Source organism: Castanea sativa, chromosome 3 (genome assembly GCF_040712315.1).
Source record: "Castanea sativa cultivar Marrone di Chiusa Pesio chromosome 3, ASM4071231v1".
NCBI classification, from domain to species: domain Eukaryota; kingdom Viridiplantae; phylum Streptophyta; class Magnoliopsida; order Fagales; family Fagaceae; genus Castanea; species Castanea sativa.
Genome location: NC_134015.1, coordinates 50,853,261 through 50,925,349, shown reverse-complemented (window position 1 = coordinate 50,925,349; position 72,089 = coordinate 50,853,261). Strand labels below are relative to the sequence as shown.

At 36.7% G+C, this 72,089-nt stretch overlaps 2 protein-coding genes and 1 pseudogene across 4 annotated transcripts; all 3 read right to left on the bottom strand.

Annotated features, from left to right (window-relative positions):
• Positions 1-6,129: 6,129 nt before the first annotated feature.
• Positions 6,130-14,214, bottom strand: LOC142628042 (uncharacterized; annotated as a pseudogene).
• On the bottom strand, positions 14,157-21,214 carry LOC142628043 (disease resistance protein RPV1-like). Of its 3 annotated transcripts, none has more exons than XM_075801984.1 (4): positions 20,532-21,213; positions 18,383-19,490; positions 15,427-17,421; positions 14,157-14,804 (listed from the first exon to the last, which is right to left on the bottom strand). In XM_075801984.1, the coding sequence occupies exons 1-4, from the start codon at positions 21,026-21,028 to the stop codon at positions 14,157-14,159; spliced, it is 4,248 nt and encodes a 1,415-aa protein (XP_075658099.1). In that variant the 5' UTR covers positions 21,029-21,213. The 3 variants fall into 3 exon arrangements, with proteins under 3 accessions (XP_075658099.1, XP_075658100.1, XP_075658101.1); XM_075801985.1 differs by having other exon boundaries at positions 18,383-19,136; positions 20,532-21,212; XM_075801986.1 differs by having other exon boundaries at positions 14,513-14,664; positions 20,532-21,214.
• A 13,451-nt stretch (positions 21,215-34,665) lies between these two features.
• LOC142629765 (uncharacterized) lies at positions 34,666-58,386 on the bottom strand. The gene is made up of 14 exons (XM_075803800.1): positions 58,187-58,386; positions 51,335-51,895; positions 49,541-50,761; positions 49,087-49,414; positions 48,127-48,388; positions 47,817-48,033; positions 47,346-47,713; positions 46,699-47,202; positions 45,216-46,413; positions 44,698-45,051; positions 44,337-44,574; positions 35,701-38,369; positions 35,364-35,515; positions 34,666-35,181 (listed from the first exon to the last, which is right to left on the bottom strand). The coding sequence occupies exons 1-14, from the start codon at positions 58,304-58,306 to the stop codon at positions 34,866-34,868; spliced, it is 8,508 nt and encodes a 2,835-aa protein (XP_075659915.1). The 5' UTR covers positions 58,307-58,386; the 3' UTR covers positions 34,666-34,865.
• Between the last annotated feature and the right edge of the window lie 13,703 nt (positions 58,387-72,089).

Here is a 72,089-nt window from a genome sequence, read left to right as displayed (position 1 = left end):
AAAAATGATGGGCTAGATCCCCAATTCACATGCAACGAACTGTTTATGTAATAGAAATTCTCCTTGGACATATGTCGAGGACGGTTTGTATTATTTTTCCTTATTTTAAGGATAGATTACAACTGAGGGTAGTGTGTACAGTGTTTTTCTCTTTCTTCCCCGATCTCCCTTTCTTGAATGCCTCCCCTTTCCTTTTATATCATATTTCTTCTTTCTCCACTCTCTAAGTATGGATTAGATCACCGATCCAGGTACTTGTCCCATCCACTACCCTCTTGAAGTCTTACCACAATAGCTGTAAGGCTAATCACTACTGTTCAGATGTCATTTCCTCATTAATGTGGCCAGAGGGATAGGTGCAGAGTCTTTAATGCGGTGGTAGCGGCTTTTCCTAAGATATTTCTCATTTGTTCTTCCTCTCTGTGCCTTCGTGAAACCCATCTTCATCCACCAAATCTCCTAGAATCTCTTTCTAAACATCATCGCGTATCATATAATCTTCACTTCATTTAGCCGAGGATATGCCCATTCTCGCACTACTTCCATCAGCCTCTTTCGCAACAGTTTGCTTGTAGGCTTTTAAGTTAGGTACCGTTACTGCCACTAAACCCTTCTTGGACAAGTTAATACCCTTGAATTAAGCTCAAGGCCCAAAAACATGCACTGGACCTTTTGTCCTCATAGGTTATAATTTGAATTTAACACTGAAATGATTGTTTGGTCCCACCAATAACAACCCATAATAACCTTTCACTTAAAATTTGTCATGAAAGCATTATAAAAATGTTGTGGATATAGCATTTCTTATGTGATAAGCACTTAAAAAAAATCTCTTACTAAAATGAAGGTAAAAGTTTATTTGTGACTCTTAGGCTCTTGCAAAATTGATGAAATTTTTTTTATTGTTATTTATTTATTAGTCAAACTTGCTCATTATCATTTTATTGTTTGAAAGCTATCATATTTATTGTAGGAGTATTTTTTTTTTCAAACTTCCAACTTTTGAAAAATCTCTCTTCTTATTTCACCAATAAATTTTTTAAAATGGTTAGATTCTCTCTATTCGTTATAAATAAATAAAAATAATAAAGAAAAGAGTTTTCTTTTACTAGTCTCTTCATAAGTGTTTAAAGGCTCTTTTATTTTTTTCGAAACTAAAATTTTATACTTTCTATTCATTCGAATTCGTAGGTTGATGCATTTTTCAATCATAGAAATATCTCGGGATGTAATGAAATTTATGCTATTAATAAATAGCATAAATAGCATTATAAATTTTTGGGTATAAAATAATGTGAGAAGAATTAAGCTGAATTTTTATGTATTTATAATATTTATGAAGTTACCAATTTGACCATCAAATCCCCTTCATACCAAAAACTAGAGAACTACTTATTTTTTGATTCCTTGTTCAATCTAATTTTTAAAACCATGATAAATCCCTATCATCTATACTAATATTTAAGGGGTTTCCTGTTTGGATTCTTCATTTTTTTAGTTCAAAAATGCCCCTATACTTCTATGTTTAAGTAGAGATAAAACTACAAAACAATCTGGTAAAAATGCAACTTTAACTCTCACTAAAACATTGCCTAAAAAATAGGACTACTTTCTTGTTAATTTTCAAATTACTTTATTCACTTATAAATTAGATTTTCAAAATAAAAATTATATATATAAAATAAATAAAAAACATAGTTTTTTTTTCTACAAAATAGGACCACTAAAAAAAGCTTCATCTCCTGTTAATTTTCAAATTACTTTATCTACGTATAAATTAAATTTTCAAAATAAAAATTATATATATAAAATTAAATAAAAAAACACAGTTTTTTTTTTTCTATCAAATAGGATCGCTAAAAAAAAAAACCTCATCGCACATGCAAACTTGCGTGTATGATGAGGCTAGTTAACATAGCTTTTATTCAATTTGTAGATAATGGAAAAGCTAACTACTATGTTTACTTTATTTTCAAAAGAAAAATGAAAAATTACACTTTACCACTTTAATCTATACTCTAGAATACACTTTACACCTTAAGCTATTTGAATGCATAGTTTGCACTCTAAACTATGACCCTTATTACACTTTGTACCCCAACATTAGTTTTACTATTAAGTTAGATGAAAAATTGAAAATATGAAGCACGTGACAAGCTCATGTGTATTACTTAAGTGACACAAACTTAAAAGACTAAAAAACCCCCATTTTCCCAATCAGTTAAAACAATTTGTTTTCCCAACTCTCTCTCTCTCTCTCTCTCTCTCTCTCTCTCTCTCTCTCTCTCTCTCTCTCTCTCTCTCTCTTGCGTATCAGACCCTCTCCCTAAATTAAAATCATTGCAATCCTAAATCCCCAAATTAAAATCATCTTCGGCACCACCATTGCTCTACCACCATAATGCCACTTTTTTTTTTCTTCTTTCTTTTTTAAAAAATGAGACCATGACACCACTCTTAATAGTGGAGAAACACATTATATTTATCAACTTTTAGATAAGCCGATAATTTTGCGTCATAGCAAGTGAAAATTCCTAGATGGTTTTGAAGGAAAATTTGTTACAATGGAGCAATGGGTAATGGTTTTTAGAATAACCCTCCTTGCTATTTTGCTGGATTGTTGTAAAAATGTGCACAAACAACAAATAACAACAAATTATGATTGAGAAATTCAGTTGAAAGCTTTGTACATAATCCAATTATTTATACCCGTAGAATAGTATCTTCTTGTCTTTCCCTAGCCATTAGGATCGAAGAATGTCAATTGTCATCCATATTTACGCATCTCCCTTCCTTGAAGCACACCAAAGAGACCACGTTACCAACTATATAAATATGAATAGCAAAAAAATACTGAGCTACAACAAACATGGAAATCTAGATCAATTCTTTTTTTTTCCCCCCTTCCAGAAAGCTATCTAAAACATAAATTCCAGAGACTGATGCTTCCAAGAATAATGGTGGTGTCGCGGTGGTGAAGCAATGGTTGTGCCAAAGATGATTTTGATATGGGGATTTAGGGCTGCAGGGATTTTGATTTGGGGAGAGGGGCTGATATACACGCATGCAAGATATATGAAAAAAAAAAATTGTTTTTAATTAATTAGGAAGATGGGGTTTTTGGTCTTTTAAATTTGTGTTACTTGAGCAATACACATGTGCAAGTCACTTAATTCATATTTCCGTTCAATTTAATGTTGGGGTGCAAAGTGTAATAAGGGTCATAGTTTAGAATGCAAACTATATATTCAAATAGTTAATGGTGAAAAGTGTAGTATGAAGTATAATTTATGGTGGTAAAATGACATTTCTCCCAAAGAAAAAGTACAAATAATTCATAAACCTATACTGAAGTTGCCGGCCTCTAGTGTTGAATCTTTAAACACTTTGCCCGGCCTTCCCTAAGTTCGAAACCTGGTTTTGTCTCTAACTGCAGCTGAATCAAATCAGCCACTGCTGGCTGCTACTAAAGGTTTTCAGTTCAATTATCAGAGAAATTTTTAAGAAACTAAATTCAGTCAAGATTTTATTACCAGAGGAATTAGATGGATCAAATCGAGCCCACTCTTTCGATGGAAAAGTGGGAGACACCACTAGAACAATTGAGCAAGAGGCTTTTGCAAACACTCCCGAAAATGATGAAACCAAAATGGGGCCGTTGTCCATTTCTGTAGCAGGACTACTTTCTTTCTTTCTTTTGGTGTTTTCCAATCAATCAATATATATATAAAAGCAGAGACCTCATTTTGTGAGGGTTTAAGCTTTTGCCAAGTGGCACCTTCTATGAAATTTCTCTACAATCATCCAACTCTCTCATTAATTAACTGAGTTTACACCACAACTCTCTCTCCTCTTCATGTCTTTTAGTATACCAAATGTTTTAGTTTTTTTTTTTTAATAAAAATGGATACTAATAACTAATGAGATCGAGATAGATAATCTTCTAGCATTTATGTTGCCTAAATTACACTAATCCACATCTTTTGTTTATTATAATCATTATTATTTATTTTATTCTATGAGAATCCTTATTATTTTATGGTGATGAATTTACATATAAACATCTCATAAACAAAGTTTCCCTCCTTTGTTAGTCTTTTTTTTTTTTTTTTTTAGTATGACAAGTTTTTACGTTAGTTATATAAAAAGTTTTTGCCTTTATGATTGTGTAGATGCATTAATCACAACTTGCCTCCAAAATGACGTTTTGGTTTTTGCCTTTTTGTTTTCAGATTTTGCATATTATCAAAACTCTGCTATAATGATTAATGTAGGATTTTCTAAACCTTTGACTCTCCAACCTCTCTCATACTTTTCCTCCCCCTCTCAACTTTGACAATATGCTTCCATTCTCTCTCTCTCTTAAAAAAAAAAAAAAAAAACCTTTAATAGTTAAATTTCCTAAACAACTGCTACTCTCAAATTTTGTTTCCATACTTATAATTTTTTAAAACACCAGGCCAATGGAAGAAACCTATTGCTCTTGTGATCTTTTGTTGTAGCCAGTGGCTATCCGTTGCACATTAAGTGGCTTTGACATGTATGAGTTCAAGTTATCTTTTGTTACTTTCAAAAATTCATTTCTTCACTTACAATCGGTAGGGTTAAGATCGTGAGATTCTGTGTTTTGCTATTTTCTTTTATAGGTTATGTTATTGTATATATTGATTTCCAAAAGATGCTTGAAGTCTAGAACTAAGAAGTTGATAATTGTTTATTTAGTGTAAAAGTCTCATTGTCATTGTCATCGTCCTTTCAAGGTTGTTTAATCTTAACATATGACTTGAGTAAGCTGGTCTTTTCAAAATAAACAAAAACTAAACATGTTGTAAATCATAAATTGGATTATAGGGATCAAGCAGTTATCATCTAGGTTTTTTTTTAAAATTTTTTTTATACAAAATAAAAATTTTACTCTAGCCAAATCTAAGTGTATATGTATGTAAAGCTCTTTCTTGGAGACTTTAACCCCGGCCCTTGCCCCCATACATCATACCCCACCCCACAAGTACTAATACTTGTGGAGTGACTATCATACCAAGGGTGTGCGGTGGTACGGTGGAGGGGATTTAGTCAATGACAATTGAATTTGCAGAGGAAAAACAACACGACTATTCAATCTGCATTAGACTCCAAAACTTCTTTCTCAAGTAAGTTTCTTGATATTTCAATAAAGAAATACAAATTGACTTTTTTCCTACAATGAATTGAGTTTTGGGTTAATGGTTTTTTTTTTTTTTTTGAGTTTTGGTTTAATGATGATTGTATATTCTATATGTTGTGTGTGCTTTCTTTTCTATGAATTTCAATAATGTATGAATTGAGGATTTTAGCATTTGGTTTATTAAGGTTTTTTTTTTTAAAAAAAAATTCTAAATTTCATCTCTATTTCGTTATTTTGTTTAGCTTTTGTTACTTTTTATAATGAACTCATTACTAACAAAGTTCTATGATAATTATGATATAATATATGTACAACATTCTCCAAACTTATCTTATATAAAACATTATAATATTATCCGTGCATCGCACGGGCAACTTATTAGTTCATATAATGATCTGGCTTCCTTTCGTGCACGGAACACTAGGCAATTTAGCTTTACTCTGTGATATCTTTTACTTGTTAATACAATACATGTAATAGTTATCTAAGCTGATTCTGATAAACAAAGCACAGCAACGGTTTATTTAATATGATTAATTGACTTACAACAGTTTTCCCAGATTTTCTAATATCCAAAATCCAGCCTGCTCTCCCTCAATTAATTTACCTTTTCACTACTTGTTATCAAAGAAAAATAAATTTAATATCAATTCATCATTAACATCATTTTTATTATGTATTGAAGACAATAAACATGCCAACAATTTTTAAAATTTTGTATCTCCATACTTTGTTGGTTAACAAATAAGTATTTCAGAAAGAAATTGAGTAGAAGAGTTGAAGTAATAACCACTCTTCTATAACTTGTCTCCAATTGCTCCAATACATAATCCCGAAGAAGAAAGAAGAAGAATCATATGTTTGGATTAACTTTTTGCTGAAAATCTTATTTGTTAATTTGCTAGACGTTGACAAAATAAAATTGTACCTAAAAAACGTGTAACTTTAAAAAGTCATATATAGGCTGTTGTAATAAGTGAATGTGATATTAACAATTCATATGATTAAACAAAAAAAATACAATACATATGAAAGGTGCATACAGGAGGTGCAAATTACTTTAATCACTAACAGCATAAGCATAACAAACTAAACACAAAGATGGAAGAAAGAACAATGAAAGAGTAAACAACCATAGTAACTCATGCCATATGAAGATGTTCTTTGCTGTTCTGTTCTCTTCAATCTTTTGCATTTTTCTTTCAACCTCACTGCCAGATTTAGAGATACAATCATCTTCTTCAAAGGTCACTGAAAAATTTTGCTAGTCTTTCTGGGATGGATTTCTGTCTCTGGTTCAATGATTCTTTGTCTCCCTCATAATCATCATCACCGTCAAAAACCAAATAAATCCCCCAATTCTTTAGCTCAACCCCCTTCATAAATGGTGGGTTTCTCTTTGTCACATGTATCTTATAACCATCTTTCAATGAAGAAACTAATGGATGGCAGTTTGGATATTGACACAAGTGGATTTGATTGTCATTTGTCTTTGGTACTCCCATTAACTGCAAGCTTGTTTTGAATATCGGGAAATCTAGTTTGAGGATACTTGCTTCAATGTCCCCTATTGCAGCTGCAGGGAGGGGATGTCTAAAGTCCTCTGATATTTGATGATTGACAGAGAAGACAACACCTATGATAACACCTTTGATCTGACGGTTTTTAAAGTCTTTAAATCTAACCTCCTCTTGAGAAAAAAAATCTGGAATCTTGCTTCCAGGCATACTTATATTGCGAAAATTTCTCAAAGGAGCCTGCAAAATATATATATCACAAGAGTTCAAATTTCTCTCCTTTTAGTTTTTTTAATATAATGAGAGAGAGACACAATTAGATTTTGGAAGTATTTTCAGGTTGGCTATTTATTAATAAAATTTTATGTTACCTAGCAAAAATATAATGAGAGAGAGAGAGAGAACCTTAGCAAGTCTTCTCTTAACTACTGAGGAGCAAGCATTGCAACCACTCATGTACAACCTTCTCAAGGACTCCAAGCATTCGAGGCCAGGAATATCCACCAGTTTTTCACAATTGGTGAGGTTCAGGTCACATAAGTTTTCCAAGTTTGAAAGATCAGAAAAACTTTCCAATGCAATGCAATTTGAAACATTCACCTCTTGTAAACTTGACGGAAGTGGAGGGAGAGTCTTAAGCTCTTTACAATGGGACAGGGTAAGTTTTTTGAGGATGGACAGGCCCCTCAGGCTGGAGGGAAGGCTGCAAAAATGATTGTGGCCTAGATTTAAAATCTCTAATGTCGACAATTTTTCAAAATCATCAGGAATTTTACCAGATATTTGCCAAGCACAAATGTTGAATTCACAGAGTCTGGATAGATTTAAGAAAGAAGTTGGGAAGTCAATCAACTTAAACTTCTCTTTTGTATTGTGAATAACAGCATCTTTAGGCGTACTGTTTTCAAGTAGTTCAACATGAGGATTCTTCGCCATTTTTATTATCATTAAGCTTGAGAGCATCCCAAAGCTCTCAGGTAAATCTGTCACAGCGGTTTCCTCCATTAGCAAGCACTGCAATGACTTTAACTTTCCTATTGAAGATGGAAGTTTATAGAGTTGTTTACATTTATCCAATCTTAACACAATAAGATTTTCCAACATCCCTATTGATTCTGGCAACTCACTAATATTAGCTTGAAATATGATTAAAGTAGTAAGTGTTAACATGCTTCCAATTGATTCTGGCAATGATATAAGAGATTCACATTTCCTTATTTCAAGCTTTTTGAGTACTTTCAAGGCACCAATCTGATCTGGCAAATTTGTCATTGATGTCCCCTCAATATTAAGCTCAACTATAGAAGCTAATCCTCCAATTGAATCGGGCAGTTTGCTAAGAAAATAATTTTCTCCAATCAATAAGTGCTTCAAATTTGATAATGAGCCAATAGACCAAGGTAGTTCTTTTATTTTAGTACCATTTATAAAAAAATTGGTCAACGATTTGAGATTGCCAATGGAGTCTGGGATTCTGGTCAGTGATCTACAACACTTCAAACTTAGTTCCTCAAGGTTTGCTAAAGATCCAATGGAATCAGGTATTTCCTCTAATGCAGAATGATTAAGGGAGAGTTCTTTCAGAGAACACAGCTTTCCAATAAACTGGGGTAGCCCTTTCAGAAGTTTGCAATCATTTAAACTAAGCATTTCAAGGTTTGTAAGGTGGAAGATAGATTCAGGAAGGATTTCTATAGAGGTTTCATCAAGAAGAAGTTCTTTTAAAGATTTCATGCTGCCTATGTTCTCTGGCAGTTCTTTCACCTTTGAGCAACGTGAGAGGATAAGGCTCTCAAGTTGCTTTAGGCCAGAGACATCACTTGGGAGTTCAATAAGGTTTGAACAACCTCTCAGGATCAAGTGAAGTAATGAACTCAAGCTACCAATTGATTCATTGATCTTTATCAACCGACCACAATGCTCAAGATCAAGCTTTTCCAAGGCTTGATGCCCAGATAAATCTGGAATAGCAGTTAGATTATAGCAACCATGAAGATTCAAAACCTTCAAGTTCTCAAGTACCTGTAAACAAGAAGTTTTTCTTCTTTCAGAAAGGGAAATGTCATCAAATTTCAACGTCCAAATGTATAAGCAGAACAAGCCACAATCACATTAGTGTCTTTGAATAGAAAGAAAAGTGGGAGATAACAAGGGGAAACCAGCTTAAACATGAAATCTATTCCATATGTCAGGCATCCTATCCTTGCTGTCATAATTTAGCTCAAACAATAATGAAAATCGCAATAGAATTTTTAAGAGAAACATACATTGTAATTGTTTGAACACCACAGATGTTCAATTTTGCTTTCTGATAGATCAAGCACCACAACTTTGCAAGGACAAAAATCTGAAGGAAGAGTTTTCATGGGACAGCCTTTCCATTGCAGCCACTTCAGTTCAACAGGAAGATACTTGAACTCCCCTTCCAAATTCACATTATTGATTTGTAGCAGTCTAAGATTGACCATGTTTTTAAAGGATTTGGTGCAAATTATAACCTCTCTCTCTTTCTCTGCTCGATCTTCAAGATAACTTTTATATCTTTCCTTTAAGTATGTGACTGCAGAGGTGAAATTGGGTTTCCTTCGAAAGTTAACCCAAGAAATTTTGTCACCACTTGGATGCTTGACAATGTTTCGTTTTTCAAAGTCTAGGACAATGCCTTCTATACACTGTGTTCCCTATTGTCAATCAAATGGAATTTAATCAGCTAAGGTGTAGCAAGCAAGAAGACAGAAGGAAACAAGTAATATATTAATGAGCACCTAAATATTTCTTAGGATAATTATTGACATTTTTGGTAGTCCAGCCATATAGAATGGACTCCTGCACTATCTGTTTTGTTTCCCCCTAGTTCTAGAATGGTACCATATGTTGTAATTTGGGGCAAGCTTAACATGAACAAGAAATTAAAACATACACAATAGACAGCAAAGTTTAACGTGGTTTGGCCAACTCCATAACTGCATGCACCAGCAATACTAACCAAAATTCTCTATCAACAATATTGTTTACAACCACACTCAACCAAACATTACTAGCAAACAACACTTAAAAACCTCACAAACACAAACTAACCCAAATCTCAATATACCCAAAATAAATTCTCAATACTATCTAACAAACTTAACAAACAAGACACACAATCCAACAGTCTCAATACACCCAATGATGCTTCCTCACCCAATACATCCAACAGTCTCAAACTCTCAACTCACATGAATGGGTATCTTTCAACCACAAGAAACTACCAAACTAATATTCAAAGAAACTCCATGTTTATATAAAAGTCTTCTCTTTCCATGTGAGAAGACCACTAATGCAAAAGCAACCATACTTTACAGGACTACTTACTTACTCCAACTCTTATTCATCTTATTCATTGGTGGACAAGAAATACGAAATTACTTATTTGACAATGAATAAACATACTGTAATACATGCACACAAGCTTGACAGAGGCATTGTTTGACACACACATGAACCATTAAAGGATAAATAAGTCAAATCAGAATTTAAGTCAATTTTTATCATACAACAATCTGATCTAATCATCTCTGGCAATTTTCAATTTGAAAACTGTCATTAAGGAATTAACGGCAGATTGTCAAACAAATAAACATGCTATACTACATGCATACAAGCTTCATGGTGGCATTGCCTGACACACACATAAACCATTAAGGATAAATAAGACAGCTTTCCTAATAAAAGGTATCATGATATGATATGTACCTTCATATCCTTCAAGACAGTCATGATCTCATCACGATCCCAGAGTCTAGTACGCATGCCAGGATCCACAAGGCTATTTTCTCGAACAATTTGTCTTCCCATGTCTCTAACTTGATCATGCATCCACAAAATATTGTCCTCAGTAAACTTAATGAGTGATTTTGCGGTGAGGACTGTGACTGCTCTCTCAGCATTAAAACCACAACCCTTCAATATGTCAATTGCATCTTCTCTCTTTATTCTCATTTCAGCAAATAAACAGGCAAGGTCCAGGAATATACACTTCTCTTGTTCATCTAATCCATTAAAACTTACCATCAAGACATCTTGAAGATAACGTGGGCGAATCTCTTTAAATTTCTGTAGAGCATCTTCCCATTCTTTTGGTTTCCTCTTATCAAACAGGAAAGAACCAAATACTTCCAGAGCCAATGGTAATCCTCCTGTAAGAGACACAATTTGTTTGGACAGATTCAAGAAAGCACCTGTGGGTTTCTCTTCCTTTAGTGCATGGTAACTAAAAAGTTGTAGTGACTCAGATGAATCCAACTCTCTGACCTCATAGAACTCATTCACAAGATGCTTGGATAATACTTCTCTGTCTCTGGTTGTAATAATTATTCGACTTCCTTTATAAAACCATTCTCTGTTGCCAATTAGAGCATTTAGTTGGCTTATATTATCAACGTCATCCAAAACAACTAGAACTTGCTTCTCATTTACCATCTCTTTGATGGCAGTGGTACCAGCATTAATCTCCCTTATAGGAGACACCTTACCAGGAGAAATATTATTGATAAGTTGATTTTGAAGAGATACTAAACCATTGTCTTGGGCTGAAGTTTCTCTAACATTTGAAATGAAACTCCGGTACTTAAAGTGACCAACAAGACTACCATAGAGAGCCTTAGCCAGGGTTGTCTTACCAACCCCACCCATCCCATAAAATCCCAAAACTTGGATTCCATTGTTTTTAACATCTAGCAATCTCATCAGTTTTTCAATATGAGAATCAAGCCCAACAGTGTATGCAGCCACACCCACTGGAGTATTGCTCAATTCAATAAAAACCCTTGTGACTAATGCCTGAACCAACTGTGCTTCTTCACTGACAAAAACATGATTACGGCATTAGGAATTTAGAATATAAAAGGCAACAAAGATGCATATACTATAACACCTCAAATAGCAATGGAAGGGACTTGAATAAATGTGTACACTATTACTGCTTCCAGTTTGATGACAAATATAAATGAAAAATGCTAAAGATATTATAAATTCTACTACATAACCTTTACAAACTGAAGTTGCAATGAATGTGACTGGTGAATTTCAAAACATAATAAAAGAATGTCAGAATTACTTTTTTGTGATTGGTAAAAAATCATTTTGTAAAGGCTATATGGTAAAATTTGTAGTATTCCTAATATTACTTAATATAAATTGGATCCAACCAAGATGGAAGATAATGGACGACAGAAAATTCAAATGCAGAGTTAATGATAATACCAACTAATAGTTAGCAGCACATTTCTTGTTAATTATTTCCATATGTTATTAAAGTACCTAAATGGTTTGGATTCACATAAAGTTTAAGACTTGACTCGTTGTAATGCCAAATGAATGTGAATGATGGCTATAACATCAACAGGAAACAATAATTAACAACCATTAAACAATAATTTTTATGCATATGTGACATGACAAAGAAGGTTAAACGGTGATGTTCATCACCTTAACAAGGTACTTTTTTTTTTTTTCTTTATAGAGGGGCAAAAAGCCACCCTTATTCACTCAGATAATAATTATCATACACAGTCTATACATACACTGCACAATTTAAGTTCAAATTGTGAAACCGTGTTTTGAAAACACAATTTTAACCAATTGTATGTACGGCAACGTGTGATAAACTATGTGCAACAAGAATAACCCTATTTACTCAACTAGTATTGTACCATCATTTTATTATTATTATTTACGCCATGTGTAGCCCTATCACAAGAAGGTGAACAGTAAAATTTTTCATTGTTGTATCAATTACCATTAGTGGCCTTTAATAAATAAATTTTTTTTGAAATTCTATATGTAGTAACATGTTTATCGTGATTTGATATAAGTCGAGAAATCAGAAAGAGGTAAAAAAAAACAAAAAAAAGAAGATATGTTAATTAAAGATGTGATAAAGTATTAGGCTTCATTCTACAATATCTTGTATATTTATCAATAAGGTAAAACTTAGGTAGAGTACCTTAGTTACTGTTTTTTAGGTTTCGATTCAGTTATGTGACTATTTAGTTAAAAAATACACTTTTATCTCATGAGAAAAATACACATGTAGAATTTTAAAAGAGAAATTTAAGCAACAACACCAAAGTCATGTACCTAAGCCTTGCTCGTATCTATAATTTTTATACAGAAAATCCCAAGCTGGGCAATAAAACATTAAAATCTGCTAAAGTTTTCAACTCAACCAATAATCTCAGAATCCTTAGAACCACAATCAAAACCAAAAGCAAAACCAGTTCCACCATTTTTATGAAATGAATTACCTGCTGTTGAAAACCCAACTAGGAGTTTCACCAGCTTTTTCCATAGCTCTCCTCCACCTCATAACCTTGTCCTTCCCGAACCTCTCCTCATGGTTCCTAAAATGTTTTTCCAAAGCTCCTCTTTGTCTCCGAACATCCTCCGGGTCAACTCGGTAGAACACGGGGAGTACGAGTAGTCTCTGGCGCTCGCATAGCTTTGAAAGCTCCTCGAGGCACCATTGCGAAGACGCGTAGTTCGGGGACATGATGACTATGGAAGCAGCCGAGTCCTCCATGGCCTCGACAACGACGTCGTCGCGGCCGAACGCATTGTCATGGCGGAAGACTCGGACGCCATGGTTCTGGAGGGAGCTGTAGAGGTTGGTAGTGAAAGTACTGTGGCGTGTGTCTTCTTCGCTTGTGAAGCTTAGGAACACGTCCCAGTGTAGCCTGAAAGCTCGTCGTGGTGGTGGAGTTGACGAAACGGAAACGGGGTCGTTGTCCTCCATTTTCTGCTAGCTGCAGTGTTCTACGAGATTGGATGCCAATTGATGATTTGTATTTGTATTCTGCGTGTATATTTGGAATGTGAAGACTGAAGAGTCAAGCTAAATTAAGGTATTTATACAAAAAGAAGAAAGAGAAAAGTCAATTAAGGTAGGCACAGACTTTGGAGTTTTTTTTTATGTTATTTATTGTAAGCTGGTTCTGATTGACAGAGCAAGCCAACGGTCATTTTGGTTCAATTCTAATTTCTAAGGAAGAATTTTCCAAAATAATTATTTAAATTAGTTTATTTTGGGAGTATAGTTTTTAGTTCTTTTAGAAAAATTAATTTTCAAAGTATGATTCTACTTAAAATTGTGATAGTTTAAGTAAAATCATGTCAAAATTTGTGAATTGGAAAGGCAATCTCAAGTCAAAATTTGGATCTTTAACTCACAATTTCAGATCAAAAAAGTGTGTAACAACTGAAATTGTGAGTTGAAAACACATTTTCAAGTTGGAAATTGTATCTTCAACTCACAATTTCAATTCAAAAAAAAAGTGTGTAATAGGGTGTGTGTAATAGAATAATAAACAAAGTTAACAATGATAGCTGAAAATAAAGATAAATATGAAGACTACAAGTTGTATCTGCTGCTGTTGCAACAGAAGTTAGTTGCTTTCCGAAGGGGCTGAAGCCTTGCAGGTATAGTTTCTCCTCCTTTAAAAGCAGAAGCACCTTCGAAAAAGCGGCAAAAAGTGCCACCAATGGGGCTCTCTTTCAATTTCTTCTTGTTCCTCAATCTCTTGCACTTGGCTTTCGACTTCACAGCCTGATTCGGGGATGTGATCTTCTTCCTCTTCAGGAAAACTGAAAAACTTGGCTAGTTTTTCTGAAATGGACAGTTGGGATTCATCCAACGATTCTTCATTTCCATCATAATCATCGTCACCTTCAAAAACCAAATGAACCCCCCACTTTTTCAGCTTGAGTCCCTCAATGTAGGGTGGGTCGTCTATTGTCACATGTATATTATAATCATCTTTCAATGAAAAAGATAACGGATGCCACTCTGGAAACCGAGACAAGTAAAGATGATCTTCATGTGTCTTTGGGACTCCCTTTATGTCCAGCATTGCATTGAACACAGGTCTATTCAGTTTGACAATATTTGCTCGTATACCTGTTAGTAAGGGGTCTTGATCTCTTAAGTTATCTGGTATTTGATGGCTGAAAGAGACAATAACACCTATTATCACACCTTTGATCTTAAGGTTTTTGCGTTCTGAAAATTTAACTACCTCTTCAGAAAACCAATCTGGAATTTTGCTTCCAGGCATACTAAGAGAGAACATATTCCTCAAAGAAACCTGCAATAAAAATTTTTTAGAAAAATAAATCCTTATTCTTAGTTAAAGTACATTTTGGTTCCTCCAAATTTGAATTTGTTATCCGTTTGGTCCTATTGTCTTGTATCAATTTTGCAATATCAATCTTAAAGTTTTAAATTACCATCAATTTAGTCCTATCTATTCCTATTAATCTTGGAAACATTAAGTATCACATAAGCCCCACATGACAGTAATACCACGTTGAATTGGACGAAAAATACTGAGGAATTGACATCCATGATCAAAAGGACTGCATGAACAACAAAGATCAAACTAAAACACAACCATATTCACAGCACACAGGAATTCAAAACTAGATCAAACTAAATAAAACTAGGAATGGAAACCCCACAGGCCTTTCTGAGCAAGACCAGGAAGGCCCTCAAAACCTTTTTGCATTGAGAGCTACCTCAACTGGGTTGGAGCAAGCAGTGCCAAGTCCCAACAGAACTTTGAACTATAATGATATTGCAAAAATTGAAACTAGAGATCAAATTTGGAGGGATAAAATGTATTTTAGCTGATTCTACTTAAATGAAAATATCATGAAAGAAAGTTTCTGGCCTACGATAGGTAATATGCAGAGAGAGAGAGAGAGAACCTTAGAAAGTCTTCTTTTAACCACAGATGAGCATGTCTTGCACCCACTCATGTACAACCTTCTCAAGGACTTCAAGCATTCAAGGCCTGGAATATCCACCACCATCTCACAGTTTGTAAGGTTCAGCTCCTCTAAGCTTTCTAAGTTTGAAAGATCAGACACCCTTTCCAAAGCAGGACAGTCTGCAACATTCACCTCCACCAAGCTCGAGGGAAGCAGAGGGAGAGACTTGAGCTCTTCACAGTTGGGCAATAAAAGTTTTTTGAGCTTGGAAAGGTCCATCAAGCTGGATGGGAGACTGAAAAAATTATTGTGGCCTAGATTCAAAATCTCCAATGATGACAACTTTTTAAAATCATCAGGAATCTTCCCACATAGTTTCCAAGCACGAGCATTTAGTTCTTTTAGTGAGCATAAATTGGAGAAAGAAGTTGGAAGTACTGTAGAATTAGGCACACTGTTTCTAGGTAACTCAAAATAAGGCTTCTTAGGCATTTCTAATATCATTAAGCTCAAGAGCTTCCCAAAGCTTTCAGGCAATTCTGCCACAGCAGTTTCTCCCATCAGCAACCGCTGTAAAGACTTCAAATTTCCTATTGATGCTGGAAGTTTATAGAGCTCTGTACAATTACTCAATCTTAATGTAATAAGATTTTCCAGCATCCCTATGGATTCTGGCAATTCAGAAATTTTGGCATTGGATATGTTCAGAGTCATAAGAGCCAGCATGCTTCCAATTGATTCTGGTAAAAATTTAAGATGTTTACAGTTCAACATCTCAAGCTTCCTTAGCATTTTCAAATCACCTACCTGATTTGGTAGCTGTGTGATTGATGTCCAATCTAAATCAATCTCAACCAGAGAACCTAGTCCTTCAATTGAATCAGGCAATTCAATAAGAGACAGACATTTTCCAACAGATAACTCCTTCAAAAATGATAACAACCCAATAGAAGGAGGCAGTACTACAATTGCACTACCATAAATTAGAAGTTTTGTCAAAGACTTGAGATTGCCAACAGAATCAGGAATTGTGGTGAATGATTTGCACCCTATCAAACTTAGTATCTCAAGGTCTGATAAAGATCCAACAGAATCAGGTATTTCCTTAATAGCAGAATGATTAAGAGAGAGTTCTTTCAGGGAGCACAGCTGTCCAATGCACTTGGGTAGTGTTGTCAAAAATCGGCATCTTTTCAAACTAAGCTTTTCAAGTTTTGTTAAGTGGTAAATGGATGTAGGCAGCTCCTCTATAGCAGTTTCGTCAAGAAGAAATTCTTTCAAACACTTCAAGCTCCCTAGGTCATTTGGTAACTTTTTCAATTTTGAGCAGCCAGAGAGGATAAGGTTTTCAAGATGTTTCAGCCCTGAGATATCAGTAGGAAACTCAATAAGGTTTGAACAATCTCTCATGTTCAAATGAAGTAATGTACTCATGTTCCCAATTGATTCATGAATCTTAGTCAGTCTACAGCAACCTTCAAGAATAAGCTTTTCCAAGGTTTGGTGCCCAGATAAATTGGGAATATCAGCTAGATTGTAGCAATTGCGGAGTTTAATAACCATCAACTTCTCAGCCACCTTGTTACTATACCAACCCCACACTTGCTCAATTCTACTTTCGGAGAGATCAAGAACAGCAAGTTCTCGAGGAAGAAATTCAGAAGGAAGAGCTTTCAGAGGACATCCTTTCCACTGTAGCCACTTCAGTCCAGCTGGAAGATATTTATACTTTCGTTCCAATCTCACATGGTTGATTTGAAGAAGTCTTAGATTAACCATTGATTCAAACGGCTTAGTGCAAAGTACCACCTCTCTTTTTTTCTCTGCATTATCCTGAAGAAATTTCTTATACCTTTCTTTCGCATATGTTAATGCAGAGGTGAAATTGGGTGTTCTTTGAAGGTTTTCCCAAGAAATTCTCTCACCACTTGCATCCTGAACAATGGGCCTCCTTTGAAAGTTTAGGACAATTCCTTCTATACATCTTGTTCCCTATTGTCAATCATATAGAAAAAACTTAAAAAATTTGAATGTAGCCAAGTGAAACAGAGACAATAAACAAATAGTTATCAAGTTAAAAACTGTAAGATTTCAATTAATCACATAAGAATATTATCCATCCATTGAAAACTTAGAACATCTAAGGAGCTGGAATGGGGCCAAACTGTAAGATTCAGATTTTTTTTTTAATAATTTTTTTGGAAGTAAAATATGGAGCTGGCAGAATTCAATTCAACCATCTCTTCTTGCCAATTTCAAACCCAGAAATAATTAGCCAATCTCTCTCTCTCTCTCTCTCTCTCTCTCTCTCTCTCTGTTTAGTAAGTAGAGGAAAGAAACAAACTTTCCCTCCATGGAAGAGGACCTGACTAAAGGATCAAAAAAGATCAACCCATCTAAATTGTTGGAGGGTGAGGAGGATAGCGAAGAGAAGAACATATTGAACGACAAGTTGAATATGCTTGTGTGGTAGGCCATTTAAGGGCTAAGAAGGTTCGACAAATTGTTTGGTCTCATGTCAATTGAGCCATAGATATGTTATATCTTAGCCTTTAATTTATGAAATATTAGGATTTGGAGAACTTCATTGTGGAATACAATCGAAGTCTAGAAGATCCCAATTCTTCTTGTTCTCATCTATGGTATAGTCTGAAGATGTTAGCTTGAACAATTTTTATCATCTCTCTGAAAGTTATGCAATCTCCCATCAATCTTCACCAACTGGAACTCTACCCTGAGAGTGAGAAGGAAATTTGAAAATACACTACTGCATGAAGCTACAAGTGGAGCACAAACATTAGTATTCCCTTTTTCCCTAGAGGATTATAAATAGCAATATGATGCATGTAGTGAAATATGCAAGTACTTTTCTATATTTGCTGCTTGGATTCAACAAAAAAGGAACAGGAAAAAAAAGAAGAAAAAAGATGAGGTATCTCACTATCAGTCATACCTTCTCACCCTTTAAGACAGTCATGATTTCATCATGATCCCACAGTCTACTGCGCATACCAGGATCTACAGGACTTTCATCTAGAACAATTTGTCTTCCCATGTCTCTAATCTGATCGTGCATCCACAAAGAATTGTCCTCAAAAACCTTAATGAGTGATCTTGCTCTGAGCACTGTAATTGCTATCTCAGCCCTAAAACCACAACCTTTCAATGCATCAAGTATATCCTCTCTCTCAAGTTCCTTTTTAATGAATAAACATGCAAGGTCAAGGAATATACATTGTTCTTGTACATCTAACCCATCATAACTTATCTTCAGTACATCCTGAAGATTGCGTGGACGAATTCTTTCCAATTTCTGCAAAGCATCTTTCCATTCCTCTGTTCTCCACCTTTCAAACAAAAAAGAACCAAATATTTCCAGGGCCAATGGTAGACCTCCTGTAAGAGAGACCATTTTCTTGGATAGATTCATAAATCTTTCTGTGGGTTTCTCTCTTCTTAGTGCATGGTAGCTAAAAAGTTGTAGTGCCTCAGTCGGGGCCAACTCTATGACCTCATAAAACTCATTCACAAGAAGCTCAGGTAGAACTTCACGGTCTCTTGTGGTAATAATAATTCTACTCCCTTCAGAAAACCAATCTCTCCCGACTAGCACTTCAAGCTGTCTTACATTGCGAATATCATCCAAAATAACAAGAACTTGCTTCTCATGGACCATTGCTTTGATTGCAGAGATACCAGAATCAATCCTATACACAGGAGGCTTATCAGGAGAAAGACAATTGATAAGTTTGTTTTGAAGGTACACTAAATCATCATCTGTTTCAGAATTTTCTCTATCATTTTTCATGAAAACAAGGCACTCGAAGCTACCAACGAGTTTATTGTAAAGAGCTTTAGCAAGTGTGGTCTTACCAACCCCACCCATCCCATGTAATCCCAAAACTCGAATGCCATTGGATCTAACATCTAACAAGCTCATCAGTTTTTCAATACGAGAATCGAGTCCTACTGTATATGGAGCCACATCAAGTGGAGTACTGTCTAGTTCTTCTAATACCCTTTTGACTAAAAGTTTAATCAACTTCGCTTGTGCCTCATTGCTGCCAATAAACATAAATGAGTCCATAGGAAACAAACTAGCAAGGAGATGCTAATAAATAAAAAACATCAACAGTCAAATGGTAGAGAGAAACTTAGATAAGATGTGTATCAAGTGCCTACTTTGATAAATACAAGTGCTTCAAATTCTATGGCCTTCTAAAGGATGACAACAATGTGCAACACCGGAGTATATAAGGGAAACAGCTATTATGTGCATAAAAACAGAATCATAGGTGAGACTGAAATGTATAAGCATTATCCTAGCATGTTATTTCACTTTATCATATATGTTTTGGCTTGTGTATATAAAACATTGAGTGAAGTCTGTGAGCCACAACAACTGCTAAATGACCACTTTGATGATGCCATACTACTGGCTTCTACAAAGCATAAGAGTATTTGTTAAGATAAAGACTGTTAGACGACATAAATTGTAAATATGAGTGAGAAGCACCAGATGGTCGCATCTCCCTTCATGGATCATATCCGATGTTAGACTCTTAAGTTGCTGATAGAAAAATTGAGATATTTGAGTGGTTCAAGCATTATCATATTCCATGTTCCCATTGTTATGGTTCTAAGTAAACCCCATATAGGGTCAAATCACAATGTCATGTACATCATGTCCACAGCTGCAATAAATATCATCGATAGTTCAGATATGCCAGTTTCTAGCTTCTGTTAATACTCATCTCATAGGACTATAAATTTGATTTTTAAAAAATTGTTTAAAATTCAATTAAACAATTTATCAACAAAAATGGGGTGGCCCTTTTGGTAAAAAGACGGGGCAAATTGGGGCAACCAAAATAACATTGATAGATGTAATAAAAAAAATGAAATGACAATTAAATAAAAAACAGAGGGAATGACTTCGTACAGATAGATGGCAAAAAAGCATACGTGACGAATCTTGTCTAGTTTGTTAAGATCTATAACTAAAACCCAAAATTTTGCTACTATGTTATTATATTAGTAAAAGCACAATTCAAACAAAAGGATTAAACATACATACATACATATGCATATTAACACCGTACCTGTCTTTGTCTTTGTCTTTAAAAACAAAACCAGCTTTTCCACCAGCTGTTTCCATTGCTTCCCTCCACTTCGTCACCTTTTCCTTCTCGATTCCCTTCTCTTCATGTTCCCTAAAATGTTTTCCGAAGAAGGGTCCTCTTTGTTTCCGAACATCCGAAGGGTCAACTAGGTAGAACACAGGGAGAATAAGCCTCTTACACTCGCATATCTTCGAAAGCTCTTCGAGGCACCACCGCGACGACGCGTAGTTTTGGGAGATGATGACAATGGAAGCCGCGGACTCCTCTATCGCGTCGAGTAGAGTCGGAGCGTTCTCGTCTCCGCGGCGCAACCCATCGTCGTCGCGAAAAGCTCGGATGCCTTTGTTGTGGAGCGAGGTGTAGAGGTTGTTTATGAAGGGGTAGAGTGTGTCTTCGCCTCTGAAGCTCAAGAACACGTGCCACCGGAGCCTCGAATCTTCGGAACTGGAAATGGCGTCGTCGTTGTGATCTTCCATGTTTCTGACTAGTGCAGACTGTAGTGTTCTTGACTTTTGTAGTACATAAAGTTAAAGGGACTTGAACCGGAAAATTATTAGATAGATCGGAATCTCTTTCTTCTCACACGAGGGTGGGCTTAATGATGGACCTCACATGGGCCACCCTCGTATGAGAAGAGGAAGCAATGCTCAAGAGTAAAGTAATACCCCTTCGAACCTGATCTCTTCCTTGTGTTCTTTCATAGGATTTTACTGTTGCGTACATTATGCTTTGGAGTTACTTTTGACCAACATTGCACGTTGAGCATTCACGTTGCGTCTTCCAAATGTCATGTTTTAGCATTAAAGATCCAAAAACCCTATTACCAGGACTTGTAAACTCAAAAAAATTTATAATTGTACTATGTTAATACTTTTTTAACGTGTAATAAGAGAAATAGAGATTAGAGATAGAAGTGAGAAGTACTTTTATATTATTTTAATGTGTAATATGGTGAAATAAAAATTAAGATGTTAGGTATATTGTAAAATAGTATGGTATATGTAAGTGCACAATTGCACCTGGACCCAAGAACAGTTATGGGCTCAGGCCCAATGAGCCTTAAACAATAAAAATTTGTAGAGAGTGGGCTTGAAACCCAGGTTAGAAGTAAGTGAAGATTAAATGACAAACTAAAGATTGCCAGTATTTGGAAACAGCAAGAAGTAATATGAATAAGTCTCCTCGGACGTAGGCCGAGAGCTGTTCTTATATTATCTCTCTCTCTTTGTCCTTTTTCTTTTTAGGTTACAAAAAGTCCGTCCCCCTATTTCTGTTTTAGATCTCTCCTTAAATACTCTTCTTTTTAATACTTTATACACGTGTTGCCCCCACTCCTCCCTTAGCCTAGATATTTCTTTTCTTAGTGCCTTTGAACAGTAACTAGAAGTTTCCCTTCCACTGCTTAAGTGTCACCTCCCCATTAATGCGGCCAGGGTGGTAGGTGCAGGGTCTTTAATGTGGAGGTAGCAGCCTTTACTTTTGACACTTTCCCAACATCGGTGCTTCTAGGACATTCAAGGGTTCACCCCCTTTAACCACTGGTCTTGACCGTGACATTCACTAACTTTGTACCATGAAGTCCGGGTTCTGCGGTGTTAGTCCGAGGAGAAAAACATCCTCGGCTGGATCCTCGGATCCTCGGCGCATGGGCCGACCTAAAGTACCAACAAGCCCTAAACCCAAGAGCAAGTCGGCCTTCCTTAGTAAGCCCCAACGGCCCATATCCCTATTAAGATCTTTTTACCCCCCACAATAGCCCCTCAAAATTCTAATTTTCGACATCCGAGGAGAAAAGTAGGGTTTTGATCTGACGAGGAGCCTCTCCACACACTTTATAAGTGATGGCACGTGTGGAAATCATTTCGCGTCCCAGAAGATGACACTTGGCGGTTTTATTTTCAAAAACGCGCGCATTTATTACTGTAAGTTACTCTTTGTCCCCCACGTTCAACAGTGAGATGGGCATCCAACGGTTCTCATTACTCCACAAAATTTTAGGCGGGACAGACATAATTTCGAGGCCGCCTTTTCGCACGTCCTGACGCTTCGGGAACTTGCGCTTTCATTTAAGTCATCAGGGATCAATCCCATCAAAACAACAACAATCATTCTTCACCAGCAGAAAACCGTGGAAACCCGTACCTTCAACTTTGTAAGTTCTTGCTCTCTCTAGTCTTTGACCTTTTCTCCTCGGATACAGTCCTCGGCTATCACTACAATCACTTTCCCTTTTAGAGTTTAGTCTATCGTCTTTCTGTAATGGGAAAATTCAAGTGTCTAGTGGATACCGCCGCTGGGATGGAGGGCTTTAGAGCCAAATACCATATTCCCGGCGACGTAGGGTTAGAATCTTGCCGGCAACAGCCGTGGCTGATTCTAGGAAAGAAGGAGAGGTTATCATTCCTATGATAGCCTTCATAGAGGGTGGGATGACCCTACCAATGAAACCCGTAATGAGGGAGTATCTTCGCAACCACCGGTTGTGCCCCGACCAATGCCTTCCAAACGTCTTTAGAGTTCTAGGTAGTGTAGACGCTCTAAACGAGCAGATGGGTTTAAACCTCACATGGCACGATGTCGTGTTCCTATATGAGTCCCACAAACTCTCTAAGGTAGGTTATTACATGAAATCTCGGTCCAGTACCGTTAGGTTAATCTCTGCTGCCCAAATCAAACAAAGGCATGAAGGACGACTACTTGATCGTGTACGGGAGCGGCACGATGGCTTTTGCCCGGTTCGGTGGGGCGATCCGAGTGCGACGCCATAGGATTAATCTCCCCACAACACAACTTCTCTTAACACATACACATAGAAATGCGTATTCACACTTACTTAAATTTGTTAAACTTCTATATAAATCGACCAAGTTTGTTTGTTTGATGTCTTTTTTGCGAGATAAGCAACACGTGCGTCCTCGTCTAAGTCAACTGTAACGTCGCGGATCTAAACCGGGTACTTCGCTCCGAGGTGTTCGTTAGTGAAGACCTGCAACTCCGAGCTGCTCATCTTATTCTAGGGTACTCCCCCTTTCCAAAGACTTCCGGGAGATAGAGGACGCCATTATTGCGGGCGGCCGAAGACGAAAGAGGATAAACGTAGCGCGGCCCCATTTTTGGACGACCGTGACCTCCCGGACGCTCCTAACACCATTACGTACAACCGGGCGATAGCGACGGTCCCCCTTGCCGTGCACTCACAAACAAGCTGTCATTCCGGAAGAGCGGTGTCTTCTTCACACACACTTGACGACGAGATAGATCAATTCCATCTCGAAGACACCGAAAGACCTCGCGGGAACCGGTTTGTGGTACTTTCCGACGAGGAAGAAGAAGCCACGAGACCTGCGGAATTGCGGGGTTTGTAGTTGCCCTTCCCGAGGACGACAAAGAAGAAGACATGGGACGAATGGAGGGTCTCCTTACCAACGGGGCTGCCAAAGTTGCGGCGAAAAGAAAACGGGGACGTCCCGAGTTCCCCCGGCTTTACCTCCTCCTCCTCCTCTGCCGAGCCAAAGCGCCGGCCGAGGATCCCAAGAAGAAGAGGAAGGGGGATGATGAGGGGACGACTACTAAAGACCCCAAGAAACCACGCCAACAACCCCCACCGGCCCGGCGAAGGCTGGACAAAGGCAAGGCGAGCCCGTTCGGTGAACTTGGGGAAATCGGGGATGAGGTTGTAGTGCGCCGAGCACCGACCACCTGGTCCCCGAGCTAAGGCTGGACGGCGCTCCCATTTCTGCCGGTCCGGTATAAGGGCGGTTCAACAAGGCCATGCCCACCACCTGGCCGAGGCCCTAGAACGCCCTCTTCGCCGCCCAAGGACATGGAGACCTTGGAAAAGATGGGCCAGCCACGGCTATTCCTTTCCCTAAAAAGAGACTTAGCGGCGGTAAGTGTTTCTCCTTTTAACAATATTTATAAGTAAGCTTGCTCTGGCTATTCCTAACTCCATTATACTTTGTTACAGGCTATTCGGGAGGTCTTTGTAGCTGAAAAGTTTATTGAAGACGCTCGGAAAGTAGCCGGAGCGAGCTCGAAATAAAGTGGAAGCGAGAAAACCTTAGGTACGGCCCTTGCCGAGAACGAGAAGGCGACCTCGGAGGTAGCGGCGAGGAGAGAGAAAAATGGGGTCGAGTCAAACTTGAAGACCATTAAGACCCAAATAGAAGGACAGCGCAAGCTCCTTCATGAAAGAGATGAAGAGCTCTCCCAAGCTCAATGGGAGTGCTCGGATCTTAAGAAGCAGCGGCGGCGATGAAGGAAGAAGCCGGCTCCTTCCAACTCTCTCTTCGAGCGCCAAGCGAGGCAAGTTTCGATGAAGGGGTAGCCACCACCGAGGAGCGGTGACGGAGGAGTTCGCGGCTTTATGCCGCGAATGCTGTCAAAAAGTATGGGGGAAGCTTTAAACGTAGCGGGAGTTCCTCAATCTTCGGATTTGAGGAAGTCGAGAACGTTTGGCTTCCCCTAGAAATACGAGGAGATTGAAGAGGCTCCTGCTGCTACTCCTACCCACGAGACAACTCTTCTGCCCTACCTCCGATTGTCCCACGGCAAATTCTGATCCTACGAGAACCTTCGGTTCCAATAAAGAGAAGGAAGGAGGAGTGGATGCGAGAGAAGGACTTGAGCCGGACGGCGGAACCCATCGTCCTTTCAACAACGACGGTGGATAAAGGAAAGCAGATTATGACTCCTTTTGAAATTTGGAGTTGAGAAAGACCGAGGGCACTAGTACCTCTCAGCAAGATCCTCCTCCAACAGCATAGGACTTTAGCTTAGGGCTTCTCTTTTTCCATTTTTTTTTTTTTTTTTGAATTATATGTAATACATACTCAATTGATTAATGAAGAGCGCTTTCGTTTACTTTTCACTTGGATTGTCTCTGTTTTTACTTTACTCTTTTTTTGTACTTATTACAAAAGTTTCCCATTAAGTCATATCAAAAGTTTCTCAGAGTATAAAAATCTAACTCGAAGGCTTGCACAATCATAACTTCCACATAATCACGCGTATATCACTAAAGATTTAATACAAGATGACATAGTTAATACGTTTGAACAATGCCTTGATTAAAAAGGAAAGAGGACTTCATATAACGATTAAGCCCTTATAATGCATAACACTGTTTCTAGTAGGATGTAATATCCGAGGACCATTCCTTACACAAATTTGCTCAATACTTAAAGATGTAAGACGTAAGATCCGAGTTAATAAACAGTAAGGTATTAACATCCAGACACAATCAGAAGTTAAGTTTAATCAAAGTCATAGTCCGAAGCTAAATCTTAAGCAATCTTTCGTTTAATTCTTCAAAATTGTAAGTAAATGACAAGACATCAATTTCCACAAGGTTTGTGGTCCGAGGACTGCACTTAACCAAGTTTGTGAGTGATTCTTAAAAATTGTAACTTCAAATGTTAATTTTCCCAAAGTAGGAGGTCCGAAGACCCGGCATAACTAAGGTTCTGTTTAACAAATGACAAGACATCAATTTCCACAAGGTTTGTGGTCCAAGGACTGCACTTAACCAAGTTTCTGTTTGATTCTTAAAAATTGTAACTTCAAATGTTAATTTTCCCAAAGTAGGAGGTCCGAAGACCCGGCATAACTAAGGTTCTGTTTAACAAATGACAAGACATCAATTTCCACAAGGTTTGTGGTCCGAGGACTACACTTAACCAAGTTTCTGTTTGATTCTTAAAAATTGTAACTTCAAATGTTAATTTTCCCAAAGTAGGAGGTCCGAAGACCCGACATAACTAAGGTTCTGTTTAACAAATGACAAGACATCAATTTCCACAAGGTTTGTGGTCCGAGGACTACACTTAACCAAATTTCTGTTTGATTCTTAAAAATTGTAACTTCAAATGTTAATTTTCCCAAAGTAGGAGGTCCGAAGACCCGGCATAACTAAGGTTCTGTTTAACAAATGACAAGACATCAATTTCCACAAGGTTTGTGGTCCGAGGACTACACTTAACCAAGTTTGTTATTGATTCTTAAAAATTGTAACTTCAAATGTTAATTTTCCCAAAGTAGGAGGTCCGAAGACCCGGCATAACAAACTTTACGTATAACAAATGACAAGACATCAATTTCCACAAGGTTTGTGGTCCGAGGACTGCACTTAACCAAGTTTCTGTTTGATTCTTTAAAAATTGTAACTTCAAATGCGAGAGTTAGCCATAACTTTGAAACATTACTTGACAAAAGCTTATTTGATTAGTAATAATACCTTCTAAGATTATTTACATTCCATGGACGTGGTACAACTCGTTCATCCGGGTCAACTAGCCTATACGACCCTATGCTGCTATTGAAACAATGCGATAGGGGCCTTCCTAGTTAGGTCCTAGCTTACCCCATCTGGGTTCTTAGAAGTGCCTACAACTTTCCTTAATACAAGATCACCAGGCGCAAGTGGCCTTAGCTTCACGTGGGCATCATGTCCTTGTTTTAGCTTCTGCTGATAATAAGCCATTTGGACCATAGCTGCCTCACGCCGTTCTTCAAGTAAATCAAGATCTCTCCCTAGAAGTCCCTCGTTATTCTCTGGGCTAAACGAACTTGTCTTCAGAGTAGGAAAACCAGATTCCAAAGGTATCACCGCCTCGGCTCCATAAGTCATGGAGAATGGCGTTTCTCCAGTGGATGCACGCGGTGTGGTCCGATACGTCCACAGGACATGAGGGAGCTCTTCTACCCATCTGCCTTTCGCATCATCCAACCTCTTCTTGAGCCCGTTGACTATGACCTTGTTAACGGCCTCGGCCTGTCCATTTCCTCGAGGATAAGGCTGGGGTAGAGTATCTATTTGTGATGCCCATGTCACCACGATCTTGCCTAAAGGCGTTCTTGTCAAATTGAACGCCATTGTACGAGATAAGAGTATGTGGTATACCAAATCTAGTAACAATATTCTTCCAAATAAACTTCTTGGAATCAACATCTCGGATATTGGCTAAGGGCTCGGCTTCGACCCATTTAGTGAAGTAGTACGTCCCTACGAGCGGCCATCTTTTGTTTCCGGCGGCTCTCGGGAATGGCCCTACAATGTCCAAGCCCCATTGCGCGAAAGGCCAAGGGCTGGAGAGAGGGTTAAGAACCCCTCCAGGTTGGTGGATATTAGGGGCGAATCTCGACATTGATCACATTTTTTGGCATAGTCACGAGCCTCCCTCTGCATATTAGGCCACCAATAACCACGAGTCGGGGCTCTATGGGCTAAGGACCTTCCCCCGAGTGTGACTCCCACAAATTCCTTCATGCAATTCCTCCGGCAATGATTACGTCGATTCGGGGTGTACACACAACAAATACGGTCTGAAAAGGATCGTTTGTATAGCTTACGGTCCTCGGACAACCGAAACGCGGCGCCTTTCGACGTACCTTTTCGCTTCAACTTTGTCTTCGGGAAGGATGTCATTTTTGAGAAAAGATATGATCGAATCCATCCAACTAGGACCAGGCCTTATTAGATGGATGCGAGGTGCGTTAGCGACTATAAGAGAAGGTTCTACCAAATCCTCAACGAGAATAACCCTTGGTAGACCTTGAGCCGAGGATGTTGCCAACGTAGCCAAAGAATGCATGAGTATTTCCACTCCTAGAGACATGAGCTAAGGCAAAGGAGTCGAATTCGGCCTGGCGACGCTTGACTGGGCCAAATATTCTTGCACGGAATCTCTAGCTTCCATGGTACCCACGACTTGGCCGACTACTAGCGAGAGTCCGAGAACAAATGGATTTCCTTGCCACCCATCTTACGTACCATTTGCATGCCTACCAAGACCGCTTCATACTCGGCCTCATTATTAGTAGCCGAGAAGGCCAATCTCAAAGATTTTTCAAAGACAATTCCTTCGGGGGACATTAGAACAAGTCCAACGCCGAGAACCTTTATGATTAGCAGCCCCATCCACATAAACTTTCCAAGCCGAGGGAGATACGGTGTGATCACGCCAACTGATTTTTCACCCATGTGTGCTTCCTTTGAAGTTTCTTCTAACAATGGTTCAGCAAACTCTGCCACCAAATCAGCGAGGACCTGACCTTTCACCGAGGTGCGAGGCTTGTATTTAACATCAAAGGCTCCCAAGATGGTTCCCCATTTTGCCACCCTGCCAGAATAATCAGCACTACGCAACACAGCCTTGAGAGGCAACTGGGTCAAAACAACCACAGTATGAGACTGGAAATAGTGAGGGAGTTTACGCGTGGCGTGGACTACTGCTAGAAGCACTTTTTCCAAGGGCAGATAGCGCACCTCGGCCTCATTCAAGGACTTACTAACATAGTAGACCGGCCTCTGCACTCCACTTTCATTCCTTATAAGAACTAGACTCACCGCATGAATAGCCACGGCCAGATAAGCAAATAAAACCTCGTCCACCTCAGGGCGAGATAAAATGGGTGGCCGAGAAAGATATTGCTTAAGCTGTTGGAAGGCTGACTCACAATCCTCGGTCCATTGAAACCCTTTCCACTTGTTCAACAACTGAAAGAAAGGACGGCACCGGTCAGCTGATCGAGAAATAAATCTGTTCAACGCAGCAATCATTCCGGTCAATTTTTGAATCTCCTTTGGGTTCCGAGGCGGCTGCAAATTCAGAATAGCCTTGACCTGCACTGGGTTCACCTCTATGCCCCTATGAGTGATCATATATCCTAGGAACTTTCCAGATCCCACGCCAAAAGAACACTTGGAGGCGTTAAGGCGCAACTTATACTTCCTCGGCATACGGAAGGTGTCGGCCAAATCTGTCATGTGCGAAGGTACCGTCTTACTCTTCACCACCATATCATCCACGTATACTTCTATATTTTTCCCCGATTCTGCTCAAACATTCGGGTCATCATTCTTTGGTAAGTAGCCCCCGCATTTTTTAACCCAAATGGCATGACCTTATAATGATAGTTCCGGTTGGTGTAATGAAAGCGGTCTTCTCTGATCTTCTAGCGCCAAGGGAATTTGGTGGTAACCCTGGAAGGAATCCAAAAAACTCATCCGAGGATGTCCGACGGTAGCATCTACCGGCTGATCAATCCGTGGCATTGGGAACGAATCTTTAGGACGAGGCCTTGTTCGGATCAGTAAAGTCTACGCATACTCTCCACTTGCCGTTCTTCTTCTTAACGACAACAGTATGAGCCAACCATTCAGGGTAGAAAACTTCTTTGATAGCCCCCGCCCTTTTGAGCTTAAGAACCTCTTCCTTCACAGCCTCAGAATGTTCTCGGGATGATCGCCGAGGTGGCTGCCTCCTCGGAACGATGGCCGGATTGATGTTTAAACGATGACAAATAAAGCTCGGATCTACGCCTGGAGCCTCATAAGGGTCCCACGCAAAGACATCTATATTGTCCTTCAGGAATTCCAACAACTCTATCTTCTCTGGGTATGGCAAAAGTATGCCAACTTGGAAGAACCTCTCTGGATCATCTGCTATTACAAACTTCTCTAACTCCTCGCAGACAGCCTCATCCTCTGTCATCGCTCCAGGTGCCTCTGGAGCTGTTAATTGCTATGACTCTGGATGGGCAAGGTTGATGACTCCATTTCGGCGACGAAGCACCGCAGCCGATATGCATTGCCTAGTAACTACCTGGCTGCCGAGGATTTCCTCAACATGCTCCCCCGAGGGGAATTTCACCTTAACATGTAAGGTGGAAGAAACAGCTCCCAAAGCGTGCAGCCATGGCCTGGCAAGGATGGCTGTATATGGAGAGTACGCGTTAACCACAATGAAATCTACCTCAACCGTTTCTGTGCCGGATTGAACGGGTAGACGGATTTGTCCCTTTGGCACAACGGCCCTTCCTTCAAAGCTTATAAGTGGAGAGTCATAAGGAGTTAAATCTTCCAACTCCAACCTCAGTCCTTTAAATAGATCAGGGTACATGATATCTGCACCGCTGCCTTGATCTATCATCACCCTTCTCACATCATAATTCCCTATCCTGAGGGTAACCACAAGAGCATCGTCATGGGGCTGGATAGTCCCTATTTTATCCTCCTCGGAGAAACCCAAGACAGGTAAAGTGCTCTTTAATCTCTTCGGCCTGCCACCCACATCCTCGGCCTGAGGTTGGGAAACCGCCATGACCCTAGTGGGACCTGAGCCGGTCCTACCAGGTGCGGCAAAGATAACATTAATTGTTCCCAATGCTGGCCGAGATGAACTGTTCCTCTGGTTGTTTGAACCAACTTGACGCCCGCAGGTGACACAAATCTTTGCTTCAACTTTCCCTCACCGACGAGCTGCTCTAGAAGGTTCCACTGGGTCCGTCAGTTCTCAGTAGTGTGCCCCACATACTGATGGTGCGACGAGAAAAGGTTTTGATTTCTCCTCGCGGGGTCCCTGCCATCTTGCCGGGCCATCTGAAAAAGGGCTCTTTACGAACTTTTTCTAATAACTGATGCACTGGTTCTCGGAACACAGTATTTACAGCTTGGGGTGCTGCCGAGCCGGATTGTCCGAAGTAATCCCTCCTCGGTTTGTTGTTGTGATATCTGTCCGACCTGAAATCCCTTCTCTCCTGCGGGATAACCTTCTCCTTTCCTTTTCCTTGCTGCTGGTCTTCCTCTACCCTTTTATATTCATCAATACGATCCATAAGACGGCGTACGCTGCGGACGGGCTTTTTCGTCAAAGACTTTCTTAGGTCGTGATCAGTAGGGAGGCCTACCTTAAAGGTATTAAGCGCCACCTCATCAAAGTCGCCATCTATTTCATTAAACATCTCCCAGTATCTGTCGGAGTATGCTTTCAGTGTCTCCCCTTCCTTCATGACCATGGATAGCAACGAATCCAATGGCCGAGGGACTCTGCTACACGTGATGAAGCGCGAAGCAAATGCCCTAGTTAACTCCCCAAACGAGCCCACAGACCCCGATTTGAGACCGTTAAACCATCTCATAGCCACAGGTCCCAAGCTGGAGGGGAAGACTTTACACATCAAAGTCTCGTTATGAGAGTGCACTGCCATCCTTTGGTTGAAGTGACTCACGTGTTCCACCGGATCAGTCCGGCCATTATAGATGGTAAAGGTGGGCTGGGTGAACCTCCTGGGAAGCCTCCCCCTCTCAATCCTCCGTGAAAACGGAGATTTAGAGAGTTGGTGCAACGCTCTACTCATGGTATCGTTGCCTAAGCCCCTAGAACGAAGCTTCTTACGTCTGCGAGTTGATTGGTCGTCCTCCTCGCCGGAGGATGTTGCGCTAGTGGGGGAATATGACCTTGAACTGTAGCCAACTCCCCTATCCTTCTCTGAGGAAGAACTAGATGAGGACGGGGAAACCTTACGTTTAGCACGGCGTAACTTCCTCTTCAAACGATTAATTTCTTTCTGCATGGATTTAGAGCCCTCATAGTGGGTAGTGCTACCCCCTCCTTGAGTATGGCTAGCCCCTGGGTATTCCGTATGGACGCTTCCCTCACGATCCCTAAGATGTTCAAGACGTTCGAAATGATCTTCCGGTTGTGATCCTTGTGACTCTGCATGGTGAGAGCCTAAACCTGCCATAATATCCCTACTACTTCTAGACTAGGTTCCCACAGACGGCGCCAATTGTAAGTGCACAATTGCACCTGGACCCAAGAACAGTTATGGGCTCAGGCCCAATGAGCCTTAAACAATAAAAATTTGTAGAGAGTGGGCTTGAAACCCAGGTTAGAAGTGAGTGAAGATTAAATGACAAACTAAAGATTGCCAGTATTTGGAAACAGCAAGAAGTAATATGAATAAGTCTCCTCGGACGTAGGCCGAGAGCTGTTCTTATATTATCTCTCTCTCTTTGTCCTTTTTCTTTTTAGGTTACAAAAAGTCCGTCCCCCTATTTCTGTTTTAGATCTCTCCTTAAATACTCTTCTTTTTAATACTTTATACACGTGTTGCCCCCACTCCTCCCTTAGCCTAGATATTTCTTTTCTTAGTGCCTTTGAACAGTAACTAGAAGTTTCCCTTCCACTGCTTAAGTGTCACCTCCCCATTAATGCGGCCAGGGTGGTAGGTGCAGGGTCTTTAATGTGGAGGTAGCAGCCTTTACTTTTGACACTTTCCCAACATCGGTGCTTCTAGGACATTCAAGGGTTCACCCCCTTTAACCACTGGTCTTGACCGTGTCATTCACTAACCTGTACCATGAAGTCCCGGGTTCTCTGGTGTTAGTCCGAGGAGAAAAACATCCTCGGCTGGATCCTCGGATCCTCGGCGCATGGGCCGACCTAAAGTACCAACAAGCCCTAAACCCAAGAGCAAGTCGGCCTTCCTTAGTAAGCCCCAACGGCCCATATCCCTATTAAGATCTTTTTACCCCCCACAGTATAAATGATAAAGTAATTTTTAAGATTTTAAAATAAAATTTTTTGTAGAAACCGAATATGAATACTCTAAGGAATTTATTTTTGGGAAAGACTTACAAGGCTCTTACTTTTTGAGTTAAAATAGGTATGCAAATATGCAATGATTACGAGCCACTGTTTAATAGGTTTTTCCACTTTCATGGCAAAAATCCAAGCAAGGAGAAGAAAGATGTGTATTGGCCCATTGCCAATTAGTAGGCATTACAATTAACTTTTTAAATTGTTTAATTTTTTATATATATAAAAAAAATAATTCATTTAGTTTAATTATTCTTAAATTCTAATTTTATTATACTAAATAAGGGGAAAATGAATATCCATGCTTAAAAAAACTAAGTAGAATTCATATGGATTTGTATTTCAAAAGTGAGGGCATCGAGGATTTCTACTACTATTACTATTACTACTACTACTATTACGACTACTACTACCATTATTATTATTATTATTATTGAAGGATAATAATATTTGGTATGTTATATGTAAATTTATTTGGGAACGATAAATTTTTATTTGGTATGTTATATGTAAATTTGTTAAATTTAGTTTGGTTCTGAAGTAGAATTTAGAAATTTTATAAATTTTGAACTTTTAAGTTTTAGGTATTTGCATCTCAGAAAGTTGAATTTAATTATTCACCTTAAATGTTTTTTATTTTAATTTCAATTTTTTTTTTCAGAATGTCTATTTACTCATTGTTGGATTTTTTTTTCAGAGTCAATGATTTTTCTTTAGCAACTAGTTAATTTTAAAAAAGAAAGAAAGAAAGAAGGAAAATATGGATATGTATATGCTTGCCAAGGAGAACTATATATCACTTCTAAAGCCTTTTAAAAAAAATAAAAATTACGGGGAACTTCTTCAAGGCGAGGCCACTGCGTGTAGTGTGTACCCATCCCATCCACAACAACCGTGCGTATGTTAATTCCAAGACTCAAACCAAACCTCATGGGACTTCCCATGAGACCAACCTATTGAGATATCTCGTGCAATTTCACTTTTGAAGCTAAAAGAATGAATTTTGATAAAAGGGTATTTAAAATTGGAAAAAGTTTAGTTACAAAATTGGTTGTAGCCTTAGACTACAAACTCACTCAATAAAATAAATATTACTAAATATTTTGAAAATCTAACCGTTGAATTACATGTTTTTTACACTCTTAATACATATGTCAAATTTTATGTCAATAAGATATTATTTACTATATAATCTATAAACTTATATTTTATGTATAATTTTAAATTACAAAAACTTGCAATTTAAAAATGTATTGATGACATAGCTATTGATCTTTACTTTTCTTGAAATTTTGAAAATATATAGGATATAAGAAGAATATATAATCCAATGGTGGATTTGTCAAAATTCAACTTCAATAGAAAGATATTGAGTGAGTTTGTAGCCTAAAACTACAACCGATTTTGTAGCTAAATTTTGTCACTTAAAATTTGCTCACTAGGTAGTTCCTTTTTTTCTCATAAAACTTGAGAATCGTATTTAAAGCTCCAAAATTCAATATTGATACATTTTTCTGTAATACTACTATTATTTCTCTTTTAGGAATTCTCTTCCAATGGGTTGGTACTGACTTCAAAGAACCCTAAATATTGACAACAACATGCAACCCCAATTATTGATTCCTAAACTTTATTTATTTAATTTTTTTCCACTGGGTGTGAACTTCAAACAACCTTAGGTGCCAAAGTTTATCTGTTTTTTCCTATGACCCCACACCTGCTCAAAAAGATGGGACAAGACAACCTCCTTTGATAATCACATTGCCCTTGAATTGCAACGTCTATAGCACTGCGTTATACAACAATAAGTGCTAAATATTGAGATCCAAAGATCTTTTCTGAAATGCTAGATTGTTCATCTCTTTCGAGTGCATTGAGAAGACAATTTTTGAAATGCACAATACATAACTTTCAACTCATGTACATCTATTTATCTCTTACTGCCTCCTTTTTTACCCCTGTTCTTTTTCCTGGACTTGTTACTCTTCAACTTATTTTCTGTTTCCCGGCTGTTTTTGCTGTTGGAGACCGATGCAACATCAGCACTGCTATTTTCCTTAGCTTTGCTATCACTGTCGACATCACACTGCTGCTCATTTGATTTACTGCCAGAAGTCTCAACCACAAGGTCTGTGCCCAGCTGCAACAATTGCTTACTTAAGATAGGTTCCAGATTTGGCCTTCTGGACAGCAATCTCTTGCAAAGTTCTTGAATTGTTGACATATTGTTTCCAAGTTCCGGTTCACTGAGAACATGATGCAAAAGAGAGAGGGAAGAAAAAAAAGGTCAGTAACAAAGGGAAGGTTTTGATATTCCATCGCTACCACATACACGAGTTATAAAACAAAGTAAAAATTGGTCCATATAATCCATCAATAATGTGTAAGTTTGAAGGCTAGGCATATCATAGTCAATGCACATACTGACCTCACATCCAGCGCAGCAGAAAGTTGCTTCAGTTCATCAACCATGCTGTCTACTTCCTCCAATAGGTTTTCATCAACATTGTCAATAGCATTCTGAAGGCGTTCATGCATAACAGTACTAACAAGGTGAATACTTTTCTCCGCGTTCACCCGCTATGTACACAGGAACAGAATAAAAATTTAGTATGATGCTCATTTGAGTATGCTTTTCGCTGAAGTCAAATGTTATATGAAAATTTGGCATTAGCTTACATAGGAAAAGATAAAAAATACAGTATGATGCTCATTTGCGAATGCTTTTCGCTGAAGTCAAATATTTTATGAAAATTTTGCATTACCTTCATCATTTGAACATTTAACAAAAAGCTCCTTGGATCTTTACCATTCTCCAACGACTTCAAAGCTTCAAATATTTCCCAAAAGTAATTCGCTTGCAGCCTGCTTCCATTTATGTTGTTCAAGTCCCCCTGATCTTCCACCAAAGCAAAGTTTGTAGGTGCAGACTTACAATTACAACTATCTTGATCATAAGTGCCTGAAGAAAGCACTTCATTGCCAGATTTAGTTGCTTCCACTTCAAATGTCTCAGCTTGACCTTGTGATGCTTTCACTGTCTCTGGAAACAAGACTTTTAACATGTCCTCCCTGCACTGTTTTACCGTCATGTCCACAAAAATGGCATCTGGACATAGAAACCTTGAACAATTTCCTCCCAAACTGACAATTACAAGAGGATTTTGAATTCTTTTAAATGCTTCAGCTAGCGCATTCACATTTATATGTTTCCGTCTTCTCTGAATGACATCATAAAATTCCTGTGGAAGTTGCTCAGTAATATAGCTCCTACCAAGCAATGCCAAAAGAGATTCCAAAAATTCCCCAGAATTCAGATGAACTAAACATATTATAGAAACCAATCTCAGTACCAGCAGTGGATAGTAGTCCTTCACATTTATATTAGACCTTTTGATCCAATCCATTGTATCTTTCTTATCAAAAAGAAGCTGCTGAGCAACTTTGACGATAAACTCAAAGATAACATGGGATGGTCTCATTTGAGCCACTAAAGTGGAATTTGGGCTGGTATCTGCATCTTGATAGATAAACCATTCAGCAAAAGAAGACTTTGAAGTGATAAAGTATCCCTGGAAGTAAGATGCCAAGATTAGGAGGCGCTCAATAAGATACAAGAAACAACCAGGTGAAATATAGTCGACTACTCTCCACTCTGCATTGTAAGTATCCATCAAAGCTTCTTGTAGCTTCAGCAGAATGCACAATTCTCTTGGAGATTCACAGTTATTGTCAGTTAAAGTACCTTGAGGAAATTCTGGTACCATATTCTCACGGAGAACCTGAATGAATGCCTTCCATGGTGGATTTCCATAAGTCCCATCAAACCTTTTCAAAATCTCCTTATATAAACCATTGTTTATCTTACCCAATCCAAGAGTTATCACTACAACTCTTCCAATTTGCCCATATGTCAACTCACCCTTCGTGCTGATGTTTTCAATTATGACCTGTTCTAGTAAATTCCTTGAAACTTCCGATTCTCTCAGAGAAAACATGTTCTCTGCCAATGATTTCCGCCAATCTAGGGGAAATATATAGCCAAAAAAAGAATTATTACAAAGTTCAACCAATCTCTGCAATGTCTTATTGTTGTAGTGACTACAGTTCAGATATTTGGATTCCAAAAGAAACTTTGCAACCTCATAGATACACGTAAGAGATCTGCTTTGGCAGAAAAGGGAGAGGGAATTCTTCAATGAGAAATAGTAAAGGGCTTCAAGATTGTCCAAAACCTTCATACCAGCACAAAGTAATTCTGAACACCAGTAACTTTGAGCAGTTGCAAGAAAATGTCTCACATCAATATAAACCAAATTTCCATTTCGATGAATGAATCTACTGTCCTCTCTGACCCAATCCGCATCAGAGTTGAGCAATACATAGATTGCATTAAGATTATGAAACTGCCTCCGCACCCCCAAGTAATTCAAACAGAAATCTCCATAACTTCTATATTCATTAACATCTTGAGTGTCAAGACATCTGAGATACTTTAAAATGCTCAAAATCTTCTCTTTCCAAAAATTCCAAAAGTAAAACAGTGTTTCTACAGAAATCTGATTTCTAGAGATCACCTGTTCCGAATGCTTTGTCAGATCAGAAACAAAATAATCCTGCCACACATACTTTGCAGAGTTTGACTGAAGATGAGCATCTAGAATTTTTCGAGCAGAAATTATTTCACCTCCAACACTATTATGTCTCTGAGAAGCATTCAAATACTCTTTTGTTATGGACAAGTCACTCTGCTCATTTGATAAGATGTCAGCCTCTGTACAAATAAAAGAATAAAAGTTTGAGTCATTCTTAGCAAATGACTTAGCTTTCGCCAAAAGCTCCTGCTTCTTTGTAAACTGCTTTAGTGGCCAGCCCTTGCTTCCAGGTGTCCAAAGTGAATTGTACAGCACATAGAAGAGCAATAGCATGGACGCTTCTTTGACATTCCCTGCCTTCCCTAGAAGATCAGCTTCATGTAGAATCTCCCCTCTCAGCTTTGCAATGCTGGCAGCCTCTAAGAAGTTTCCTGATTCTTCTTCCAACAATAGAAGCTCACCAAGGCAATCCAAAGATTTCAAAAATGTGCGCATCAAATCTATGGATTTAAAAGCTTTGACAAACTGCATCATGGATCTGCTATCTTTAAGCTCATGATGATGACGAGCACAACTCTCTAAAAACTCATGTTCAATCTTGTCTATTTCTTGTCCTCTTCTAGCCACACCAAAATCCTTAGTTGCATTATTTTTCCAATACTGAATGTACTTGAAACCCATGTTGAATAATTTTCCTATGGTGCAAACTTTTAAACATTCCGAGAAAAAGTTGCCTTTAGCATACACCTCAGCTGCCAGTTCATAGCATCCTGCTAGACAAAAGCATTCCCCAGCTCTTTGAAGTTCAGACTCCCCACACTTTTCTAAATAGAGCCTTCCTGCAATAATAAGAAGTTAAAATTAACTGTTAATATATGGGACATACTTTGTACCTAATAAATTTTCAGGGATGACATTGCAACTCTTTACATTTGTGGTACAAAAATGAAATTTGGATCAAAGTTTAAGAACAAACTAGTTGCTAACCCATGAAACGCACCGGATAGTTAACGATGGTTAAATATTTTCACTATTCAATATTTATAATACTGAAACAAAGATATATATATATATTGAAAAAAATAACCATATGGTGTCTTTTTTATAGGATGAAATAAAGACACACTACTTATGTTTCTCGGATTTTTTTTTTCAAAATAACACTAAAACTCAAACAATTTTGCTAGTTAGCACGTTTTCAAAACTATTTAGCAAAATAACATCTCGAGTGCAAGGGACTCGATTTTGTTGTGCTAAATCGAGCATACTGAACTCGAGTTCCATGGAACTTAAGCTCCAAAGACTTGACTTCCAGGAAACCCAGACAAAAACACGAAGAAGAAACCCAAACAGAAACAAAAAGAAACAACAAACCAGAGAGATCAAACCCAAATAGAAACCATGAGGAAGGCGCCCACAAACCCAGATCTCCTTAACCCAAACCGTTTGGCTCAAACTTCAGGCAGCGACGGCGAAGGTTCCAAAGGCAGTGGCGACGAAGCTCAAAGCAAAGGTTTGCCGAATTCCTTCATTTTCTTGTCTACGTCTGTGGGTTTGATGATAATTTGTTGTTATTCTGGTCTGAGTCTTTGGTTTGATGATGTTTTTCTTTTTGGGTTTGTGGAAATCGATTTTATTACACTTGATTTAGAACCACAAAATCAATTCTCACATACTCAATATGTTAGTTTGCTAAATATTTTTGAAAACGTGCTAACTAATGAAATTGTTTGAGTTTTAATGTTATTTTGAAGAAAAAAAAATCCATGTTTCTACACGTTCAAACTTTTATAAAACATGGAATAACAATTACAGCAACTTGATGACAAAAGAAAATTTTCCAAGTTCTACAAACAAAGTTTCTCTCCAACGGTTGAAAATTTTGGGTGTGAATTTTGAAAATCTAATTGTTGAATTTCATGTTTCTTATGTTCTTAACACACATCAAATTTCATTTAAATTCGATGTTGTTTACTATTCAATCAACAAACTTATTTTTTATACACAATTTTAGATTACAAAAACTTGAAATTTTAATATTTGTTTGATAACATAGTAATTGATCTTTAATCTTTAATCTTTTTGAAAATTTACAAGCATGAAGGATATAATATGAACATTCAATCTAATGGTTAGATTTTCAAAATTTACACTCAATATAAAGATATATAAGGAGTTTGAAGAGTTTCTCTCCAAAGTCCAAACTAGTTTAGAGAGAAATTTTGTTCAAGTTCCACTAAGGCTCTTTTAGGGGGAAAAAAGCAAATAGAGTGATACAAAAATAAAATTCTATGGCACAAAGTATTCTTCCAACAAAACTAAGATATCAAACATGAGAATAAAAAAATCAAGATATTTTGGTGGCATCCCTTACCTCTAGCTTTCTTTTAGCATTTACTCCATCTAAAAAAACTCTAGAATCAAACATGGTGTCTAGAAGTTTGGCTTTTAATAAAATATTACAAAAACACACGAGCAATAGAAGTAAAAATATGAAAAAAGATACACAAATATAGAATATTAAAAGATACCTTGAGGCCCGAGGACAAAGAGTTTGTAAAAACAAAATAGTAGAAATGGCAGAGAGAGGATAAATTGAATAGAGGGTTTTGCTGTGGTGTTGTATATATATAGTAGTAGGTCGGTTTAGTTTAAATTTTTCCATGCTACTGAGTAGTAGTTGGTTTAAAACTCTACAATTTACTGATTAGCAATCGGTTTAAAACTCTTCTTTTGACATAATAAATAAATTAATAAAAAAATGATGTGTAAAATTATGGAACTACCAAAACTTATGTGGCAAAATGTTAGATGGTCAACTAATAGGCAAACATCTTCAGTTTGTTTTAAAACTCTATATTGTTGAGTAGTAATTCGTTTAAAACTCTTCAGTTTACTAAGTAGTAGTCAGTTTAAAACTATCTTTTAGACATAATAATAGTTTGGTTTAAAACTCTCCATGTTGCTAAATAACAGTTAATTTAAAACTCTTCAATTTGCTGAGTTGTAGTCGGTTTAAAACTCTCATTTTGACATAATAAATAAATTAATAAAAAATGGTGTAAAATTGTGGGACTACTAAAGCTTATGTGGCAAAATATTAAAAGGTTAACTAATAGTCAAGCATCTTCTGCTACTATATATTACTAGTCGCTAACCCGTGCATAGCACGGAAAAACTACTTAAAGATATTTTTAAAAAATAGTACTAATATTTTCCAAAGAAATTTTCCCCTCTATCTCTCACTTAGTAATGGTCTTATCCCTTAATGTTTAAATGTTATCAAATTCATAATTTTCTCTGTTTTTTTATTTATCTTTGCAAATGTATATTAATACAAAAACATAATTCATAAAACATTCCATTGTAAAAAGATTACTATTCTAATGTTGCAATTTGGGTTGTTTTGATGAAAGTTCTAATGTACTAAAAATACCAATTATTGATGGTCTAGTATGCCTAAACATGAAAAAAAAAAAAAAACAAACAAACAAAAAAAACAGAAAAGAAGAAGAAGATGATGACCCGTGGAAACAACAAGAGGCACAAACCATGAAGTTGACTTAAACTAATTAATAAGTGAGATATTTTGTCAAATACATTATGCAGATTGTAAGGAGTCAATTTCATATTGGAGACCATTTCAAAATTACCACTATATACATCCACTAAACTAATTGTTTTCTAAAATGCTAAAAATACTACAAATTTTATAACATCACATTTTGTAAATTGATAAAATAATAATTGTGATTGGTAAATAGCAATATCATAATAAATAATATAAACAAATATAAAAAAAAATTTTAATGACTGGTGAAATTTAGGTGGTGAAATTTGTTGTATGTTTAGCATCATTTATAGTTTTTTACTCCAACTATTCTGACTTTGTATCAGAATGTCTAATGCAGTAGAGCCAGTGCAGCCAAAATTGAAAAAACAAAGAAATAGAGAGAAGCGGTCACAGAGAGAGAAACAGATCAGAACTAGAGAAGAAATAGAAGACGGAAGAGCACAAAGAGAAAACAAAGAAAAAAGAAGCAACACAAAGTAGAGAAAACACAAAGAATAAGAAGAGGAGACCGAGATAGGAGAGACAGCCCATGCTTCTTCCAATAGATCAGGTTTGATAAAAAGAGGAGAGATTATATTGCACCCAGGAGAAGTTGAGACATAAAGTGACATACGGGGAGGGCTTTTGGCTTTGAACAGAGACAATGAGAATATGAGATTTGAGAGTCGAAGAAAAGAGGAAGAAAAAGTATTGGGAACATCAGCTGAAAATAAGAATTAGTCAGTAAAAAAAAGACAATAAGCATTAAAAAATAACAAAAATTAGATAATGTGTAAAATGGTGAGGCTTTCAAAGCTTAAGTGGCATAATATAAGAATGTCAATGAAAAGTTAAAGGTTTCAGTCATATAGGGGGTGTTTGGTAGAGTAGTTTGAGATGAGATTTTTGTAATTTTTTGAAATACATATGGGTGAAAATGTGTGTGAAAATGTGTGTAATGTTGTTTAAAATATAAAAATGTGAGTTTGAGATAACAAACCAAACAAACCCATAGTATTTATAGATTATAGATATAGATTGGAGTATTTAAGCTGCCAATGTTTTAGAGACCAAACCATTGAGAGAACAAGAAAATTGGAAAGATTTAGTACAATAGGTCTAATAAGGAGATCAAATGAGTTGGATTTTTACGTCTTTTTTCCAGAAAAACTAAAAAGAACAAAGAAAGAAAATTTTCTAATAAACTTCTTGAAATCCAGCCAAATAGGTTGACAACACACATCACCCTTTGTGTTAAGTGGTAGTACCTAAGGTGATTGTCTAGTTTTAAATTAGTGTATTGAAGGAGAAAAAGGGAAACTCTAGACAACCACACTAAGATTTCCCAAGCAATCACAACTTCGAAGGAACAAGCAATTACAACTAAATACTTTAACAAAGCTAGAAAGATTTAATTAAACCCAATGCCTATGTTAACTTTGACAAATTATGTAAAAGTACTTATATAGACTGCTCCTAATCTTTTTCCAACAAAGATTAGGATTTGGATTTGATGCAGACAGATCCACCGTATAGAATTGAAATTTTTACAAATAGAACAACCCTATTCTAGGGGTGTCCACGGGTCAGTCCGAGTCGGGTTTGTGCCCAACCCACGACCAACCCGACCAAATCGAGTGGAGGAAGTTTAGAGCCACTGCTGACCGGCAAGTGAGTTAGATCGGAGCAGTCAGATTCACGTCAGATAGCAGTCAGTTCAGTCAAAACCGTCAATGGTGAAGAAAGCCAACCAAAACAATGCAGTTTAGGAGAAATCTCACCAAATCCAGCAGAGATCTCATCGGATCTGGTGAGATCTCACTAGATCCGGTGAGATTTCCACCAGATCTAGCTGAGATCTCACTAGATTTGGTGAGATCTCCCCAAATCCGGCATAAATCTCATAGGATCTGAAGTATTTTGACCAAAAACTCGCCAAAAAAAGCTTGGATCGCCAGATTTTGATAAGTTTCATGATTGGGTCGGTTGAGACGGGTTTTAGAGGAGAGAACCACTGGAGTCAGTTTTTGGGGTCGATTGCAGGTGGGTCGGTTCTGGTCGGTTTTGGCAGATGGGTCGGGTCCAGTGGGTGGGTGGACACCCCTACCCTATTCCATGTTGTTATCTCCAGTAGTACTTACTAACGTGACCATACACAGCTTCGAATCCACGGAATCTAATACAAGCGAACTCTATTGAATGTGAACACCCGCTCACAACTTCAAGTACCCACTTGAAGATTCACTCCAATAACTCTTTATTAACTAGATTCAGCAACTTCACCTTGATCACCAAATCTTTGAAAACATGAACAATGATCCTTGGTTGATGCTTTAAGAGAACTTGGAAATCTCCTATAGTTTGTTTATACCACACAGCTCTCCAAAAGTATTGAAAAGCGAGCCCTAGAATTGCTTATATTTTTTATTTTTACCTTGGATTGAAAACCATGATACCCTAGCTTCATGAGAGCTGATTGAAACATACTTGGAATCTATTCCGCACGAATCTCAATAGATTGAGATTAGTGATTCTTGATCAAGCACATATCAAGATTCCATAAAACTTGTGAACTTCTTCAATCTTGGTCCTGTCTCGGATTTGAAATGGACTTCAAACACACAATATACTCACTAAGACTCTTAAAATTGATTACATTTGATCATGTTTTGCCAACCTCGTCATGTGGACTCAACAATTTTGGTTTCAAACAAAGCTTCAAATAGTTTTGGTCTTTTAAGTATTCTCTTACAGGAACTTCTTCTTGATTACGTCAATGTGGAGTACCTTTCCCCTCTTAAATATTTTCCTCAACTTATTCAAAAAGGGGTCATTCCAATGTTGGTCCCATTTAAGTGAGGTTTAGTGAAGGATAACTTGAACAGTGTCCTACCTATCAATTTTTTTATAATGTGTCTGCTCTCAAACCTTGACTATGCACTTGCACTTGGACTTACAATTTTCAAGATGAGACTTAGACATTGCACTAGAAAACAAACCCTCTCCCTCTAAACAATAAAATATAAAAATAATTAAAAAACTAGGGAAAACACCATTCTCTAACGTAGAATTATCTTCTCCAACTTTTATTACATTAAAACTCAAAATATTAACTTTCAATTTTCAAATATTAAATTTCTAGATGATGTTATTTGCCATAATAATGATGTAGTTGCGACACTAGAACAATAACAAAATGTACATAAAAAATGCTAGGTTATATTAGACCAAAGTCAAAGAATCCAATGCATACCTGCTCTTTCATACTCCCCCAAATCAGAAAAACATTGTGCAGCAGAATCAACTTTGCCTATAGTTTCAAATATTTCGGCAGCTTGCCTAAGCATAACATTTGCCTTTTCAAGATTTGAACCGCGCATATGGTCAGCATTTTCTCTAAGGCCAGCAGCCTTGGACCTTCTTTGCCAATAAACATCACCAGCTCTTTCAAAGCACATGGTTGCAAATTCAAACTTATGCTCTAAATACAACTGCAAAAAAAAAAAAAAAAAACAGATATAAGAATTGGACATCTACAATAATGGTTTTGCCAAAGAAGAGAGAGAGAGAAGACAGCAATAGATCCTTCAGATAGGGTCACAATCAATAGTAACCTTAATGCCTCGGGACTTCCACTCCTCTGAACTGCTAGTAACCTGCATTGCCTGAGCAAGTGAATCATCTAGTTGTCTGACTTGGACAAGACACTTTTTCTTCCAATAGTCAAACATTGGTTTGCAAAAGTCCTCTGAATTCTCAGAAATCCACAACCTCTGCCTGGTACGAGTGATAGCCACATAAAGTTGCTTCAGTTCGGAGCACAACACATCGTGTTTAGCCTCATTGAAACGTGGGGCAGAGATGGGTAAAGTTGGGTCGAGCAAATCTTGCTCTTCCATATATTTATATATCACCCTCCATTGATCTTTCAGAGATGATGAGCCAAAAAAGTTGTACAACAATACATCCTACACAAGGAAATTACGAGTAATAAATGGGCTAAAAAATGTGACCCAGTAAATTACTAATAATGTTAATGAATTTCGATTTGAACAAACGAAGTGATAATATTTAAACATATAAATAAATTGTTAAGTAATAAAACAAATGAGTAAACATGTATTTTATGCACCTGAAATTCAAGGCCCTTGCACTCCACAATAGTCAGAACAAGAGCTTGGTTCCCAACGTGATTGGTAATTTCCTTCCGAACAAAATCATCTCGTACCAATATTACTTGCTCTGCACCGAAGCCAACGATACTTCCTCTAGCATTCCCACTATTGCCAAAAATAGTTATGATAGCATTTTCTTTGTTCCCTGATTCAAGCAAAATAGGAGCTTCACCATATATAAGACTAGTCTCAGGTTGCAAAACATCAGTAGATTGAGGAAAGTAATGATAAATAAGTTCAATCACACTCTGTGATAGCTTAAGAACTCCATCATGAGTACGGAAGTTCTGGCCCAAATGGAAGATCTCTGAGATTATTCCTTTCTCTTTTCTTCCATCTTGTCCACTGCTTTTTGATTCCAGCACAAACTTATTGTAGAACAGAGATCTTATATCTTGGAATCTAAAGTCAATTCCCTTCGCAATCGTCTGAGCAGTATCACCAGAGAAAACAAAACCCTCTTCAACATTTTTACAAATATATTTGAATAAAGCAATTTGGCTTAATGTAAGATCCTGCACCTCATCCACATATACAAAATCCATTTCATCGCCCTCGTATCTTTCAGCTCTTAATCGACGATGAAGATCAATTACAAGATCAGAAAAATCAAACTCACCATTTTCATTCTTCATTTTTTCATAATTTTGAAAGATCTCATATATTATCTCTCTCTTCTGTCTACATAGACGAGAAACTCGGCCCTCTGATAGTCGAACATAGTCCTCACGACTGAGTTTGCCATCACCTGCCTCCGCAGCTTGCGGGCCACCTTTTATATGGGAAATAATCTCTGTGAAAACTCTAGAAGAGTCAAGCTTCTTAGTTAGCTGGGTATTGAAACGGGGCCAGTATGATGTACTAAACCTTTCATAATTAACTTCTTTCATCCTTATAAAGCTCTGTAAGGAAACTGAACTACCACTTATTGGACCATTAGAGAGTTTCCTTGCTTCATGGAATCTTTCAAAGTATGAATTACCCACAGTTCCATCAAGCATTATTAGAAATTTGTGAAATGTTATGACAAGAGGATATGACAGGGGAGGAACATCAACAAAAGAATCCGGGATATCCTTGAATTGAGAGGCGTTGTCAAAATCATCCATATCAATTGAACTACTTCCTTTTGAAGAATTACAACCACAGGAAAAGCTGCATGTGGAAAAAAAATTGTTACAATAGGCTTTTCATTTTATATTATCCAACATTATTCCCTAGAAAGAAAAGTGCATATCACATTTACGAAATGAAACAACCAATCCACGTCAAGGACAAAAAGAAATATCAAACATATGTCATGTTTCCAATTTCTCAAAAACCTGAAAAAATTAAAGTAAATACTGAGTTCAATTGTTTCTAAGTCAGAAATCAAGCAAACTAATTTATAAAGAAGCAAAGTAAATTCACGAAAACCATTTTATTAGATAATCTACACACCTTTTCAAATGAGAAACATGTTGTTTTACAGCATAACACAGTTTAGGACTCACTGTCACAAAAAGTTGGTGCAATACATTTTCCTTCATCCCAGCAGCAGTCTCCTCAACCTCCTTTTCCTCATACAATAACTCCCTTACCTTATGGTGCAGTTTTTCTTTCTGAAATAACTTCATCGTCAAAACAGTAGTTTTCCCAGTACCTGACCGCCCCAGTACAAATGTACTTCTAGGAAAAAGGATTATCTCTAGCTCTTGGTCAGATACTTCAAATGGTAGATCCAATTCACCACCATCTTCGTTAGAAAGCAAGTGGGTCACTACGCCTGATGATAAGGAGTAGAACTTCATCAGCATAAGACTCTCACTCACTCTAGCATTCTCAACATAACTTCTGCCATCAGCAGCACAACCGCTTAGATCACTCCCATTTTCATGGTCATCAAGATTCTTAATCCGGACAATATCAAAAGAGATTGACCAACTCTTTGGAATTTCCAAATCCCTAGACACAAAGCAAGGGGAAAAAGTTTCAAAATATAAAAAAGAAATCCTAGTAAATTTAAAATATCAAAATAAGGCATCATCCAAGTTTCAAAATTGGAAACATTATTATGGATCTACAAGAATGCAAAAAAATATACATACCCCTCAAGACATTTCTCTTGGCAGCAATTAATAAAGTCATCTGTATATTTTCCAAACATACTATCAAGACGTTTCACTAATTTTGGAATATCCTCTATAGGCGCTATATACCAAATCTTCAAAACTTGAAGGTACCTCAATTCCTTTGCAATGTCACTCCATTCCTTTACTATGTCATTTGCACAAACAATATAAAGACCTTCAACCCTAAATTGCTTTAAGATCTGTGAAGAACTTTCACAAACTACACTCAACTTTTTGGGTCTCCAGCCACTGGAAATTTTCAATAGAAGGTTTATAACTGACTTCTTTGTCCGGACAGACTTCAGTTTTTGAAATGATTTTAGAAAGCTATCACTAAAAAGAACCTGTGGAGATTGCGAAAAGGAAACTATAATAAGTACATAAGCAAATTAAGAAAGAGTATTAAGAATATATAATGAAAAGTACAAATATAAGGGTGCAAAATACCTTCCACCTAGCACTTTTAAAAAGTATGCTATCACTATTAAGCAAATCATCAAACTGTTCAAATTCTTTCTTCACGTCTAATATTGCTTTAGCCAAATCCTTGTCCTCATCAGCGTAAAAGAAACATTGACGATTCTTAGCATCAAGGACCAAGGTTTCCCAAACAGATCCACCATTCACTAGTGTTCTGTCATTTCCCAATATCCATAGACAGTGCCTGAAAGGCATTACAAGGCCAATTGTTATTTACAATACTTGTTAAAATGGAAGCAAAGACAAACTTCTCGAAAGAACTTACATAAAATATTACCTAGCCCTTGTAAGAGCAACATTAGTTCTCTGTAGACTCGATGTGAACCCAATCGATGCATCAGTATTAGATCTTACTGTCGATATTATAATTAGGTCCTCTTCCCCACCCTGGAACCCATCTACTGACTTGACCTTCACTGTAAACCCATCAAGAGCATCAAACTTCCGTCCAAGTCTTTCTTGAATTGCTACTACTTGAGCAGCATAAGGAGATATTACACCAATGCGGTAATTCTGTTTGAAGCCAGTGCCAATCCATGCTGAATTAAAAGCAAAAGCCAAAAAAGGGAAAGAATAAATCAATATAAAAATAAATAAAACAAAGTTCTAAGAACTTGTTTCTCTAAGAGAGGTGATTCCATCATAACAGATTGAGGTACAGAAATACAAGTAACGGATACAGACATATGACTATTCTAAATGACAAAAATGTGTACTTTATAGTCTTTTAAAAGATTTAATACGCCGACTTTCGAATTCTTTGAGACTCCATTACGTTCCAGTCCTAAGATATGCTGAATTAATTTTCTCTTGGGTAAAGATGTACATGATCTTCAAGGATCAAAATGTATCTTGCTTGACAAGCAACAAGACACAAACATTATAAGATTTCTCAATAGAGTTTCCTACCTTTGCAATTTTATCATTTCTTACAGAATAACAAAGTCCATTTGTAAAAACTCATCAACTTCCTCCAGTTTGTATTTTCTAGGGAATTAGAGATCAATCAAATTAGTTTATACTGGCATCAAATGAATGACTTAAAGGTGGCAAAAAGTCAAGAATAAGATCATAGAGTAGAAAGAATGAAGTGCAATTGAACAAATAGCCCATCAGCAAAGACAATGGCAATTGTGAAAATAAGCCCATCAGCAACATAAAGCCTGATTGAGCTTATTCTTCAAATTAAAGACAATCTCGAGGTTGGCATAGAATATGAGACTTCAAGAGGAGTTACCTTTGTATAAATTCTGCAGTATTTTCATCACAACAGAAACCTCAACCATGTTTCTCCAACTACGCTCAGAATCATCCTTCTCTTCCCTACCATCTATTACACTAATGAAAGAATAGGGACCAAACATTGGCCCTGGAAGATACTGTTTTTCATTGCCTTTTCTTTTAACATTTGGAGCATCTAAAATCTGGTTGTCATAAAAATTTGCATTTGGGAAAAAACTTATAGATGGATGCATTCGGTACTGTATACTGAGAAGATGCTTTGTGCAACCCAATGAGCTCAACCTCTCAAATAAACTTCTCCCAAAACCAACTTCCTCAGAAATCTACAAAAGAAAATTAAAATATTCTGAAAGAACATTTTAAAAATAAAAAATAAAAAACAAAGAAAACCAATTCACATGTAAACAAAGGTATGAATGTGTCAAAAAAACCAAATAGCATTTACATACATTGCTTGTAATTATTGCTGGTAATTGGCGCTCGTCACCAACAAGAATAGCATGCCTTAATTCCGGAAGTTGCAGGGGAATGGTCGATTCACACTCCTTTAATTGAGCAGCTTCATCAATAACCAGAATGTTCAGTGGGTCCATTTCCACAGAGTGCAGCCTATAAGAACTTGAAGCAGTGCAAAAAATTAAGGAAGCTGCCTTGAAACAAAAATCCATTATTGACCATTTGTTCATTGAGCTCGGAAGATCAAGTTCATTAAATGAACCCTGAAGTTTTTTTAAGAGAGAAAGGCAATCTTTTCTCCTTACATTCAACTGGAATGGTATATCCATAAATGGCTCAGAAATATCTTGACCTACTTTTGAATGTGAAAAATGCTCCTCCAGTGCTACAGACTCCACATTATCTTTAAACAATAAGGTTTCAAAAGACTCAAGTAGGTTAATAAGAGAAAAAATGTTTTGGAAATTGTGCTCGAGAATGTATTTCTTGGGTAAATGTGTACAAAAGTTTAGAAGACAATTTTTAAGTGGTGATGAAGTAGCAACAAATCTTTTTCTCAGAAAATCAAGAAATGATTTGCACTTCCCCTCGCCACCATCAGTTTCAGCCTCACTTTCTATCTCTTTAATTTCTTCTTCATTGTTTTGTTCTCTCTCTTTGATCAGTTCATTGTCCAAGAAGATGTGAAATTGAGAAACACAATCTTCAAGAAGATCAATCATTGAAGTAAAACAATGCCTCCAACCAGTCAGAGGCCCCAAGCACTCAGTAAGCTTTTGGACCCGATAATCCAAATATATAATTTCCATGTCCAAACCAACTTTGAGCCGCTTCTTATTCCCAAATAAGAGAACATCTCCAAATGAGCAAAATAAAGCATCAATTCCAATGTCCATTCCGAAGGATTCTTTCACCAGCTTTAGGACATGCGAGGCCACTTCTTTAATTGCAACATTTGTTGGGGCACAAGTAAGAGTCCTATATCCCATTCTTAGAAGGGTGAAAAGAAGGGTGCCAGTGGTTTTTGTTTTGCCAGTACCAGGCGGACCCCATATAAGTTCCACAGACAACTTGTGGTTGCAATGTATCTTACGTAGACAAGCAAGAACTGCGTTGTTTTGGGATTCATTCAGTTTTGAAGTAATACTCGTTGCCAATTTCTCATCCCAGCTGCCATCACTCTGTGCAGAACAGAGATCACAGTCTTCCTCATTCTGTTGTTCAACATGAGAAAATGAAAATAATTAAAGAAAGTCTTAGCAACAAATGACGGCAAAACAAGTAAAATTTTAGAAAAACCAAAACAAGTTTCCCTTATTGCAATTGACTTACAGATAAATTAACGAAATGCATGTGCATGACATTTCATTAGCAAAATTTGGTGCGGGAGGGACAGAGAAGGCTAATAAACTCAAACCATATTATCACAACAGTTTAAAGGCACAACTGTTGTAAATGGAGGGGGGAATACTAATTCCAGCTTCTAAAAGAGAAAAGTAGGAATTTCCATTGGTATGATAAGAAAATAAGCACTGTTGCTTAAGGACCAACTAAGAGAACACCTTTAGAGTAATGCACAAAAAAAATTATCTTCCTCTTAATTCTTCTAAAGCAAAATGTTTTGTCAAATAATAATTAAAACAACATCGGTATACTATAATCCATGCTAAGTATTCTGTTGTTTCCACATGAATCATATGTCAATCATAATGGGACAATTCCATTTTGCAACTGAATCTAATGCTCAGTAGTATTAAATCTTCAACATTCATACCCAAATTGCTTACCAAAGAACTAGTGCACAAGACTTTCTTAATGATATTCAGATTTTTTTGCATGTGCAGTGCATTCCACATTCTCTTGTTAGGGATTGTATTTGTCAAGAAAACCACAAACAATGATTTCTTCCCACCATCAACATCAATATCTTTCAATGCCTTGACTTTAAAGCTAGTAGATGTATCATTATCCTCTCGAATATCATCATCATCAATATCATCCTCTGAGATTTTAGTGACCATTACAAAAGCCCAAGACCTTCCTATTCTTTGTAAATCAGAAACATGCTCGGGTTTAGCATCTGCTAAAATTAAAATATCTCCAGGCAACGTTTTGTAAGGCTCCTTGCTACGATCACTGCATCGGTTACTCCAATTATCAACCTGAACATCATACAATTTTCCTCCATATGGCTTAGATTCATCAAATGCAATTACTTCAGCAAAAGGCGCTATTGATATAATCTCCATACTTGAATAGAGTCGTGCACGAGTTTCTTCCAATAAAGGGTAAAGATATGAACAAAAATACTGGTGAACTGATTCGAAGGACAGCGGAATTTTTTTTACCTATAAAGAATGAAACAGGGTGTTAATTCAAAATAGAGTACCAAAGAAATTCAATGGAGGTTTATACGCTTAAACATATAAGCTGCTAAGCTCACTTATATTCTCGATAAAATGTCTAATGAAAATGCTAGATTCAATTTATAATAAGCATTTAAAATCAAGTACAGTTTACTATTAATAGCAATTTTAAAAGATACTGACTTTCTTGTAGTACATTCAATACTTCTTCCCCCAGGAAAATGATAAGAACAAGTAGATAGTTTTGTCTTCCTAATCTATAATTTCTTATAATTTAAAAAACATCGTCTGCTAGAAGAATCAAGTAACGGCTTAGGCTTTTACTTTCCAGCAGACTCTGCAACAAATAGGCATGTAAAATTCTATACTTTATTAGGTTAAAAGGGACCACCAAGTTTGGAGGATAGAATCTCTTAGAGGAAACTTTGTATTAGATTCTCAATTGAATATACACTTGACTATAGTTTGGGGAAAAAAAGAAAAGGGAAACAACCCTTTTTGTTTAAAAAATAAAAATAAAAATAAAAATAAAAAAAGCCATGGGTCCTAAGGGAGATTAGATGAAAATTTCAATCCCCACTCTCACAGAGAAATACAAAGCTTATAAATTGGATATAAATGACATTACCTAATAGTGTACTAAATTATATGTTCTTCAATGATAACTTACAAATTTATTTTAAAATAACAGAACTATGCTATTCATTTGGAATATGGTAAAAGAAATAACTTAATATAAAGCCATCAATTATTCATTCAAATCTATAATATACTTGTATGTAATTGAATTTAACCCTTTTTTTTTCCTTTTAAATTTTTATGCTAAACTTTTAAAACATGAACACAAATGAAACACTTAAATATTCTATGTTGTATACATTATATATCATATAGTATATTTTGTCCCATTATATACAAACTATGACTCCGTATGTTTTGTTGGAAAACCTTATGTTGTAGACACCCAATTTCCACCCATAATTCAATCTTGGAAAGAGCGAGATAGTCATTTCACATATCCAAGGGTACAAGGGTAATTTAACCACTAATTAATCAATCACAGTTCATGGGATGATCTTAAGGTTTCAATGATCACAACTACACATCAAATGCCTCAATTAAATAATCAGATTGGAAGATATTGCAAGATCAAGTTTTAACAGTCAATATATTTTTGCGTGAGGCTAATTACATAGGATTAATGATCATTAATTTTGATTGGATACTAAAAATGACAAATTAAAATTAATTATATGGAAATTTGTGATTAGCTGAGTTCATATTATAATATGTGGCTTAGTGCAATGAATAAAATTTATATGCTAATAAAAACAAACCACTATCAAATAATGTGATTTTTGAGTAATTATCCCAATGAAAATTGTTTTAAAAATCATAATTACCATTTTGAAAGATTCCTTATCATGAAAATATCTCAAAATTTCATCCAAATGCATTTTTCAACTAAAAAAAAAACACTAGAAAACATGCAAAGCAAGCGAAACGGTTAATCTAGGAAAATATCATTGACGTCTCTCAGCTGACTGGAAAGTAAGGTCTCTTGCTTTCCTCAAGCTGTAGAAGTTTTGTCCCTTCTTCGAAGGAGAGTTTGTCAGTTGTACGTTCTCGCGGAGTATCAAGCATACTCTTCCAGTTAGTGGGTATTTTTATTTGTTTGGGGTCTGGGAAACACATTAATCCACTGCTTATCTCTTTTGTTGTATTCAAGCATGGAGAATTTGACAAAAAATTGGCAGAAGCTTTCACTCTCAGAATTAGAAAATACGGGCTTTATCCCCCAGAGGACCATACAAAGGGGGAGTTCGTCATTGCTACCAAGTTTCTAACAACACGTTTCCTTCAAATGGAGGCTGTGGCCAGGACCTTCAAACAACTATGGCAGTCTAACAACGAGTTTTGAATCCGAAATCAAGGTAATAATGTGGTTTTATTTGTGTTTTGACAACCTAGCTGATGTGGACAGGATTCTCAATAGCCAACCTTGGAGTTTCGATAAGCACCTCATTGTGATGCAGAGGTATGCCAACGATTCCCCGGTGCATGAGCTACCTTTTGATAGAACTCCTTTCTGGGTACAAGTTCATGACATACCGAATAGCTTCTTAACAAGGAAGGAGGCGGAGAGTTTATGCGATACAGTAGGTGAAGTACAGAAATCTACAGGAGCGATTGATGAGGATGGAGGTAGTTTCATTAGCGTTAGGGTGCTGATTGATATCACTCTTCCTTTATGTCGGGGCAGGGTGATAACACTTCCAAGTGGAGTCAAAAAGTTGGGTGAATTTCAAGTATGAGCGCTTAACAAGCTTGAGCTACTGGTGTGGTCGATTAAATCACGATGACAAGGAGTGTGAATTGTGGATTGAGAGCAAAGGATTGTTGAGCACTGATAAGCAGCAGTACGGGCCGAATTTGAGAGCTCCACCATATCACTCGACGGGCAAGGACGTCATCTATGTCCCAAGTTATTACTAGATTAGAGATCCCAAAGCACTTTGGAAACAATGGTCGGAGAAGGCTCATCAAGAGACGGTCACGGGTACAAGCTCCAACATAACTCCGGTGGTTGATATTTCAGATATGGAAGCAGAGGGAATCAAGGATGGAGTTAATGCAGGTCAATTTCAGTTTCAAAAGGGCAACATAAATCGGGGAAAGAGAGTATCAATGAGACTGAAATTACTCCCCCAATTCTTACTCCAGCTCTAAAACCGAATAATGAGGGGATCTTCAATTCCATAAATTCAGAGATTGACAACATTTTGGAGAGTCCTAACGGATCACAAACGACGCCTAACAAGGTAACGCCAGGGTCAGTTAATTCCGGAGATAATGATCTTTTAGTTTTGAATTCAAACACCATCAACACAGCTGTCAATGATATCCATATAGAGAAAAGTGTATCTGGCTCAGTAAATGCCTTGTACGCGATGAACCCTAGTCCCGTGGTGTCCTCTAGCCAACTCTCTTCTGAAACCATGGTTCGGGAACCAAACCTTAGGACCTGGAAGTGCATGCTAAGGCAAACAAATCCCAGTACATGAGTGAATCAAAGGCACAGTGTAAGGAAGAGGAAAGTCAATAGTACTCCTCACATACTATCCGAAGTTCCAAACAAGAGTGTTCAAACTCTTGGGAGTGATCAAGACACAACAGAAATAGTGGTGGAGGCTGTGGCGCAGCCCCGCCAGGAGCCATGAGTTTTCTAGTGAGGAACTGTCGCGGGCTTGGGAACCTAGCGGCAAAGAAGGAGCTTAGCGAGTATTCCCGGGCAAAAGATCCCTCTGTCATGTTCAGGCATATTAGAAGGCAAGGTAATAGTATCGCTCATAAATTGCTAAACACGCAAGACATGTTAGCGGGTTTGCAGTGTGGATGGTGGAGCTTCTCCCACATCTTTCAACTGTAATTTTGGCCGAGTCAGCCTTTTCTCATTAATAAAAATTACAGTGTTTTTTCTCCAAAAAAAAAAAAGGAAACTATCATTGACGTGCCAAGTGGCACTTGAGAAGTGCCAATTTTCCCTATATAGTTTTGGTTCTTATAAAAAAAAATGTGCCAATTGGCACTTCAGCAAATTTCCCTGGATTATGTGTGTTTAGGAACAACTTATTTACAATTTTCTTAAAACTGTGTTAAAGTATAATTATAATTTGAAAAAGTGAGAAAAGTGCAATTTTAAAAAAGCTAGCTTATAAGTTGTATCCAAACACAAACTACGTTTTTTGCTCCATTTCCTCACCCAAATCTCGTTATTTTCGAGATAAGTCTCTCACACACCACTTCGTGGGTGCTGACTTTGTAAGCACTCAGCTTAAAAATTATGCTACTCACTCCTCTATAAAAAGAGGGGAGCATCCTTCAGTCAGAGTATTCGCATCAGCTCGTGCAAAAATTCTAGTATATTTTAGCATAAGAACCTACTTTTTCTATTTTTCATACTCACTTTTCAAAATATCTCATATCAGATTATTTATTTTACACTACATTTTATTAAAATATCAATTTTTCTTGATTTTATTAATTGTTTCTCTTTCTTCACACACAACAACCACCATTCACTCTCTTCCTTCATCCTCGAAATACATCAAGAAAGAATAAACAACTAAATGCAAAATTAATAATATTAATGTAAAATCCAAACACCCTAAACATCAGAGGATAAATTTCAAATTTTAAAATTTGGGGTGTAAAATTCAAACCACCCCAAACTTTAGGGGTTTAATTTACAATTTACCCTTAATTTTATGCAAGTATATTTTCTTTCTTGTTCATAACGTGTTTTGTTTATATTGTCTATATGTTTAGATCTAAAATAGCTCAATGTAATTTCTAGATCTAGGATTGTCTTTTGGCTAAATTGATTCATAGATCTACTATTTTACATCATAAAAATTGTACTTTCTCTCTTGTTCATAACGTGTTTTGTTTATATTGTCTATATGTTTAGATCTAAAATAGCTCAATGTAATTTCTAGATCTAGGATTATCTTTTGGCTAAATTGATTCATAGATCTACTATTATAAATCATAAAAATTGTCACTTTGCAATAAAATTCCAGATCTGACTTCCCCTACATTCAAATATGTTTTGCAATCATTAAATTCCAGATTTGATTTTCCCTACATTCAAATATGTTTTCCTTTGCATATAATTTCAGATCTGATTTTCCCTACATTCAAATATATTTTTCTTTGCATTAAATTCCAGATCCAATGTTTTACATCACAAAACATGTTTTCTTTACGTTTAAATTCCAGATCTGATTTTTTCTATATTAACATTGTATTTTCAATCATTGAATTCCAGATCTAATTTTTCTACAATTCAAATAAGTTTTCTACATTACAATGCAGATATGATTTTTCTTCATTCAAATAGGTTTTCTTTCAATAAAAATTCCAGATTTGATTTTCTACAATTCAGATCAATTTTTCTTCAATTAATTTTCTGCGTGTTTTCAAATCTCAAAATCCTTTTTGTAAATTAATCTATTTTCAAAATAGATCTATGGAATACTTTTCAGTTCAACATTTAAATGCATGCAACATTTAAATTCAAAGTCAACATGAATGTGTGTTTTTTACAATTTATGCCTTGTGGATATGTGATTGGTCATCTTTAGTCTAGAAGATCGGTTTTTACCGAATAAGGTGGGTGCCTAATATCTTACCACTTTGTAACTTAATCCCCGAGCCTAGATTTTGGGTTCTAGATCAGTATCTTGTCCAATGTAATTTTTCATTTTGGTAGATTGTAACTAGGAAGCAAAACAATATATTTTTCTTTAGATTGTAATTAGGATCAAAGCTTTGTAATATTTTTACCAAAATGTAATTTTACTCTCAAGTCTCAATGCAAATCTAGATGTTCAATTCATTTATGTTTTTCTTATTTTTTGTTTAAATAAAATAAGTGATGACTCCATTTTACACCCTTGATCTAGGGGGTAAAAGCATTTCTCAATGTAAGATAAATTTCTATGTTTTCCTATAGTTGGTAGCATCAGGAAAAATCAGTTAACAAATAACTATCTATAGTCTATGGCAAACCCTATTAAAAATATGACTTATTTTGAAAAGATGGTTTTCCTGAAATTTTTCGAAATACATCCCTATCTCACCACAAAACATTTTCACCAAAAACATTAAAAATAAGATAGTTTTCTAAAAACTTTCCATCTCATTTTGGAAAATGAACTCTTTTTTTTCTTCATTTTCAATAACTAAAAAAAGGTGGGGCAAATTTAACGTGGGGCAACAAATGAAACATTTAACCACTGACAAACAAAAAATATCACTACTAACTCATGGAGAAGTTTAAAATAAAAAAAAAAAAGTTTACTCAAGAGTCCAATGTACTCCTCTAGTCTTCTACGAGGAGAATCAAGTTCAAATCACTCACCCCTATTGTTATAATTATTGAATTAGTAACCAAAAAAAAAAGAGGTGCACAAAGACAAACTACATTATTAAAAGAAGATTTTGTACTCCTAAGAGGAAACTGGTGAAATCGGCTAGCTTGGACCTAAAATAATAAAGCACACAAAGACAAAAATACTAAAGTAAAGAAATAACAAAAGTAACACATGTATGATATATCTTCTTTTGTAAGCGTCAACTTCTTCATTAATGCTTCATGGAGAATTTTTTTTTTAAAAAGCAATAAATTATTTAAATAGCTACTATAAAAATAAAACCAACAGAGACTGATATTGTAATAAAGAGGTAAACCAAAAGAAGAAGGCAAACCTGGTCCTTGAAAAGGTCTTTATTTTCAATTTGTTCAAGGGACCAAGAGAGCACCATTTCAGTGAAGCCATGATCATAAGGAACTGCCGTCATCTTCTTTGAACTCTCTCCTTTCATCATTTCTTCTTATATCTGCATTCAATATATATATATTAATCATTCACATCAAAAACCCATTTGGCCATTTCTCTGTGACACTATTATAGACAGAGAGGAAAGGAAGGAGCATTCTTACCTAGGAAGGAAACAAGTAAGAGAAAAAGGTACCTGAGAATCCTTTAGTGCGGACATTACCTTTTTTTTTTTTTTTTTTAACAGTACGGAAAAAAAAAAAAAAAAAAGTAAGATTGGGTGTCTTCTTCTGGGCCCACTAAAAAGTTCTCCCCAACGTGGGGCGAAAACTATTGGGGGAGGAGTTTGATTTATTTATCGCATGGTCTTTTGTACATTACTTTGGCTGTTTTTTTCTTTTTCTTTTTTCCTTCCTCTGGACATTGCCTTTTCTTTCTTTCTTTCTTTCTTTCTTTTTTATTTTTTATTTTTTATATATATAGAATTTCAATCTTTTGCGTCTCCTTTTATATTTTTCTTTGTTAACTAGAAGTGATTTCTTTTTTCTAGATATAATTTTTATTTTTTAATAAATTTGGATGATTACTTTTTTTTTTTTGTTAGTTGTTTGTCACTTTTTTTTGTTTTAGTTAAACATCATTTTTTTAACAGGATATATGAGTAAATTTATACAAACTCACTCTTTCCAGCCTTTCACTTTTTCAGAGTTCGTTTGGTTGGAAGAGTGAAAAAGTAGGAGGATAGAAAATTATGGAAAAGTAGAAAAGTGAGGGGATAGAAAAGATTTTAATTTCTCCATTTTTTGTTTGGTTGGAAGTGGAAAAGTGGAAGGATTGAAAAAATGTATTTGTATAAATTTACACATATACCCTTGTTAAAAAATGATGTCCTATTAAAACAAACAAAAAAGTGACCAAAAAAAAAAGAAATCACCCAAATTTATTAGGAAATAAAAATCATATCTAAGAAAAAAAAATCACGTCTAAAGAAAAAATAAAAAAAAATCACCAAAAAAAAAAGCAACGAAACTCGCCCAGGAAATCAAAAAAAAAAAAAATAGCAATGAAGCTTGCCTAGGAAATAAAAAAATTAAAAAAATTATAAAAAAAAAAAAAAAGAGCAACGAAGCTTGCCAGGAAATTCAAAAAAAAAAAAAAAAAAGCATTAGTGGACAAGCCCATGTGCACTTGCACATAGGCATTTTTGTCATTTACTTATCAAATTCCTCCCACTCAATTTTCTCTCAATTTTGGAAAGAAAATATTTTAGTGGGCTCAGAGAGAAAACACCTAAGTCCCACCAATTTTTTTTCCCTCCCCTCCCTCCAATCAAACACCCACCAAAAATGTTTTTCATCCCATTTTCTCTCCAAAGTTTTTTGTTCATCCTATTTCACCTCCAAAGGTGTGTTTGTTTTTGGTAGAGTAGATTTTAAGGAGGGAGAGAGAGAGAGAGAGAGAGGAAAACTTTTTAGAGTGTGTTTGGTTGAAAGGGGGGAAAGGAAAAAAATGGTAGGGCCTGAGTGTTTTCTCTCCGAGCCCACCAAAAAGTTGGGTAGAGAGAAATTTGAGGATAAATAACGAAATTGTCATCCAGTTGCCCTTTTATTCTTCTTTTATTCTTTTATTCTTTTATTCTTTTTTCTTTTTTCTTTGCTTTTGCTTTTGCTTTTGCTTTACCTAGGCAGTGCACATGGGTTTCACCCAAATTTATTAATATATTTTTTTTAAGCATCCGTTTGGGATGAGCTGAAAAATTTAGCTTATCTACATTTTTAGCTTATTTTTAATAATATTCATGAGTCTTACTGCACTTTTTGATATTTTGCACTAGTTCCACTGTACTATTTAGCTTATTTTTTAACCTATTTTCTATATTTTTAGTAAAAAGTTTTCAGTTTGAACTAAATAAATTGTTCCCAGACAGATACTAACTTTCTTGGGACGTTGCTTTCTTTTTATTTTTATTTTTATTTTTTCCTTTTTCTTTTGATTTCTTGGGCTGTGGCGTGGTGCTTTGTTTTGTTTGTCTTCTTCTTCTTCTTCTTGATTTCTTGGGCTGTGGCATGGTGCTTTATTTTGTTTCTTCTTCTTCTTCTTCTTTAACTAGACATGATTTTTATTTTTTAATAAATTTTGATGATTTCCTTTTCTTTTCTTTTCTTTTTCTTGTCACTTTTTGGACATCATTTTTTATCAAAGGTATATGAGTAAATTTATACAAACTCACTTTTTCTATCCCTCCACTTTTCCACTCTCAGCTAAATAAAAATAAGGAAAATCAAAATCTTTTCTATCCTCCCATCATTTTCTATCCTCTAACTTTTTCATCCCTCTAACCAAATAGATCCCCTAGTCTTTCTTTTACTTCTAGTCTTTCTTCCTCCATTCCTTAGCAATACTATGGTCTCTCTAGTTTGTTTTCCTCTCCTTCCTCCTTTTTTGTTCTTCCTCTTCCTTTCTTTTTCTTTTTTCACAAGTAAAACCGTCACTGCTACATTTTTTTTCACCATCTCTATTTATAACTTCATACATGTATATATATTAATGAGATTTGACTCATTTGAGAGGGTCTAAGAGTGAAAGATTCGGAGCTTTGTTCTTACCTAGAAAAAAACAACATTACACAAGAACAAAACGAAATGAATGGAATTTGAAACATTGTTTGAAACTCTTTGAGCAAAGTCATCTGTGCAAATGGGTGGAAGTAGAGACTGGAGAGTTGTCTCTTGCATTAGTCCACCAAATCAGTTGTAGTTGTTGAATCTTGTGCTTGATTTGCTTGATTTCACGTGTTTGTGTTTTCCATGGGGAAAATGATGGGGAGGTTGAGAGACTTGAAGAAGAACAAGAAGGAGATGGGATTAGGGTTTTACTTCGACAGTTTTAGAATTGGGGGAGAAAGATTGTAGTTTTATCATTAGACAATTTTAGAATTGGGGAGAAAGAGTGTAGTTTTATCGGGTTTTGTATTTGGGAGAGAGATTTTTTTTAATTATTATTATTATTATTATTTTAAATAATGCTTACTTGAAAAATTGTGAGAGCAGCAAAGTCTACGTGGCAAGTTCTAACGAAGTTAACAAACAGTCAAAAGTTTCAGTTTTATAATATGTATATATATAGATTATAAATGTTATGACTAGCTAGTGTCTTGAAGTAGAATATAGATGAAAATCATATAAAATGGTTGTGTCAACTATGTGTGAGGTTCCATTATATAAAATTAAAATTAAAAAAAAAAAACTGTGTGAGTTTTGTGATTGCACATGATATTGTCATCCAATGACATAACATAGAAATATTTATCTGTAACACTATGGTGAGACTATGGTAGTGTGATGAATTGTTAACACTCTTTAATCATTACATACATTTTGAAAATCGTTATTAAGGTTATGAAATTTTCTTTCCTATGATATAATTTTTGAAACCATATGTTTATGTTTTTTTTTATAGGACTAAATCAAATCCATCTTTTTTCATGTTACCACATTAACTATACTCGACCTAATTTAATTCCCATTTAAGATTTAATTATAGTGTTTTTGGGATTTCGAATAAGTTTAAAATCCAGTTTATTGTTCACCATTTATGGGCAGTCAAAAGAAAGAATATATGGCCAATAGCCTTCTAGCTCAACTACTTGATAATTTTTGATATTTTTGATAGATACATTCAAGATTCAAATCTCTCATCTTCGAACTATTAAAAATAATAATAATAAAAATAAAAATAAAAAACAAAGAAAGTTTGTACATCTATATATCATATTTTAAAGATATTGGGGGGGGGGGGGGAATATCAAGTCTTATAAATATAGCTTAATTGAGTTATCTTGGTATTATTTTTAGCGGAGCTTGTTGTAACTTAAATAAATTTTTCTTCTTTTAAAAAATAAAGAAGGTAACATTATATTTTCATTTCAAACAATTTCGTTTGAAATGAGAGAGTGGCACAAATCTTTGATAGTAACGTTCTTAGAAGACACACTTATTGTATCACACTTTAAAGATAGGATAAAGCCAACTTGATCTATTCTTAAACTGAAGCACTTCATCTATATATTATAGACATGCATGCATATAGTTCTTTTTGGAAGATTCATCTATATACCTGTATTTTATTAATAAACAAGATCTTATATGTGATAGGTGACTTTCCTCTATAGCGAATAGTTGGGAAATTTACGCATTGGTTGATAGAATTAACAAGTTTTAAATCCAAGTTATTAATTAGATCAATTATGAATAATCCTTGTTTAAACAAACAAACATCAATATCATGTCAATATCATGCACAACAGAGTAGTAAATAAGATAAGGTATGATGACTCAGGAAAACCAATGAAATAAACTAATTTCACAGTAAAAAATCGAGGGGGGGGGGGGGAACCTTCCAAAAAAATCCACTATAATAAAGAGAAGTTTTAGATCTAGTACAAAACCTTGGTTTCTAGACTCTACAAACCTAGTAGATGAACTCACAGCAGAAACTTTCTACTGCTTCAAAACCTCTAAACTCTTCAATATATGAACACTCCACTCACAATCACACTTGGAACCTCCAATCAACTTCAAGAACCTCTTGAAGGTTTTCCTCACAATAGCAAGTCTGTGGTGGTTGCTATGACTTCAACTTCTTCACCAATGGAATCTTCAGATCTATTTTAAAACTCTTTGGTTTGGTGAAATAGAGAAAAATTGGTTACAAAATCCTAGCCACATAAACTGAATGTTTCTCTCTATAAAAAGCCTCTTAATAGATGGCTTATGATATCCTTTAAATATGGGTTCAAACGGATCTCAACTCGAGCTTCAAACGAATAAGTTATGGGCTTTTTGCGTTGTTGATTTTTGCTAATCCGTAAAGCTCGATCGATCGAGCTTCTATCGAGCTACTATCAAGGAGATAATAAGTTTTGAGCTTCTATCGAGCTACTATCGAGGTACATGCTAAAAAAGTGCTGAAAATGTGTTGTTCTTAACCTTTTCTTAAGGAGACTTTGTGTTTTCAACTCAGTCTTTAATTACAACTTTAAGACACATCAAAACTCAATAAAAGACACATAATTTGGCATGGTTTGACAATACCAAAACACATGACTTTAACACAAACAATTCTTTGGGTAAAGAACAAACTTACCCACCTGTGGTTTGACTGAAATTTAAGTTGCCTACTTGTGGTTTGAAATATAACACTTTACCTATTTGAAGTTTGACTGAAATTTAAGTTACTTACCTATGGTTTGAAATACCATGATGCAAGTGTTCCGCTTGAATCTTTTTTATATTGTATTTTCATGTTTTTTGGGTTTTTGGAGGGAAGAAACATAAAAGTGGAGTAAAATGATATATTTAACCATGTTTTTAACAAAAGTAGGATATAGAACTCTAATGAGCTAATCTCAAGTGAGTAAAATGTCAAATTTCAAACCATTGGTGGGTAAGTTGTAATTTATCCTAATTCTTTCCACACTCAGCTAAAAAACAATTCTTTAACAATTTAATCCAAACAAACAAAAAGTTCTACTATATATGTTTGGCAATAGAAATTCTAAGTGTTAGATGATGTATTGTGTTAATTGTGTAATGTGTTGATTGCTTGTACTGAGTTGTAGAGCTGTAGCTGTTCTGTAATGTAGAATGTATTGAATAGTGTATATGGTAGTTAGGCTGTGGGTCGTTTTGTATATAAAAGTACTAAACTACAAGTAGCATTTGTACAGTAAAGTTAGTTGGGATTAGAAGACAGGTGTCATGTCCGTATTGGTCAGGAGATTAGTTAGTGGTTCTGGTAGTTAGTTTGTTTTCATTATTTCCCGCTTCACTCTGTTTTGTATATAAGCACCAGAGCTTGATTATTGTAAATATACAGATACACATTCATTCACATAGCTTCTCTCTCTCTCAATTAACTCCATCGCTGAATCTTGATGCTTGTGTGAATTCTAACACTAAGTTTATGCCCAAGTAATCATTAATCAACATTCCAAGTTCTGGATTATGTAGTATATCATTTTGAAAGTAAACAAAATAGAAAAAATAAAATATAGAACATAATAAGAAGGGAAAAATGATTCCTACAATTTTTACCCCTTACATAATAAAATGCTTATCGACGTAGCTATTAAGTTGAATAATATTTCTTTCATCTTTTAGAGAAAGGTATACTTCATGTTGTTGATCAGTAAGTATGTTCATTTTAAGAGTTTGGTTCCTGGGAATCTTTAGTGCGGGCATTACTTTTTTTTTTTTTTTTTGGGATAAACAGTACGGGCATTATTACTGGTTATCAAAAGAAAGACATTATATTTATATACATTTAGCGCCGACGTCTTTGGCTTTGTTTGTTTAAACCTTAATGTGGCGTTTGGTACGGGGTAATGTTTTAGGATTCCCAGGAATGTTTAAAGATTCTCATGTTTGGTTGCAAATCACGCTAAGGAATCAGATGCCAGGGGAATCTAGATTCCCCTCTCAGTGGGAATGTGGATTCCCTTTAAAACAGGTGGGAATCCAGATTCCTAAGCTTTAAAGGAAACTGTATTTTTTATAGATTGACAATTTTAACCATTTTTCATTATCATTTAATCAATTAAGATAAAATATAAAACAAATTATTATGGATTAAACTCTTTTAAAATTATTATTAAGAATAAAAGTATTTGATAATTTAAATAGTTATTTTTGTATTATACCTGTCATTTTGAAATGTTAGACTATAATTTTAATGAATTTTTCATAATTAATTGTTTATATTTGGTTTTTCATTATTTATTTAGAGGAAGTTTTTTTTTTTTTTTTAAGGATTTGGTAGTTCACATTCAAATCTAAGGATAGAATAGGAAAAATAAATAATTCATTTAAGATTCATGAAAATAAACCAAACATTATTATCTCACATTCCTAGGAATCTTAAGATATTCCCAATGAAACCAAACATAGGAATAACTACATTCTTAGGAATGTGATTCCTAGGCATTTAGATGCCAAGAGTAATGTAGATTCCCACGTACCAAACGCCACATAAAAGAGAATGGATAAAGCATTGAACGAGTACCAGGATTCATATACCTTATGGAAAAGGAAAAGTAAAAAGAGAGGTTACAAAACTATTTTAAGGCTATTTGGGCACAGAAGCAATGTCCTTCGTTTTTGTTTTTTTGTTTTTATCAGGTTAGCATTTAGAAAACGCCACATCATGAGCACTATCATTGGAGATGTAAAAAAATATCTATTTTACGTTTTCAAACAATATTTTATCTATTTTACAATAAAAACTTTTTTTTATTTTTTTATTTTAGGCAAACAATTTGTAAAAGGACAAGGATTTCATGCAATCATGTTTGCAGAAAATGCTGCATACAAGGCAACGTGTCAATTACTGAGAGTGACAAGTGTCCTAAGTAATGTGCATTGCACGTGACCAATTAACTCAAAAAAGCAAAACCGTTTGCCCTCTCTCTAAATCAGACGTCTCTATCTTCGTCCAAGATCTCTCTCATCCTTCGTGCTCCCACATCCACTCATTCCCTCTCCACCGGCCTCACTCCGCCGCGTTTCCACCTCTGTTTGCCGCCAAGAACCACCGCTTCAGCACCTTCTTTCGCAGAAATCTCTTTGGTGAAGACGAATACGACATCTTAGAATTTTTCAAGGATTGTTACCTAATCGGCTTCCAAATCCCTCTCTCTTATTTATTTATTTATTTTTACAAAATCTCCTTAAATCCCCTAATATCTTTGAGGGTTTTAGGATTTTATGTGGGTAAATCGTACAATGTTTTATATTTTGGAGATTTTAGGAGATTTCGTAAATTAAAACTTCTGCTTATACCAACAACGCATAAAAAATGATAGAATTCATTATAACTTTTATGTGGGTAACTAACACATTTCCTTAAATTTGTTTTTAGAATTTCCATTTGTTATTTTTATTTTTAAAGATTGAATATTGGAGCTTGGCCTGATCTTAGTTGAGTTCTATAGCGTAGAGTGCTGCTGGAATTGTGTTTAAGAGCTTATGTTTTTTGTTGGTTTTGGTTGGATAGTGATTACTGGTGTTAGGTGCTGACTTGTTATAATGGGGGTTTAGTTGTAGTCCGCGACTTTGCGCTGCTAAAATGTTTCTGAGTTGATGAATATTTATTTTATTTTTTTTATCATCCGCTGGGTGTGTTTCTTTGGGCCTTAGTCTTAATCTGTTTTGTTGAATAAAATTTAAATGCTTTTAGTTTCAGAATATGAAATCTATGTGAACTATCATAGGGAAACCTTGACTGATTTGAATGCCTAATGTAAGTTTGGTAGACCTTGACTGACTTGAATGCCTAATGTAAGTTTGGTAGACACCAAATTCATGGTTGCAACTTGAAATAAGCTTTCATGCATGATTTTCTGGTAATTCATTGCTTGATTGCTAGAGAGTTATGGTCTTTTGGAAGGCATAGTAGTGTTACTAGAATAGCCACTCCCCTTTGGTTATATGGACAATATGGAGAACTTTGCAAAGACTTGAAAACTATTCAATGCCTTAAGACCTGCTTATGCTGTGGCTATAGAATGTTGTAGTTTGATATTTATGCTCTATAGCTATAAATCTAGTTAAGCTATAGTACACATTGCATTATGTGTCTCATATTTTATACGAGCTAAATTAATGTGCTAAGTAATCTACCAGTGCCAATAATTAGCTGTAGATTAGTGGGCTACGAATGATTGTAAGTTGGGATAAGTTAATGGTGGGGATTTTGAAGTTAAAGGCAATTGCTTTGTGTGAACAAGAAATGCATAACATGTATGGATTTGGCAGTGTCTGGTTCTTTTTAGCTCTTTTTCTTTTGTTGATTTTGGATATGCAGGGAATTTGTTTATGAAGTTTTGAAGGTAATGCTTAGTAACTACTTTCTTAACATATTCAAGTATCTGACCTTTGGCTAACTTATATTCTCCTTTCTTTTTTTCACAGAATGCAGTACAGGAGACCATCATTCTTTAGAGATTGGGCAGGATTAAGTCACATATGTCTGTAAAGAAATTGGCGTTGAAACCCTTTCTTTACCTTTCTTCATTGTGGTGATCTTATTGTTTGAAGGTTACAAAGGGAGCTATCGTTCAATTTTATTTAAGTTTCAGATTTGACATATGCTACCTCCTTTCTAGTTTAATTTAGGTAATAAGGCGAAAGACTTTGTAGAGTATGTATTGTATTGTTGTATTGTCCAATTTTTTTTTTTAAATGGAAATGATATGGGATTAAACCATAACAAAGAGTCATACAGAAACTGCTTGCAAAGCATGACAGTAAACACAAGTTACATCAAATCAGCTTGAATAAAAGAAGTTACACAAGGAGGCGTGACTCCAATCCAAAGGTGCTGAGTTCCGGATCTTCTAGCAACTTGAGCAAGCTCATGAGCCACGGAGTTAAAGTTTCTACTTAAATGCTTGAAACAGCAGGTTTCAAAAGATTCACTAACTTGAAGAATACCTTGCACAATGTGCCCATAGCTGCTACCCAAGGCCTTATCCTGGACTGCTTGGTTGGCATTCAAAGAATCTGATTCAATTATAACCCGAGATAGCTGAAGCTCCTGAGCCAATAGAGCACCTTGCTCCAGCGCCATACTTCCGTAAGTTCAGCAGTAAAACAAGCTTGAAGAGGCTTGCTAAGAGCAGCCACAACTTGACCAAAACTATCTCTAATGACAACACCGATACTAGAAGAATTTTCCAAGACAGAAGACGCCCCGTCAACATTTATTTTATAAAACCCATAGGGAGGAGGAACCCAGCAGGATGGGGGAGCTCTTGGGTGACTAAAATCCCACAATGCCGAACACACATAATCTTCAAGACTACTCTTTGCCAATTGCCACACCTAATTAGGAGGGAGCCCATAACCCTCATGAACAACCTTGTTTCTATTGTACCAAATGGCCCAAGCAGTAGTAAAGAAAAGCTCTAAGTCTTTGAGTGTTGCATGGGAGAGAATAAAGATAGTAGAGTCAAGGAAAGAAATTTTAGTACCATGGTTACTCAGCAGATTCTCAAGCCAAAGATTCCAGACCGAGGATGAGAAAGCACAATCAAGGAGGGCATGATCAAGACTTTCAGCTTCATTTTTACATACCGGACAGGTCTTAGAATGGGAAATCCCTCTATGGTTAATGGCCTCCATTGTAGGAAGGCCATTGATACAAGCCCTCCAAGCAAAGATCTTGATTTTTGGTGGAAGATTTAAATGCCAAGCCCGGTATTCTAATGTAGGAGACCCTCCCTAGGAAGCTTTTGAGCTCCCTTACAGTTGTAGGCCTCCTCATTGTGGCAATGGCCATGACTTTCGTTGGATCCACACTTATGCCTTTATGGTGTACCAAGAACCCAAGGAACCTCCCAGCAGACACCCCGAAGGCACACTTCATGGGGTTCATGCGCAGCTTGTATTTCTTGCATCTCTCAAAAACTTGTTCAAGTACTTGGAGGTGTCCTGTCCTAGTTTTTTATTTCACCACAATATTATCCACATAATCTTCCAATTCCTTATGCATCATGTCGTGGAAGATGGCTATCATGGTTCGCTGGTACGCGGCCCCTGCATTTTTTAGGCCAAAGGGCATCACAGTGTAATAAAAATTCCTAATTGGGATCCTAAACGCTGTCTTTTCTGCATCTTTGGCAGCCATACAGATTTGGTTGTACCCACTATATCCATCCATAAATGAGAACATAAAGCTTCCTGCGGTTGAATCTACGAGGAGGTCAATATTAGGCAGAGGGAACTCATCTTTTGGGCATGCCTTGTTTAGGTTGCGAAAGTCCACACAGCAACGAATTTGACCATTTTTTTTCTTCACAAGCACTATATTGGAAAGCCACTTAGGGTGTTGGATGGGTTTGACAAATCCAACTGCTAGCAGTTTCTTAACTTCTTGGGTTATCTGAGCTTCTACATCAGTGTGAAAGACCCTTGCTGGCTGGACTACTGGCTTAACTCCTGGATCCACATTGAGACAGTGGACCACTAATTTTGGATCTAGACCAGGCATCTCATCATAGGTCAATGCGAACACATTCATGTACTTTTGGAGCAGGGCTACTAGTTGCTCTTTTTCTTGTGTTGTTAGCTGACTGCTGATGAAAACAGGCTTTTGGGATCCCAGCTTATTTCCCAGTTTATTTCTGTTAGCTCCTCTTCAGGCTGAATTTAGGCCTCCTGAACTGGTTCCCTGGGGATTTCTTCTTGGGAGACCATACAATCTGGTGGTCCGAGACCCTCTTGCGTAAAGCATTCAGGCCCCACGTATCTTCACAAACAATAAATCACCCTTCCTCCAAGTTCTCGTACTACAACATATTTTCGAGATCTCGAGGAGCTGGGCTCCCTCTTTTGCCTCTTTCTCTCCAAAATGTTTCTCAAATCATGGGTACTTCCTCTTTCCTCATCTTCTAGGACAGTCGCTCCTAGGGTCCCTAGCGTGGGGCTCTCGTCATCTAGTTCCAACTCATCATAGAACATAGTTTCCACAAAGTTCACCTCCCCTTGGCTGAAAGGATTATGGTTGGCAGGGATTCTTACAAGCTTCCCATTCAATTTCCCCTTAACGCATTGATGGTAGGTGGAGGGAATGAGGCGGTGCTTATGGAGCCAGGGGCGTCCCAACAGTACATGGTAGAACACCTCCGAATTAATCACATGGAATCTTGTTAGGGCCACTATGGGTCCTACCCTTAAAGCCAGCTACACATATCCTTCAATTGATTCTGCCGACCCTCCAAATCGTGTTATCTCCATGGGACTCCTAGGATCCTTCTACCTGTTAGGCTGACGGCTTTCAAGGTGCTCAGAGCGATGAGGTTGAGTGATGCACTCGTGTCTACCAATGCTCTTCTGACTTGGACACCATTTATAGTGGCCATCAAGTAAAGGGGTCTGCGATGGTCAGGATGCTCAACTTCCATGTCCTCATCAGTGAAGGTTATTGCGTTGGTTGTCTCCAAGTAAGTTCAACTGGTATGGGACTTTGCTGTGAAGCATTCCATTCCTGAATCTGCTGCTATGCTCATGAGGGACTCTGTGGCCACCCTTCTTGCTTCTAGTCCAAATCCTAACTGGTTGAATAGCGATCTGAACTTGGCGTTCTTTTGGAGAGTTCTGGTCGTGCTTGGGTGGAAGGATCCCTCAGGTTCTTCTGCTTCTGCTAGGTTCCCATGAATTACTACGGCCACCACCCCTTTTCCTTTGTGGTTGGGTAAAGGGTTCCTTTGCACCTCTGGTTCCTTTTAAGTGAGTTCCAGGGGCTCCCTCTCTTAGCTTCTTGTGAAAAAGTCTACGGAAGGTCCAACAGTCTTTGGTGGAGTTTTTGACATAGTTGTGAATTTTACAAAACAAGGGCTCCCCCTCCTACTGCCGATCCTTCTTCTGGTTGGGCTTTGTCTTAGTCACAGGGGGAACATTATCCCTAACTTCCTACGTCCTGCCCTCTTTAAAGAGGCGAATCTCTTGCTGTAAATCCTTCAGCATTTTCGTCATTCGAGCCATGGGGTCTAGCTCCTGTCCTGCGTGCCTTTGTCCTGATACAACCTCCTGTTCTACCAGGGGCACCTCGTTCCTTTGTCTGGAGGCCACCTCGTTTTCTCCTACGGGTTCAGATGCTGCGGGTGGTACATTGGTACCTTTGTTGTTCCTCGCTCTTGGAGCCATGCTCTACTGAGGGCTTGTTTGTTCCTTCTCCTTTTCCCAATCCTTAATGGAGTCGCCAAAATGTGAGTCCCTTTTTCGAATAGTACCCAGACCCAAGTTTAAACGAGGACCCTGGACTCCCTAATTGTAGTTTGAAGGGATTGAGTTTGGTCTACAGCAGCTAAACGGGCTGTTTAAAGACCAAGTGGTGCACAGAGCAAGACTCCTGCAATACACATACACTAGCAATCGAGAATATATGTATTGATCAACAAGAAAACAGCTGGGCTGACAAATGTAATAAGGGAAAAAAACAAAATAATTGCTTGGGATCCTTAAATTAGTGGGGAAATATTTCATTAATTTTCTTAGTTATGGATTACGATGAGCTCACCAAGACTTAATGCAAGGTTCAAATAAGCTCAAAAATTACAAACTTAGATGACACTTTTAGGTCTCTAAAACTTGCAAAATTTGAATCCTTTTGAATCCAAGTATGTGTTATAGTGGCTGTTCCTGGGATACTGTGATGTATTTCCCTGTTTTCTTTGAGTTTTACGAAGCTTCTTCTTAATGATTCTATCTATTCTTTTTCTTGCTGAATGCCCCCCAACGTTAGCTGCTCCCCCCCCCCTTTTATAATGTCACATTAGGGTTTTGGGGTACCATTGATTCTTCTCCCTTGGCCTCCTAGGTACTAGAGCCCCCTGTTTGTCTCAGCTCTTCTAACAACTGCTTCTTTCCTTATCTTCCATAGCTCCCTTCTTTTGATGTTTTTTTCTTTGAAAGTATCTTGTTGACCTTCTATTCTAAGATGCCTTTGCCTTCCAAGTCCCCTTTTTTTTGTTTGTCTTCTCTTTTCAGGCTTACCCCCTTTTAGCCGCCCCTTCCTTTTGTCATTTTTCCCAGTAAGTGGAGTTTTCTTCTGTGAAATTGAAGGTTTCCCCGACCATTTCCTTTCGTGGATCTCTTGTTCTGGGTTCCCCGAGGCACCAACTTCCTACCCCTGAGCCGTTGCTTTCTAAATCCTCTAGCCTTGTACTGTATTGCTGGTTGCTTCGAGAAAAGGTCCATCTGTTTCTTGTTGTTGGTACCTTTTGAACTGTCTTAATCCTCCTTTAGTCGTGTTGCACATCCAGAGGTCCCAAG

Excerpts from the sequence above, each read along its gene's own strand:
- LOC142629765 (XM_075803800.1), bottom strand. The coding sequence starts at position 58,306 with ATGATGAAAGGAGAGAGTTCAAAGAAGATGACGGCAGTTCCTTATGAT. Across the intron at positions 44,575-44,697 it reads GGAAGTCCCGAGGCATTAAG|TTGTATTTAGAGCATAAGTT; the intron begins GTTACTATTGAT and ends TTTTTTTTGCAG. Across the intron at positions 35,182-35,363 it reads TCTGCTGCGCTGGATGTGAG|TGAACCGGAACTTGGAAACA; the intron begins GTCAGTATGTGC and ends TCATGTTCTCAG.
- LOC142628043 (XM_075801984.1), bottom strand. The coding sequence starts at position 21,028 with ATGGAAGATCACAACGACGACGCCATTTCCAGTTCCGAAGATTCGAGG. Across the intron at positions 17,422-18,382 it reads CTGTCTTAAAGGGTGAGAAG|GGAACAAGATGTATAGAAGG; the intron begins GTATGACTGATA and ends GATTGACAATAG. Across the intron at positions 14,805-15,426 it reads TTAAAAGAAGACTTTCTAAG|GTTTCTTTGAGGAATATGTT; the intron begins GTTCTCTCTCTC and ends TTTTTATTGCAG.